General features: G+C 38.4%; 9 protein-coding genes and 2 long non-coding RNA genes across 19 annotated transcripts in view; 7 read left to right on the top strand and 4 right to left on the bottom strand.

Moving 5' to 3' along the window:
- Positions 1 to 1,631, top strand: part of LOC103432645 (uncharacterized) — a 3,866-nt gene extending 2,235 nt beyond the window's left edge. For 2 of the 4 annotated variants that reach the window (XM_008370847.3, XM_070819474.1), the window contains exons 7-13: positions 7 to 123; positions 239 to 330; positions 474 to 540; positions 646 to 724; positions 823 to 914; positions 1,075 to 1,218; positions 1,384 to 1,631. In XM_008370847.3, the coding sequence (XP_008369069.3) occupies positions 7 to 123; positions 239 to 330; positions 474 to 540; positions 646 to 724; positions 823 to 914; positions 1,075 to 1,218; positions 1,384 to 1,524 (732 nt within the window). In that variant the 3' untranslated portion in view covers positions 1,525 to 1,631. Of the gene's footprint in view, positions 1 to 6; positions 147 to 238; positions 331 to 473; positions 541 to 645; positions 725 to 822; positions 915 to 1,074; positions 1,219 to 1,383 lie in introns of all 4 variants that reach the window. The other 2 variants (XM_008370846.3, XM_008370848.4) reach the window with 1 other exon arrangement.
- A 4,836-nt stretch (positions 1,632 to 6,467) lies between these two features.
- Positions 6,468 to 11,795, top strand: LOC103432644 (uncharacterized). 2 transcript variants are annotated; one of them, XR_003772342.2, is made up of 6 exons: positions 6,472 to 6,652; positions 7,961 to 8,103; positions 8,773 to 8,817; positions 9,196 to 9,313; positions 11,075 to 11,210; positions 11,308 to 11,795. It is a non-coding gene; the product is annotated as an uncharacterized lncRNA (long non-coding RNA). The 2 variants fall into 2 exon arrangements; XR_003772340.2 differs by having other exon boundaries at positions 6,468 to 6,652; positions 8,773 to 9,313.
- Positions 11,796 to 19,454: 7,659 nt separating this feature from the next.
- Positions 19,455 to 20,177, top strand: LOC103432643 (uncharacterized). Its single transcript, XM_008370845.4, has one exon. It carries the CDS (start codon positions 19,455 to 19,457, stop codon positions 20,175 to 20,177), a length of 723 nt encoding a protein of 240 aa, XP_008369067.3.
- A 470-nt stretch (positions 20,178 to 20,647) lies between these two features.
- On the bottom strand, positions 20,648 to 26,929 carry LOC103432642 (uncharacterized). The gene is made up of 22 exons (XM_008370843.4): positions 26,435 to 26,929; positions 26,253 to 26,332; positions 26,054 to 26,140; positions 25,894 to 25,944; positions 25,670 to 25,787; positions 25,520 to 25,576; positions 25,024 to 25,088; positions 24,785 to 24,868; positions 24,546 to 24,596; positions 24,379 to 24,441; positions 24,240 to 24,286; positions 23,437 to 23,506; positions 23,281 to 23,343; positions 22,912 to 23,001; positions 22,787 to 22,825; positions 22,567 to 22,716; positions 22,409 to 22,486; positions 22,227 to 22,312; positions 21,869 to 21,917; positions 21,695 to 21,775; positions 21,491 to 21,584; positions 20,648 to 21,249 (listed from the first exon to the last, which is right to left on the bottom strand). Exons 1-22 carry the CDS (start codon positions 26,550 to 26,552, stop codon positions 21,173 to 21,175), a joined length of 1,698 nt encoding a protein of 565 aa, XP_008369065.1. The 5' UTR covers positions 26,553 to 26,929; the 3' UTR covers positions 20,648 to 21,172.
- A 2,182-nt stretch (positions 26,930 to 29,111) lies between these two features.
- Positions 29,112 to 31,650, top strand: LOC103432641 (uncharacterized). 2 transcript variants are annotated; one of them, XM_008370842.4, is made up of 3 exons: positions 29,112 to 29,487; positions 29,780 to 29,859; positions 30,777 to 31,650. In XM_008370842.4, exons 1-3 carry the CDS (start codon positions 29,284 to 29,286, stop codon positions 31,321 to 31,323), a joined length of 831 nt encoding a protein of 276 aa, XP_008369064.3. In that variant the 5' UTR covers positions 29,112 to 29,283; the 3' UTR covers positions 31,324 to 31,650. The 2 variants fall into 2 exon arrangements, with proteins under 2 accessions (XP_008369064.3, XP_008369063.3); XM_008370841.4 differs by having other exon boundaries at positions 29,114 to 29,487; positions 29,780 to 29,883.
- Positions 31,651 to 32,586: 936 nt separating this feature from the next.
- Positions 32,587 to 33,333, bottom strand: LOC139194599 (uncharacterized). Its single transcript, XR_011579593.1, has 3 exons — positions 33,194 to 33,333; positions 32,970 to 33,048; positions 32,587 to 32,726 (listed from the first exon to the last, which is right to left on the bottom strand). It is a non-coding gene; the product is annotated as an uncharacterized lncRNA (long non-coding RNA).
- A 10,350-nt stretch (positions 33,334 to 43,683) lies between these two features.
- Positions 43,684 to 48,597, bottom strand: MYB22 (transcription factor MYB11). The gene is made up of 3 exons (XM_008370838.4): positions 48,135 to 48,597; positions 47,882 to 48,011; positions 43,684 to 44,993 (listed from the first exon to the last, which is right to left on the bottom strand). The coding sequence occupies exons 1-3, from the start codon at positions 48,265 to 48,267 to the stop codon at positions 43,796 to 43,798; spliced, it is 1,461 nt and encodes a 486-aa protein (XP_008369060.3). The 5' UTR covers positions 48,268 to 48,597; the 3' UTR covers positions 43,684 to 43,795.
- A 1,166-nt stretch (positions 48,598 to 49,763) lies between these two features.
- Positions 49,764 to 53,347, top strand: LOC103408146 (dnaJ protein ERDJ3B-like). The gene is made up of 9 exons (XM_008347014.4): positions 49,764 to 50,390; positions 50,473 to 50,611; positions 51,081 to 51,195; positions 51,553 to 51,669; positions 51,812 to 51,898; positions 52,413 to 52,472; positions 52,562 to 52,639; positions 52,776 to 52,847; positions 52,997 to 53,347. Exons 1-9 carry the CDS (start codon positions 50,159 to 50,161, stop codon positions 53,153 to 53,155), a joined length of 1,059 nt encoding a protein of 352 aa, XP_008345236.3. The 5' UTR covers positions 49,764 to 50,158; the 3' UTR covers positions 53,156 to 53,347.
- A 1,780-nt stretch (positions 53,348 to 55,127) lies between these two features.
- Positions 55,128 to 59,294, top strand: LOC103408145 (phospholipase A1 PLIP2, chloroplastic-like). 2 transcript variants are annotated; one of them, XM_070819472.1, is made up of 6 exons: positions 55,284 to 56,358; positions 56,931 to 57,443; positions 57,700 to 57,759; positions 57,859 to 58,037; positions 58,170 to 58,275; positions 58,400 to 59,294. In XM_070819472.1, the coding sequence occupies exons 1-6, from the start codon at positions 55,669 to 55,671 to the stop codon at positions 58,979 to 58,981; spliced, it is 2,130 nt and encodes a 709-aa protein (XP_070675573.1). In that variant the 5' UTR covers positions 55,284 to 55,668; the 3' UTR covers positions 58,982 to 59,294. The 2 variants fall into 2 exon arrangements, with proteins under 2 accessions (XP_008345234.3, XP_070675573.1); XM_008347012.4 differs by having other exon boundaries at positions 55,128 to 56,358; positions 57,859 to 58,275.
- A 152-nt stretch (positions 59,295 to 59,446) lies between these two features.
- Positions 59,447 to 60,924, bottom strand: LOC103432635 (uncharacterized). Its single transcript, XM_008370834.4, has 3 exons — positions 60,429 to 60,924; positions 60,097 to 60,316; positions 59,447 to 59,824 (listed from the first exon to the last, which is right to left on the bottom strand). The coding sequence occupies exons 1-3, from the start codon at positions 60,632 to 60,634 to the stop codon at positions 59,609 to 59,611; spliced, it is 642 nt and encodes a 213-aa protein (XP_008369056.3). The 5' UTR covers positions 60,635 to 60,924; the 3' UTR covers positions 59,447 to 59,608.
- Positions 60,925 to 61,917: 993 nt separating this feature from the next.
- On the top strand, positions 61,918 to 67,368 carry LOC103432695 (BRCT domain-containing protein At4g02110). Of its 3 annotated transcripts, XM_029100458.2 has the most exons (11): positions 61,918 to 62,277; positions 62,405 to 62,494; positions 62,641 to 62,745; positions 62,992 to 63,093; positions 63,203 to 63,287; positions 63,381 to 63,450; positions 63,600 to 63,644; positions 63,731 to 63,893; positions 64,005 to 66,073; positions 66,182 to 66,398; positions 66,603 to 67,368. In XM_029100458.2, the coding sequence occupies exons 1-11, from the start codon at positions 62,194 to 62,196 to the stop codon at positions 67,185 to 67,187; spliced, it is 3,615 nt and encodes a 1,204-aa protein (XP_028956291.2). In that variant the 5' UTR covers positions 61,918 to 62,193; the 3' UTR covers positions 67,188 to 67,368. The 3 variants fall into 3 exon arrangements, with proteins under 3 accessions (XP_028956291.2, XP_028956290.2, XP_028956292.2); XM_029100457.2 differs by having other exon boundaries at positions 61,947 to 62,277; positions 63,731 to 66,073; XM_029100459.2 differs by having other exon boundaries at positions 61,954 to 62,277; positions 62,405 to 62,490; positions 63,731 to 66,073.
- The last annotated feature ends 678 nt before the right edge of the window (positions 67,369 to 68,046 follow it).

Raw genomic sequence — 68,046 nt, 5'->3', positions numbered from 1 at the left:
TACTAGGTTTATTGTGGAGTGAGGGGTAGTCTTGAACCTCCTTGCAATGCTGTTGGTTATATCGATCGAGTTATTCTGGGCGAGCATCACCTTTATCAACATCCTGTTTACAGAAGAACAAAGGTCATTCTCATGGGCCTTCTCTGGTAACTGCATTATTGAATATATCAGGATTTAAGCCCTGTATCAGTGCTTTTCATTGCTGATAATTGAAAAATGCTAACCCTTTGTGTCTCAGGAATGCAGTGTTAATTCTCCTGACTATGGACCTCTGCCCTCTGATTCTCCTCAATGGTGCCTTGCACCATTTGACCCAGAGGGAATCTTAAGGTTGATTTCTGCATTTCTCTGACTCTAACTCTATTTTCATCTCTCTCTCACACACACAAACAGACACTCTATAAATGTCAAATCGTCATCGTTATTGATTATTCAGAATTGGTCTTTGATTCATTTTATTAATAAATTTCCAGTTCTCTGATGGCTGCTGTTACATGTTTTGTGGGATTGCATTTTGGGCACATACTATTGCATTTCAAGGTTTGAAGCTTCTTTTTGCTGATAACACTAACTGTCTGCACTCTCGTTGTGTCTGGTTTGCCTCTTTGATGAATTGCTTCCCTGACAGGATCCTTTCTTTTGTAGGACCAGAAGCAGAGGATATTGTTATGGTCTATGTCCTCCTTTCCTCTTCTAATATTTGGATATGCCTTGAAGATGCTTGGTATATTCTCTTTTTATTGCATTATTTTTTTCATTATTTTTCTTCTGTTGAGGATTTCTATTCTTTTTCCTATGCGTAATCGGCTGTACCTGTATCAGGTATTCCTTTCTGTAAACCACTATACACAATGAGCTATACATGTATTACAGCAGGAGCATCAGGCTTGATATTATGCATTATCTTCTATATAGTAAGTTCGCATTTTGCTAATCACTGGTTAAATGATTGAATATGTTTGACAAGCTTAATGATCCGATACAAAGCTTGGCATACTAGTGAATGATAATTTTGGAGGAAGCTACAAATTCAAAGATTCATGTGCGCTTTAGTGAAACCTTATTTAAACGCAGGTTGATGTCAAACATTTCATAAAAGTGACAGTGTTGCTGCAATGGATGGGGATGAATGCGCTCATTATATATGCTTTGGGTGCTTGTGACCTCTTCTCAGCAGGTTTGCAAGGTTTCTATTGGCGGTCACCAGAGAATAACTTGGTAATCTTTATCTTTCTTCTCTGCTGGAAAAAGAAGAGAAAAAACCTAAATGTTTTTATTTGCTGTAGTCTTTTAATATTCCTTTGCATTAATTGTTGATTTGTTGGATGATTTGTCACATTGGCTAGTTGCATAATAAATAGTTTGGAGTGAAATGTGATGCAGGTTGATGGGACAGAGGCATTATTGCAGGGCATGCTTCGATCGAAGAACTGGGGTACCCTAGCATTTGTAATACTTGAGATTTTATTTTGGGGTCTTGTTTCTGGGTTTCTTCACATGAAAGGCGTGTATATAAAACTGTAAAATGGTCCCAGTTTTAATTTCCTGTAGTGACAAAATTTAAGGACATCATCCTTGTTAATATTACAAGAAATTGTATAAATAATATTTCGGGATTATTATTTTAAGCATTAATTTTCTTATCTGATAAAACAGAAATCTGCTAAGAGACATTTTGAATATAGAGCAATTAACATTAGTACTTGATGCGAGCAAAATTCAATCTCCACAATCAAATCTGTATGTATTGTAGCTAGGTAGAAATCGAAGTTATGCACTATGCAGTACCTAATCTATATCTAATGATGCACAAAAAGAAGATGCATGCATCCATGGCCGACGATCGTGATCCTAATATTAATTGACGGTGCACTGCATGCCTCCGGCTCCATCAAATTTTATATATACTAAAACCCAAACTCAGGTGGCACTATTCTAGGGCAGTGTGCGGACTAAAATGCCCCTCAATTCGTTTGTTAACCCACTTTTTTGCCATCTTTTCTATAGTAAAATGACTTTCTTGCCCTCCGAGGCCACGTTTATCCTCTCCGGTTTCGATTTCTTTTGGTGTTTTCGATTCTCTCTCTCCATTAGAGCAACTCCACTTTGGGTTGCTGCTCGGGGGACAGTGGACCAAACAGGGCATGATAGCCCGGCTGAAGCCCTCCAGCGTGGGGAGCCCGAGGGACTGGGCAGGGGCGAGCAAGAGGCCTGTGAGGAATCGCCAGCCCGCGAGCCCGAGGTGGACCTGACGCAGGGCTGACGCCAGCCTGGCGTTAATCCCTTTTTTTTATTTTTTTTTGTCAGACGCGTGCGCCTCACCCGCGCGTGGGGGCGCGTCAGCCGACAGATTTCAGACCCCAGGGGCCCGCGATGTAGTATGTCTCAGTTACCGTTGGGAAGCCACGTGGCTTCCCACGATCCGTTCGATCTCAACGGCTCTTTAAAATGGGCCGTCCGATTTGCAACGGTAATAAAAATAAAAATAAACATATTTAATATCAACCGTTGGATCTGAGATCGACGGTTGATATTATTCTGCTTTATAAATAACTAAATAAAAGAAAAAATAGTTTTAAAATTTTAAAAAGTTACCGTTGTGACACATGGCACAATCTAGAGTGTTGGAATTCAATTTTTTTTAAATCCAACGGCAGAGATTAATTAGTTCAATAAAAAAATTAAAAAAATTGTAAAAAATCTGAAAATTTTTAAAAAAATTTGTTTTTACTTTTCTATAAATACCTTCTCATTATCATCTACCTTACACCACAATTTCATATTTTCTCAACTACTTTCAATCAAATTCCTATCTTTCTCTCAAAGTTTCAATCCAATTTTTTTTCAACAAAATGACTATTGATGCAGGTACGAATTGGTTGCTTCTTGAAGATGTTGCGTTGTGTACTAGCTGGGTTGAAGTTTCTCATAGTTCGCTTATGGGTAATGAGATGCAGTTGCAAGAAATGTGGAGTCTTATTAATACCAATTATCTTGAGAAAATGGGTGGGAAAAGAACCAAAGAATCGATGTCCAGTCGTTGGAAATTACTTAGCCAATCGTTTAGTATGTGGAGAGACGCATTGGCACAAGCTAGTGCTAATCTTCGAAGTGGGGAAAATTACACGGATCAGGTAACAATATATTATTAATTTGTTTGTACTATACCCAAATTTACATTATAATTATTTGTTTGTATTATTTATTTGTTACCTACTTTCATTATAATTATTTATTTGTTACCTACTTTCATTATAATTATTTGGTTGTATTATTTATTTGTTTGTATTATTATTTATTTATTTGTTACCTACTTTCATTATAATTATTTATTTATTTGTTACCTATTTATTTGTAGCAACTTCAAGCACAAGCTTGGTATAGTGCCAAAACCAAAAGCAAAATTAAATCATTCAACCGGTGGGAATGTTGGAATATTGTCAAAGATTGTCCTAAATTCAGAGTTGTGCATGTCGGTCCAGAAGTTTTCATGAACAGCACCCCTCTACACTCTACACCCGATCATGACTCGCATGTTCATGAAGATGATGCAGAAGAAGTGCCCGAAACGCCCCTCCCTGAACAAGCGTCAGGTTCGACCCCTTATCCAATTAGGCCTGAAGGTAAGAATGCTTCAAAGAGAAAAGGGAGTGCTTCCAAAATGATTATGCAAAATACATGGAAGAACTTGCTCGCCAAGGTGAATTGACTTTGGCGCGAGAAATTGCGAAATTTGAGGCTGATAAGGCTAGAGAGGAGGCAAAAACTACAGCTATTGAGAGAGAATTTCAAGCTAATCAGAGAGAAAGAGAGCTACTTAGGCAAGAATGGGAACAGGTTAGAGAAGAAAGAATGGCTCAACGAGATCGTGAAATTATGAACACGCTTTTAGAAGGGAAGTCTCCAAATTCTAAATATTTTTGGAAGTCGGAGAAAGCGGACGTGGTGCGAAGGAGGCATGCAAGATAAGCGAGAGCAAGAGAATATGGTCCTAGCACGACAAGAGAATATCATCCTAACACCACAAATTGGTTAAGTGATGATGAATAGAGTAGTTTTTGTAATCGGAGCCCATAATTTTCCAATCACTTTGGGTTGTAATTTATTATTTATTGAATAGATACTTTATGTTGTTTCTAATTTATTGAATTTAGTACTTTATTTAAAGTGAGAGTAAATTTATTTAATTTGGTAAGTTATTTATACTAAGAGAATATTTATTCAAATGACAAAAAAACACCAAATAAAATTACATAAACATACCAAATAATAAAAAAAAATGAACTAAAAAAAACACACCAACTAAAATTAAATAAACACACCAAATAAAACCCAACACACTAAATGAACTTAATTATCTTCAGCTTGTTTCAATGCTCATTGGTGCTCTATCACGTCATTTAGCCGGGCATTGTGCACATATGGCCTTTGAAGTGCAGTATATCGTTGAATAACCAATTCATTGTAACATCCATCCCTTTCTAATGGCTCATGTTGCACGGGTTATTCGATGGCGTCATGAGCACAATATATATGTGTTCTTGAATTGTTCATCGTGTCTGGCTCATATTCGTCAACGGCATCATAATCGTACTTATCTTCCACAATCATGTTGAGAAGAATGATGCACGTCATCATGATGGATCGAAGCGACTCTACATCAAACATTATGGCAGCACCCTTGACAATCGCCCATCGAGCTTGGAAGATACCAAAACAACGCTCCACATCCTTCCTGCACCCTTCTTGACAACTCGCAAAGTGTTTTTCCTTTGCACTTCGTGGACATGGCACTGTTTTGACAAACGATGCCCACCTTGGGTAAATGTCGTCTGATAGGTAGTATGTCCCGTCGTATATACGTCTGTTGACCCAATACGTGACTTTTGGTACCTTTCCTTGTAAGACATCATTGAACATTGGGATTGGGTGAGGATGTTGAGGTCATTTTGAGCTCTGAAATCCCAAAAATGGCGTGCCAAATCTATGTATCAAAAGATGCCACCGCCTCCAAAATGATACTTTTTGATCATTTTCTGTCCCCATAAGCGCCTTGCCATGCACTTTGACAGTTTTCCATGCACTTTGACAGTTTTTCCAAGTCCAGTGCATACAGTCAATGCTTCCAATCATCCTTGGAAAACCTCGCATCTCGCCCTTCTTCAGAAGCCTTTCCAAGTCCAAATTAGTAGGTGTCCGGAGGTACTCTGCGGTGTAGATAGATTCGATTGCCGAGCAAAACCTCATCAGGGACTCAAGAATGGTTGATTTTTCCATCCTCGCTATCTCGTCCACTTGGTCTGCAGATGCTCCATATGCAAGCATCCGCAAGGCAGCAATAATTTTTTGCTCAAGTAGGAGACCCATAGCACCAAAAGCATCCGACTTTTGCACAAAGTAAGAATCATGGTTGCAAACAGTGCCTATGATTTTGTTGAACAAATGACGTTCCATTCTAAAATGACGTCTAAAGTACGTATCAGGGAATGCACTGTTACGGACAAAATAATCGTCCAAGAGATACTCACCTCGTCGTTGCCTGTCTCTATCAATGTTTACAGCACGGTTGGGCATGCAGATTTGAGCCACAGCTTGGATGACTCGACGGGAATGTGAGGCTCTTGCCATTCTTGATTCATCGTCTCTCCGTCTACGCTCCTCATCCTCTTCCCTCTCATTTTGGGCCGTCTGACGTTTGAACATTCCTTCTGATTGGTTAAACAATTCTTCCTCTTGCTGATCGATTTCCCACATCATCCTTGAGAAAGAAGAAGACATTGTAAGAAAGAAGCAAAAACTATGAATAATGATAGAGATTTAGGTGAATAAGGAAGCAGAAACTATGAATAATGATAAAGATCTTGAGAAAATTGGTGTGAGATTTGTGAGGATGGATGGTGGATTATATGGAAGATTTAAAAAGGATTAGGTTGTAGATAATGCCACGTGGCATGCCGTCATTCGTTAAAAATCTGATGGAAATCTATCCTCAAAGATTGTAAACAGATTATGACACGTGGCGCGATGTGATTGGTTAATAATCTTATCGGAAATCCACCACCAATAATTGTATTTTCGGATAATGACACGTGGCGCAACGAGAACGATTAAAAATCTTATCGGAAATCCATCACCAATAATTGTCTTTTTCGGATTATGACACGTGGCGCAACGAGAACGATTAAAAATCTTATCCGAAATTACAAATAAAATTATTTTGTATTATTTTATAACTTTTCGGATTATGACACATGGCGCAACGAAAATGATTAAAAATCTTATTCGAAATTACAAATAAAATTATTTTGTATTATTTTATAAATAAATAAAATACTAATATTTTATTGCCTATTACCAGGGGAAGGGCTCCCAGATGCAAAAAACAGTTATTGTTCATTAATGGCAGTTAATGTTCACTTGATGGATTGAATAGTGAATTGTATGGGAGGGCTCCACGCTGGAACTGCTCTTATCAGCTTTTCCTTATTTTGTTTGACTCCTGCTCTCCCCGTCTCCTCCTCGCCTCACTCTTCTCCTGCACCAAGCAGCTCGATTTAGGGCTTCACCATTTCTCTTCTAATCAAGTTCTCTATTTCTCTCCCTATATTCTGAATCTAGGTCTCCTCTCGGCGCCTCCACCTAAGCCCCTCTGGTAAATTTCCCAACTTTTCCCCCAATTTTTTTTCTCTCTATTTCTGCACTTTCGAAAGGTTTCAGATTTTTGCCTTCTTAAGCTTATGTTTCTGAAAGGACCTTGATTTTGTGTTTAATTCGGGTTGTTGCGTCGTGAATTTTGAATTTTATGTTTAATTTGGGTTTTTACATTGTGAATTTTGAATCTTTAGCCTGATTATGCTGTAATTAATTTTAAGGGAGACTTTGGATGCGGTCCCTAACTATGAATATTCTTTGACTAAAACCTTGTTGATTTTCAATTTTTTATCTAAGTCCCTGAAATTAATGTGATAATTTATTTCTATGTACGTTACTATATTTTTTAAATTAAAAATTGAAATTTATATTTGTTTATATTAATGAGATTTTAAATAAAAAAACATAATTTGTGGGATTAAAAATATTAAAATATAAATATACTATTGTGTGTGTGTGTGTGTGTAAACATGGGTACGTTCATCAAAATTAACCAAAAAATTATTGTATCAAAACATGAGTACATTCTTCAAAATCACAAAAAAAAAAAAAAAAAATATTAGGCTTAATAATATTAGTAAATTTCTTCGATTAAACTTAACATGGATACATTCTCAAATCAAAGAAAAAAGAATGTACCCATATAAGTTTAAAAATGGATTAGAAAAAAATTGAATAGATTTTATATATAAAAAAGTGGTACATTTTACATATAACAAATTGGTATATTTAAGAATGAGTACATTTTAAGATTAAAAATTTGAAAAAAATTACATGAATTGGTACATATAATTAGCATGGGTACATTTAGAAAAAATAAAAATGGGTACAAATACAAATAAAACTTTAAAAAATATGGGCATAAAAAGAAATTAATATATGGGTACAAATTAAAACTAAAAAGAAAATTGGTACAAATTAAAAATGGGTACAAACTAAAAATAAAAATAAAAATATATGATAAAAAATTTAACTATAAATATAAATATACTAATTGTAACATTTTTAACATTAAATGAATATATTTAGAAATAAAAAATATTTTATTATTGAAATAATTAATAATGTTATTAATACCAAGGACCTTGATCAAAAATTGAAAAGGAATAAGGTTTTAATCAATGGAATAGCAAAAGTAAGGATGAGAACCTAATTTCTCCTAATTTTAATTTTGTGGGTTCGAGTAAATTCCTCACCTTTTCTTTTCGTTCTTTAATTTTTGAGTTTGATCTGTTAAATATGTGTGATTACTGGGTTTTTCCGATCTGTTAAGGATTGAGACTTTTGTTCTACCAAATTTGAGTTGCAGCAAAAGGAAGCTAGGAGGTGCAGCAACTGGAAGTCGGATTTCACTCACGTCGCTGCAATTAGATCAAGTTCTGGCTGATTTGATCTGAGCACGCACAGATTGTTTTTCGTGGTTTTTTCCTCCTACCCTCCTAGAAATTTGACGTACGAAAATTTCAAAATTTTTTGTGTTTTTTATTTATTTTCAGTGTTAATTTTTTATATGCGTACGAGTAATCAGGTTGCACGACCAATTAGCTACATAGTATTAGATGAAAAGATTATTAAAATTAATCTCACCAACCATATATATGCAGAAGGAATTCTTTGAATTTAGAAGGTCATCATGTGCAAACTGATGCACTCAGCCAATGTAGGGCTGGCCTTCCTGTGTGCTGGGAAGATTGTCTGGACATAAATGACTAGATTAAAACTAATTCCTAACTGATTTGTCTCAGAAATCCGTTTAGGTGTTAATTAAATCCAAATCCTGGCTGATATGTCTTAGGAATCCTTTTAATTATTCCGTCTGAACTTGATTATTTCCCATAAATTGGACTGATACTCTAAACTCTGTTTGGTGAACATCTAAGGTTTGATATTATCTGGGTTTGGTGTTAGTGGGGATGGCAGTGTCGTGCAAAGTTAGCCGTTCGTGGCTCACCGAAAAACCCCCTGATTGGGCTTTATCATTAGGAACTCATAATGTAGTAGATATTCCTCAATGCATAGGCCCCAATCCTAATGACTTTATATTTGATATTTAATCCTTGGATTAGTGTTAAATTCTATATTTTTTTAGTTTAATTTGTGTTTTCTTTTCTGTTTTTGCAGCTCATCGTCCAAGTATAAATGCTGTTGTGGAGCTACTTAAACAAGGTCCCTTTTCAGTTATTAAAACTCAATGTTACCTGTTTTCATTTCCAGTTCTTAAGTCTTCTATTTGTTTGCTTGCTGCAATTATTCAACTTATGCCGCTATAATATTTGTTTCCTTCTGTTTTGTCATCTATATTAATTACCATTTGGATCATGTGAATGACTACTTTCATGTATATTTCGAATAATGAGCAGTTTATTGCTGTTAATCTTTTGATCATTGTATATGTTGCTAATATACCTTCTCAAACAACTTACATGTAAACATTGATATATAAAACTTATTTATATGTTAATAGTATGGTTTCTTTACTTTTGAGATTGGTTGAACAACAACATTTTCTACTTTCTAGAGTTCATCCTCTTTATTTTAGCCCAGGCCGACTCACTCCATCATGCTCGAAGCTCTTCAACTTTTTCACACAAATTGCTCAAACATTCCTGCTCTCAAACATCTTAGATCCCTCATTCAACCTTCTGGCATCAACGCCCCAAAGGTATATTTCTCTCATTGCTTTCAGAATTCAGTGTGTGTGTATATATCAATGTATTAAAAGCGTGAGGCGTGGGCGAGGTGTCCGAGACGAAGCCCGGCCTAGGCGTGAGGCGAAGCCTCACGGGATTTAATTTTATATACATATACATGTTTTATATATTATACATATAATTGTATAAAAATAATACTATGTAAAATAAACATCTATTCTCAATTTTTCATTCAAATTCATAGTCATTCAAAAGATAATATCATCTAAATTCATCATTCAAAGGTAATATCATCCAAATTCATCATTCAAAAGGTAATTCAAACAAAGAAAACAATGAACATTCGATGCATGCATACAGTTAATGAACCAACAATTTATTAATTAATTTATATACCAACAATTTCCAACAATTTATTAATTAATTTATATACCCCTGTAGTCCCGACTACTTAGGCCTAACAATTTCCAACCTACTAGCACCTTCCACTAAATTTATAGCCTAACCTTCCCCAGAAAACCTTCCCCAGAAAATGCAGAGGCAGATTAATAAATTTATAGCCTAAACAAGGCAGCGCGCAGAGGCAGCACATAGAGGCAGATTAATAACTTTTCTGTCTAACTATTAACCCCTCTATTATAGCAAAACCTTCCCCAGAAAACTAAATCCCTAATTTCAGAATTTCAAAAACCCTAACCCTTGGGATCTTGCTGACGGCGCTGGGGCTGGTGTGACGGCACTGAGGTGATGGCGGTGTGGCGACGATGTTGCTCCAAGCGGCGGCGTGGCGACCAAACAGGTGTTCTGGGCTTCTGGGCTTCTGGGCTTCTGGCGCGCGGGAGAAGGCAGAAGGCAGAGGTAGACAAAGGCGTTCAAATTCGAAGGTATGGTATGAAGACTGAAAATCCTTACCCAAACGGCGTCGTTTTGGGTTTGGATGGTTTTCAAAAAAAAAAAAAAAAACAAAGTCTGACAAGGCGCCTGGATGCCTTGAGGCGCGCCTCCGCCGCCTCGGCGTCTCCGACGAAGCATTTCGCCTACTCCAGCAAAACTGAGGCGTTTGCCTCACCGTCCAGCCTCAAGGGCGCCCTAGGCGCGCCCCGAGGCGAGTTCTTTAAACATTGATATATATGTATGTATGTATGTTTTAGGTTTGGATGGTTTTCAAAAAAAAAAAAAAAAGTCTGACAAGGCGCCTGGATGCCTTGAGGCGCGCCTCCGCTGCCTCGGCATCTCCGGCGAAGCATTTCACCTACTCCAGCAAAACTGAGGCGTTTGCCTCATTGCCCACCCTCAAGGGCGCCCTAGGCGCGCCCCGAGGCGAGTTCTTTAAAACATTGGTATGTATGTATGTATGTATGTATGCGAAGACATTCACATATGGTAAAACTAAAGGGACGGTAGAATGCTTGAATAATGGAATAGAGTCGAGATTATGGTGAGAAAGGACAGTAAATAGCTATCACTATGTAATAGCTATCACTAACTTTTGTTTTTACTGTCTTATTGTATTTCCCATGTTGAGAGATATAACTAAAAGGACAGTAAAATGCTCGAATAATGAAACAGAGTTGAGATTATGCCCGAGGTATCTGGTAATCTTTCTACTTTACCAAAGCCAAATTGCAGTTTGTTTTGGAACAAAGAAAGATGCTCTGTTAATCTAGGGATATGGCACCTCTTTGGTTTTTGGATAGGATTTGGTGCATTATTGAATAAGAGCTTTTTTTCTTTAAAATTATCGAATCAGTGCTTATGTATGCTGTCTGCAGATGTTACAGTAACAACTACAAATACAAGTTGAGAGAAAGATCATATTCCTTTTGTGGTGCAGCTGGAGTTTGTTATCGTAAGTGGTGCTTTTAGTTGTATGGCCATATGAAGCTGCAGATGCAAATATTTCTTAAGGTAGTCTTCTTCATTATGAATAGATTCATACATGCATACTTATTCACGCTTGCATACAAACTTTGGGGTTGCTAAGATTTTCCTTTGGGTTTCATAGGTACATGATGATCCTTCTAACGCTCCAGTTTGATGGTCCAACTCAATGGGTGAGTAATGCCGTTTACAAAAACCAGTGTTATAAAAAACTCGCCTCGGGGCATGCCTAAGCGGCCTTGGAGGCGGGACGGCAACAATTTTGCCTCTGTTTTCTGGGAGTGGGCAGAAACTCACCTAGACTTCGTCAGAGTGCGCCTGAGGCGTTTGACTGGGCATTCCTAGTACCCTTCAGCAACCCAAATCTTGCTTGAAATTTGAAGTTTTCTGGAAACCTGGTTTTGTTTCTGGGTTGCAGCGGTGTCTTCACAAAGAAGACGATTGCCCGAAGAAGAAGAACGATTGTTTTTTTTATTTTTTTATGAAGTCTTGGCCCTAAACGATACCGTTTTGGCCAAGCCTTTTAATGTTTTGGGTAAAATACTGTTTACTACCCTCATGTTTCGTGGTTTTCAACATTTAGTACATCAAGTTTTTTTCGTCTCAGAGTCATACCTAAAGTGTAAATTTTGGGACAGTCTCATACATTCGTTAGTCAAACTGTTAAGTTTTTCGTTAACTGTGACGTGGCGCACTGACTGGGCGCCACGTGTCATCCACGTTTTTTTCTTTTTTTCTTTTCTTTTCTTTTCTTCTTCCTTCTCCTTCTTCTTCTTCCTCCGACTGCAACTTTCTTTTTTTTCTTTTTTTTTCCTTTTTTTTTTTGCTTCTTCCTTCTCCTTCTTCCTTCCTCCTTCCTTCCCTTTCTTCCCCTTCTTCCTTCTCATTCTCCTTCTTCTTCCTCCGAAATCTGGGGCAGTTTGTTTTTTTTTTCTTCTTTCTTCTTCTTCCTCCTTCTTCCTTCCCCTTCTTCCTTCTTTTTCCTTCTCCTTCTTCTTCTTCTTCTTCTTCCTCCGAAATCTGGGGAAGTTTGTTTTTTTTTTTTTCTTTTTTTCTTCTTCTTCCTCCTTCTTCCTTCTTCTTCTTCTTCTTCTTCTTCCTCCTACTGCAATTTTTTCTTCCTCCTTCTCCTTCTTCCTTCCCCTTCTTCCTCCTTCTTCTTCTTCTTCCTCAAAAAAAAAAAAAAAAAAAAAAAAAACTTTCATCTTCCCCCAAATTCGGAGGAAGAAGAAGAAGAACAAAGAAGGGGAAGGAAGAAGGAGAAGAAGGGGAAGGAAGAAGGAGGAAGAAAAAAAAAACTGAATCTGGGCAGATTCAGAGGAAGAAGAAGAAGAAAGAAGAAAAAAGAATGAAAAAACTGAATCTGGGTAGATTCGAAGGAAGAAGAAGAAGAAACAAAAAACAAAAAAAAAAAAAAGCTTCCCCAGATTCGGGAAGAAGAAGGAGAATGAGAAGGAAGAAGAAGGGGAAGAAAGGGAAGAAAGGGAAGGAAGGAGGAAGGAGGAAGGAAGGAAGAAGGAGAAGGAGGAAGAAAAAAAAAAAAAAAAAAAGTTGCAGTCGGAGGAAGAAGAAGAAGAAGAAGAAGAAAGAAGAAAAGAAAAAAAAAAACGTCGATGACACGTGGCGCCCAGTCAGTGCGCCACGTCATAGTTAACGAAAAACTTAACAGTTTGACTAACGGATGTATGAGACTGTCCCAAAATTTACACTTTAGGTATGACTCTGAGACGAAAAAAACTTGATGTACTAAATGTTGAAAACCACGAAACATGAGGGTAGTAAACAGTCTTTTACCCTAATGTTTTTAATGACTTGGCCCAAAACGATGTCGTTTTGGCCAAGTTTTTTTTTTTTTGTTTTTTTTTTAATATAGGAACATTTGGTCCGTATATATCTAGGGGTGTGTTATCCACACACCTTTTTTTACTTCTTACACATCTCTTGTTAATTTTTGTCCGTTGATCTTCTTCAATTCATCTGATCCGACGGTCGAAAATCGAAAAGGTGTGGGAGAAGTAAAAAGGGGTGTGTGGATATCACACCCCTATATCTACAACAAGCAATCCAATCACAGGAGGTCTCCTCCTCCTCCCCCACCCAATACCCAGTGCACGATTCTCTGTAATTCATCCAATCCCTCACTTTAAATTCTCAATCCCAATCCTATATTTCAATTTTACTCCAATCTCATACCACAATTTGTTTCAAAATTTTCCACTCCACCAAGTTTTTTAGTATTCTAATTTTAATTGGTCCCTGACTCCCTGGTAGTTTGGCGACTTGTTTGATTGTTGAAGTTGATTAATTTGTTTTACAAGTATTGTATTTTATATATATATATATATATATATATATATATATATATATAAAATTATAATTTTAGGAGACGGAGCTATCCATGAAACACCTCGTCTACGTCCTCACCTTGTAATACATTAACAAAAACCAACAATGACATTAAATTCCTGACCACCACACCACACCGCCTTATCGCCGCCATCACTCTTATGGCCGACGAAGCTTCCTTTCTCTCTCTCCCCCACCCTCTTCTTCTTTAAACTGGCACTAAATCTTTATTGATTCAGCACGTCAAAAGCAATGTTCTGTCAAGCTTGGAATCTGGGATGCAAGGAGGATTTCTAATTGATCGATATAGTTGAAATCTGAAACAACACGATGACAACGACAAAGGTTGAGATCAGAAACGATGCGGCGACGATAAATGCCAACATTTGAAACGAGGCAAAGAGAAATTGGATACGAATGAGAAGGAAGATTTAGATAAAAAGAGAGAAAATAAACTTAGACGGTGGTGAGCAATTGCGACCGACTTGCATGGCGGGGAAATTAGGGTAAATTGTAGTGGGGCTTGGGTTGTTGGTTTTTTTTTTTTTTTTTATGTTTTGTTTAATTTTCAAATTTTTAATTAATTACTAGCATATGGACACACACAAAGTGTGAGAAAAAATTTTATTTTTGTTTTTGAAATAAGGAGAAAGGAAGAGAGTGATAGAGAATGTAGGAGTGTGAAGTTTTTTTTTTTTAATTAGAGATGTTAGGATTACATGTAGGTGAGGTTTTGGAAAAAAAAAAAAGCAAAATTTGGTTGTATGAAATTACATTTATGCCCCATATTTCTTATTCATGTTCTGTTTTAATTAGAGGGTTAAACTGGTAATTTCATAGGATTTTGGTTTACAATAAGTGTTTTATTAATTAGTAGATATATGAGAAGTGTTTTTTTTTTTTTCAAGAAGAAGAGTACGATATTTGATTAATTGAAAAGAAAAAAGAAAAAAAGCATTACAAATACATATTATGAAGAACTTTGTCCCAAAAGAATCCTTACAAATTAGGTATAAAAATATTACAATAAAGCATCATTAATGCAAAGCAATTAGTAGACTTCAAGCCCTGGTCCGAGCTTATCGGGAACCACAAGGTTAAACCTCGTGTTACACGGAGATCATTTGAGAACAAAAATCTCAAATCATAGATGGGAACAAGGAGTACGATACCCTTGGTCTAATCGCATTACCTAATTACCGCCATGATCCCGTAACACCAAGTGAAGTAGATCTATCAAATCAAACAGCTACACCATTTAACATATATCCAAAAGAGGTAGCACACTCTATAAATCATCACATTCCCGAGGGAAGAGCTAAGTCTACTAAAGCCTTTTGGTGCCAAAGGTGTAAAGGAGGTGTGCATCTCAGCCAAAAGAAAAGGGAAGGCTTCAAATCATAAGTCCATAAGAAGAAGGGAGGCTTTAAATCAAATCATAACTCCATCTCAATTGACCCTCCTACGGCTCTCCATTCATTTCGCATTAATGGTAGTGCCCTAAGTAAGCACGAAATCACTTGCTAGTTAACTTTGAGAGAGGCATTAAACCACAAGTTCTTAAGCTATGTTTCAAGACATAAAGTCAAGAGACACTAGGCAAATACCAAACACTCGTGCTCTTCATCAAGCTCATGGAGAACCAATAAGCACAACAAACACGTGTTGATTCATCCCTAACAAAGTTGATGAACACTCACCACAAGAAACTCCTCGTGGTCCCGTTTCGTTCAAGATCAAGCATCAATAGCCCTTAAATAGACATTTACGTAGAAGGACTTCAAAACACACATTCTACACGTAACAAGCACATGTACACGCTATGCCTTGAAGCGGGAGCATTTGTAGACATGTAAATTTCAGTGAAATAAATATTCATCAACACATTAAAATTTCGATGTGCCAAGTGACATACCCCGACCTAGAATGTCCACCTGGACTCCGAATCGAGTGTGATGGCCAACACCATGAGGTGAAAATGTGAATAAATTTAAACCTAAAAGTGCCTAAATGTAAGAGTACACTAGTGAGGGGGAATGAACCCATTCCGCACATGATATTAGAGCATAAGTAAAGTACAGTAGGGTAGAATAAGAATTATATCATCGAAAATAACCTTCAATACCAAGATTTGCCAAGAATCCTTGTCGACATAGAAGTTCTGCCACTAAAACCTAGAGGGGCCAAAAACAAGGGTGAGTGGACCTAAAAATAAAGTTTTGTAAAAACTGTTTCGGAAACATGATAACCTCTCGCCGTAAAACAAGTACAGTTCCAAAATATACATATTACATGTAGTATGAAAATACTTACCGTAGCCTACACAATCCTAAGAATCCAATACGTCATAATAAATCATATATAAACATCTAACATCTGGTCATCACATAATCCCACATAAACAACATATCATATCAAGTGCTCATCGACATATGCTGACACACGAGTTCATGCAGAGATATTCTAACATGAATAGGACTAGGTGTAATAATGATTTACGCTCTAGTACTACAATCACGTGAAGACTGGCGCTATACGCATCACATACAAGTCCTAATTGCCAATAGCAATCTAGGATAGGCACCTACAATAGATCCAAAATGAACGTACGATGCGATGTGAACATACACATGAAAGACTGGCCCTGGCTCAGGTGAGTACTAACACCAGTGTAGCACACGATGAGTAGATAATATAGATAAATTCATACAGTGGTAAATCTATAATTCGCGTGACCATACTACTATTCACAACCATAAATATAATTAAGGAATTGATAATAATATGCATACATGTGCTTGCAAGTACTTGCAATGTCACATCCTTTCGAGCTAAGAAAACTGGAGTCTTCGATAGTAATTGCACCAATTCGAGGACTGGCCGTGGTCGGAGTTGGTCGAAAAATGACTTGAAGCCGCCGAATATCCACCGGAATCTGGGGAACTTTTCCTCCTAGTCGATCTTCATTGAAAAAATTGAGGAATCGCCAGGAAAAATCAAGAATTGTGGTAGCGACCACTGTGCATTTTGAACCATCAACCTAGTGTCTTGAGCACTTTAGGGGAAGTGATGGTGGTCTGGATGGTTTGCTGGAGGAAGAGTGGCGAGGTGGTGGTTGTTGGGCTTGGTCTCGACATTCATCTAAGACTATGTAAGGGCTAACGGAAAAAGAAAGACGAGAAGGAGAAGAGATGAGGGAGATAGAGAGTCCAAGTGGTGGAGAATGATGCCACGTGGCAAGAGATGAGAGGGGGGTTTGAGTGTGGGTCCCACCAAAACAAAAATAATAAAATAATAAGAAAATATCTAGTATACTGAAGTTACTAAAATGCCGTTCAACTTCGTAAGTCCATAAAATCTCCATCGTAGGTCCAAATTCAAATCCGCTTGTGCCCACTCGTTCGTACCGTTGAGTACTTCGAGAATACTGGTAAAATAGTAGCTCGTACACATCACCAAAAGATGGTCAATGAAAGTCAACGATCTCGCCACTAGGGGCATTTTCCTCAATTCACTCTTTCAAAATTATTAAAATCGTAAAATTTGAGACGAGTTGTTACACCAAGGCTTACGAGGCATGCCTCATGTGTCTCACCAATCGTACATATGACATGTGACTCATCAAAACAAGACGAGTTATCAAGGGTGACACGCTCGACAGTTGGCGGAAAGTAATTAAGGAATTATCTTTATTATTCTTTAATTAATTTGAATTTAAATCAAAGTAATTGATTTAAAATGCCAAATTAATGATGAATTGTTATTGATTTTATTTGATTAAATTAAAGATTATTTGATGAAGTCAAATTACAAACCAAGTCTTAGATCAAGTCTTGATTCCTTAATACAAAATTTATTTTGCACTCGTGTACTTGAGTTATTTGTAACAAGAAATTCGGTTAACAAGGGATTTTATATAGGAAAACTAATGAAAATGGCTTGAAAACTTTGAGTTTTAATGATAAGGACAAAATAAATAGTATCAGGTTTGACTTTTTAGTGTAAAAATATGATTTTTCATTAAAATGAATAGTACCGTAGACTTTTCGTTAAAACTCCTATTTTATTTCGTAGTGTTGATTCCTGGGGGAATAACATATATAGTTTCGGTGCATATGCACCGAAGGAAGGAAACAAACAAGGAAACGGTGGTCATGTCAGGAAAGTTCCAGCAAAATCCAACTAATAAAAAACTGCGTTGATTGTGATAGTTTTTAACTTTATTATTATATATATAACATATATGTTGCTCAAATAATTAGCAATGACCTATTCAAATTACTACACCGGGAGTAGCTTTCTATCATCAATTACATGTATATTTCGTCGAAAACCATCATTTATATGTGAGTTGTATATGCCAACAGCTAGAAAAAAATGATATATATATGTAGTCCCTCATATCCAACTTATTAGTTTTGTTGAAAAGTAGTAGTTTCTTGCCTATCATAAGCATTAGTTAATTAATATTGTTGACTTGCAAGTTATAGCGCATTAAGGGTGCGTTTGGTACGCAGACGGGACGGGACGGAACGAAGGTGTAATTTTTGAAAAAGACATGGGGTATATTTGTCTTAAAATGGTAAAACATTGTGTTCCACAGACGTGGAACAAACCCGTTCCAGGGGGGGAGGTGGAACGCAAAAACACCCAAAATCTGTCCCGTGGAACAACCCGTTCCACCCATTTTTGGCGCACCAAACGCGGGACGGAACGCCTCGTCCCGTTCCGTCCCGTCCCGTCCCACGTACCAAACGCACCCTAAGGGCCAATTCGGTTGCATAATTTCTTACAAGTTTATGTATATGGTATAGAGATTCAACTTATGGCCTTTTGAATAATGTAATAAGAAATAACATAAAGATGCATTTGTTAGATTAATAATTTAATCTAATAAATAATACTTGGTTATTCAAGTTTTTGATGTAAATCCTCCTTAGTCATTGTCACTTTCAGGTTCTGTTTGTTACACTTTTTAAATGAGACTAACTTAGATAGGACTAGTATCCCTTGTTTGGTGGCGTAAAAATTAAGAATAACATAATAATAGTATACTAAGGGAAAAAAAGGTGGGGAAAGGAATGAGGGGGTGTATTAGACAAAGTTTGACTTCTTACATTTCAAAAATCAATCATCCTTACTTTCTTTTTACATGACGATGTTATATCATTTCACCTTATAGATGTCAAAATCTAAATTGTTTATTCTTTTTGTCGTCATCTAAAGATTATCTCTAGAAAATTTAATTTAATTTAATTTGGAGACCATTTAATTAGTCATTCATATGAATGTAACAAATTGACGGTTAATTGTAAGAATATTACTTATTATCATATTCGTTATTTGTTATTATCATATTCGTTATTTGTTAGACACATATAAATGGCTAAACATCTCATATTTATCTAAAAATAATCGTGTTGGAATAAAAAGAATAAACAATTCAAATTATCAAGTTTGTAATACAACGCCATCATGAAAGAAAACGAAGTAATATTGTATTTGAAAATTGGGAACCAATGAATGAAGTGGAAGGGGAGTTTCGAGCTTGCTTCCTCCAGCGTGTAACAACCGTGTCCCAACAATCGGGTTCCTACCTTCCACACTAATCTCCTTAGACCAATCATTAAAAACCACCGCGTACAATACAAAGATTCCTTTAATATATACATTATTTATATATAGATTAATAATGATGTATTGTATATATTCCAGCACAACAACACTGACCACATCATACAAATTTTTCAGCTCTCTCATCAAACTGGAATTTATTAGCCAATTTTTTGTGAACAATTTGTCTTTTCTTTCTTTCTTTCTGGTGTACCACTACCAGGCCACAGTTTCAATCTACGTACGTAAGTAGAACTATACTCTCTGCTTCCACCCGTTAATCAAGTACTCAACAGTGAGCTGATGACGACGATGACAATGATGAAGATGTCGAAGAAGAAATCATCAAATGGTAATGATGATGATGTCGGTCGACCAAGACCAACACATAGAGCGTGGAAGCTGCTGCGTCTGGCATTGCTTTGGGCAAGAAAAGGCGATGTTTTCAGGCGACACCTCATGATGGAACTGCGCGTCGTCCCCAAGTTGCTCAAGAGTAGCCTCGCCCACATGCTTATGCAGCAGCAACAGCAGCAGCAGTATTACTTTGAGAGGCAGCTATCGTTCGACAAGACCCCCATTTTCCCCACCCTCAAAACGAAAACCAGCTGCTCCCGCTCCTCCTCCATGCGCTTCATCAACATCCCTTGCTTAAACCCACCATTAGTACTTGATTATTTTGATGATGATCAAGTCGACATGATCATCAATAACCATGAAGATCAATCAGAGGATCGCCGCAACTGCTACTATGATGATGATGAGGATGATGATAGTACTGCAAGGCAGAGCGTTCTTATCAAATGCGATGAGGATGATGATGGCCGTGATATTATTCAGGATGATGAGGAAAAAAAGGTTTCTCTTTCTCCAGCATCAGCTTCTAATAATAATAATTTGTACGAGGAGGAAGAGGAGGAGTTGGAGGAATCGGTTGATATAAAGGCAGATGAGTTCATAGCTAAGTTTTACCAGCAAATGAAGCTCCAAAGACAGATTTCATACCTACACTACACTCAGAACCTCACATGTTAAGTTAATCACAAATGTCATTCACATTGCCCTTCCACAATTCCACAATTCCACTTTTCCACAATTCCAGATCCAGGGACAAAACAAACAACCAAAATATTAACGCAGGACTGCCATCGCATTGCGGCATTTTTTTCGGTTTTGTTTTTGGATTCAATTCTGCTCCACTACTCTACTCTACCGAATTACATTGTATTTATTTTGTAAAAGAAGAGGCATTGCATTGCGTCATATTTTTGCTGATACCGAAGGCTTAGGTTTAGGCTTCCCATTATATTGATGCATTTGAGCGTTTCCTACGTTCTCCATTTATAAATTCATAATAAAGAATAACATCTTCATATAGAGTTGGTTAATTATTTTGTTATTAAGTTTTGTTTTTTGATGAGTGAGGCTAGAAATCTTAAGATTAGGAATTTGAAAGCTCATTTGATAATCAATGATCATGATTCTCTTCATCGTCACACTAAGCATTTGATAAACGTACCCAGCAATATAACAAGAGAGTAGAGACAGAGTTGGTAGACAAACAGCCCCTGGCTGGCATTGGCATTGGCATTATTACAACAATATCACACCTTCTGAGTTGTCCCGACCACATGCTGCAGTCATCGTACCCAGATTCCAGACTGTACTAGTCTACTCTAGTCTAGTCTGGTCTAGTTTTCTCATGTAGCGGCGATGTCCCTTGTTAAACAATTTCGCTACACAAACTCGAGCTAAGAGAAATACTGTGTCCCATTTTGTATCGATGAACAGAAACATATCTGTCTCTTCTCAAATGCAATCACTTAAGATGCACCTATTTATGCAACCCCACTTATGCATAAGGAGCACAGAATATCGTGAGTCAAGAGAGATGATCCAACCCATTCCCATCCCCCTTTCTCACCCACATTCAGAAAGAGCCAGGGGGAACAATGCACAAACAGCTCAAACGCAAGTCCAATTCTTCTTCTATGGGACCTCTCGCATTCAAAGTACAAACCCACCTTGAACTAATGATCTGGAGAACGTGTATTTTGATTCTCATCAAGATATGTTTCCAACTGTCCCGTTGCTGCCAAGATAAGACCTACAGTTGCAATGTCACATGTGTCAACTCGAGTACAGAGATCAAAGGTTGACGAAATAAAAATGACAACTGTAAATAGACAAGTCTATTCTGCCACAAACATGTCCCAAAATCTCTCAACTCTGAGTAAGATCTGCGCTACATGGTAATTCCATGATGGTTGTCCTAGTGTATACATGTTTCCAAGTAATAATGGTAAATGCGAGTGCGACATCTATGTTTCACTTGTGTGTCCAAGTACCTAAAAATAGAGGAGAGGGCCTCCCAGGCCGTGATTTAAATTCTGGATGAAACTGCACTCCTACATAGAATGTATGACATGGAAGCTCTAAAATCTGCACAAGAGAAAAATACCAGAACAAACACAAACATGTAAAATATAAATCTTCAAAGTCAAATCCTTTTGCAGTAAATGATAGAAAGGACTTTTTGCAACAAAACCCACCTCCATTCGTCTCCCACTGTCATCCTTCCCTACAAATTTCAGGCCAGCTTCTTCAAGAACTCCAATAACATCTGGGTTCACCTACATCATGATGAAATAAGACCATATCATATACACTACGGAAAACATGCTTCTGATCCATCATGCTTTCACCTAAATAAATTTACAACAAACCTCATATCTGTGCCGGTGGCGTTCATCCACATACTCTGAGTTATAGTACCTAGCAATTGAGAGCAATAACACATCAGGCACGTAAAATATGGATGCTAACATTGCAACCACAGACACAACACAGAGGAGAGGTCATCAAAGGCTGCCCGCAAAATAGTACATTGACCAAGAAAGTTCAAGTTTGTGCCGTGTGTCCTTTTCAGACCGCCAGCATTGGAAGTTGGAACACATGGCACATGCATTGGTTTTACGGTATAAATGCAGCAAAGCTACCTGAAGTTATAATTTCAGTTTGCAGTAACAGACCGGCTATTTTATGATTTCTAAAACCGAACACAGTAATAGATATTTCACATACAGCTTTGAAGTAATGCAGTCAGGAGCTTGGAAAAGTGTTCTTCTGGATCCCAGTCTCATTGTGCTTCCCATGTGAGTTCTTGATCCCTATACATGGATATAAAAAAAATCAACTGTCACGGGGCGAGGTTGAAGCCATACTTATTTTTAAATTCCAGAGGTAAACATCACCATAAATTGCACCTCAGGCATAAAAATTACAACAGGATTCGGTGTCTGTGCATCAAACTCTGTGCTGTCTGCCCTTTCTAAATCCAAAACCTAAATCAAGTAATTAAAGTAGGGATGATATATGATCTAAATTAAGAATAAAACATGTCAGTTACGGAAATGTTGCTTACAGATCTCGCAAATTCAATCACTGAAATCTGCATGCCCAAACAAATCCCAAGATAAGGAACATTGTTCTCTCTGGCATAATTTGCAGCTAATATCATACCTCTCACACCACGATCTCCAAATCCACCAGGGACCAAGACACATGCTGCATTCTGCAAATAAAGAATAGATTAAAACATAAGCTGTACAGGCTAGGAGACGATAATTTAGCTTAAAGCAGACCTTTAGGGTCTCCCATGCAGCAGCATGTGCTTCTGGTATCTGTACGAAAAACAAATCTTAAGAAAAGACAAAATAATAGACATTAAACGAAGTTCTGCAAAAAGAGGAGGGTAATGGTTCAATACCAGTTTGGCACTATCATCTTCAAGGTCAGAAGCAGCAATCCAATCAATTGATGGCTTTAAAGAACAAGCAACACAAGCATGCAGAAGGGCCTACGAGACAAATTTAGCAAAATTTTTATATTTCCGGGTCCAGATTTCCATATTCTTCAGCAAGCATTTATGGTAAAATAAACGTATAGGCAGTGACTTATTAACATATATAATTTAACAAGCATGCATTGCACAAGGAGCCATAGACTCATATTTGCACTACAAAATGTAATAACTGAATTTTCTTATATGAAAAATCACTAATGAATTCCTCAGACTAAGTAAAGATACACCGTCCTACCACCCAGCTTAATAATAGAATAGAAGCTATCATCCCACCTTTACTACGGACAAGTACGAATCTGTAAGGCCCACATACTTCCCCACCATGGCAATCCTCACCTGCAAATATAAAATTCTCATCTGGTGAATGAAAAAACCAAAAGATGTAATGTTCAAAAATCGAGCATCGCACAATTATCTAATAATACTAACAGAATTGGTGAGGTTATCGTAAGTCTCTGCCATCTTGGTCCAATCTCTTAAATCAGGAGGCATGGCAATGCTGAAACAGAACATTAAACACTGGTAACTTAACATAGCCAAACTTCATGCGGTTCGTCTTCCTATATTTATGTAGCATTCCTAGAGAGCACATATATCAGCTAAAAGAATTCCAAGTCGAACAGTATTCTAGAAGGAGATTGCCTTGGCATCATTACACAAGAAGAAGTTACATAAGCTGATGCTGATCAACAATCGAGCACAAAAGTTCAAGCCTTAGGCCATCTCCAATTGCAAGAGCTAAACATGGCCCCGTCCAGAATTATAGCCCCCCAAAAAATTATTTTTAAATGAACATTGTCAGGCCATACTCATATATCATCTCCAACCGAAGGGGCTAAACATAGCCCCCTCAATATTTATTAGTTTTAAGTCTATACTTTAAATTTATTGGTTAATTTAGTTAAACTACCATTAAATGTTTTCAAATTTAGTCGTTGAATTTAAATCAGTTATTGCAACTAAGGAGCTGAGCTCTAAAAAAGGGCTAAAAGGGGGCTACATTTGGCCAGCCTTTGGCCAAATAATAGCTTGGTGCGCTCCATAAAATTATAGCCTAGCCATTGGTTGGAGATGAGTTTTTGTGCAAATCAGGTCATTTTTTTACTTTTGGACCTTTAGCCTTCTCCCCCCACTTAGTGGGAAAAGGCTTTGTTGTTGTTGTTGTTGTTGTGGACCTTTAGCCTTCTCCATTGGAGATGGCCTTACATGTGAAGTAATGGGTGAAAACATACCTTAGTAGATTTAGTTGTTGAAGAATTGAATGATGAGCATTTTGATTCTAAACAACAATTTAGAACAATAGTTTAGATAAAAAATAAATAAATAAAGTATTAAACCACCAAGGAGACAGATAATTGTTATTGAACCCACCCTAAGTAAGAGAGGAATGTGCCATATGTTTGGTACATCATGGATATTAAGAATATTACCAGCCTGTAAGAAAGCATAAATAAAATTTACAATATGTAATCAAGAAAATGAAGTTTGATTAAACAAATTTAGAAAAGGCCAAATAGAATTATTCAGCAACAACTTACTGCAACATGACAAAATTGTGAAAGTTTCTGCTTAGTATTTTCCAGCAAAGGCTGCAATGAAGTCACAAAAATAAATAAATACATTACAACTGCACAAAATTTAACCGTAGCGAAATAATGGTAGAGTAAAACACAAGGGAGTCGGGTGATCTCACTGCACCATTGTAGGTGTCCAAGCAAATCTTAAATGGGAACTAAAGAAAAGCTTATAAGGTTAATGGATAGGTAAACAGAGGTACCTCCGCAGAGCGACATGCTAATAGATGAGGAGTCAAGCCTAATGCTCTTAGTTCCCGCACACTATGTTGTGTAGGCTTTGTTTTCTGCATGGATTACAAACAAGCAAAGAAAGTAAGAAACATAAAAGATTAACCAAACTCTTCTTAAAATATAATCAACTTTGATTCTAAACTTACAAGCTTGAATAAGGAACTAATGAAGAAAAGTAACACTCAATAATTAAGTAGAGGAATCTTACTTGCTCTCCAACAACACCCAATACTGGTATCAGGCTCACATGAATAAGACAGAAGTTCTCTTGCCCTGACGAAAGAATTAAATCAACACCAGCAATTATCATTTAACATCAATGAAAGTTCAAATCAAATTGCATATCAACTCCAAAGGGAGATAGTTAGTTACTTCTGGATAAGCATTATTCCATTGCATCTATACCCCGGACAACAAAAATAAAAAAGCACCGCATAAAGTCTCAATAACATTGGAATAAAACTGGATTATATCAACTTTATTGTTGTAAAGCTGCTCATAACTGACATATCAGACCAGAAATCTAACCATATCCTAAACCGCTCATACCGCGTATTCCTAGAGCAGTCATTGGAAGATATATATATAGATCACACAGCATAGAAACATAATAAACAATTGGAAGCCAACATATGGGTGAAGAAATTATCTCATCAGTGGAATCAAAAAATTCCTCAAAAGAACAGAATAAACCACAACCTTACCAACTGAAAAGGACAATTGGCGTAGAGCCTCAATGAATGGCATTGATTCAATGTCCCCTAAGAAGAAAGAAGTACAATTATCTTTGTACATAAACACAGAGAAAAGAATAATGAAGCATGTAATGCATCCATGTATTGATCATTGCTTACCCACAGTCCCTCCCAACTCTATCACACAAACATCTGCAGGGCCCTCTTTTCCATCCACAGGAATGACTGAAACGGATTCTATCCATATCTTAATGGCATCAGTTATGTGTGGAACCACCTAAATTGACTCAAATCGCGGAAGAAAGGCAGTCATCAGCATTCAATGCAAGTGAAGCAAAAAAGAAAAGGTAGGATCTATGAACACGGTGATTTTGTAGCATCACCTGAACAGTTTTGCCAAGGTAATCACCTCTCCGCTCCTTCTCAAGGACAGACTACAGGGAAGAGAGGACGAAAAAATTAAAAAAATGGAAAGCTAATTTGTAATTAAATTAAATAAAACTCATAAAATGAGAGACAAACACCCTTTGTTATTAGGAGCACCTGATATATCTTGCCAGTGGTAATGTTGTTATCCCTAGTAAGAGTTACATCTAGGAAGCGTTCATAGTTGCCCAGGTCCAAATCAACCTACAGTTACCATTAGAGTTTAAAAAAACTCAGCAGCATGAAGATTAGAGATAAGACTAACACGGATTTGAATTGGATAGGTATTGAAGAAATTAGCAAGGTCAATGATTACCTCTCCGCCGTCGTCAAGAACAAAAACCTCACCGTGCTCAAAGGGAGACATAGTGCCAGCATCTGTGTTCAAGTATGGATCTGCAGAAGCAGCAGCAGCAGTAGAGTAAATCAAATCAAATCGAAGAGAAGCGATGATTAAGTAATAAAAGCAGAAGGAATGAAGGAATAAAGAGAAGGAACCGATTTTGATGGAGGTGACGCGGAGGCCACAGGCTTTGAGGACGACGCCGATGCTGCTGGCGGTGACGCCTTTGCCCAGCCCACTGACCACCCCGCCTGTAACCAACACGTACTTCATCAGAAGCACACTCTCCTCCCTTCCCTCCCTGTCACTTGTATTTTGCAGGCCAAATGTTTGTGTTTATGTCTGAGCGCGAAACGAAGGGAAGAGTACCTTATCATATCACAGTCATATCGTATCATATCATGTGATGGAGATGGATGCTCAAAGTCCTTTTCCAAGTTTCCATTCTTACACACGTGGACGTCGCTCTCGCCCTTCTCAACGGACTTAGATTGTCTAGCCCTCCTATTCCATACCCTTGTCCTTTTTTTTTTTTGTTTATATGATTACGGTTACGTTATCTTAATATATTTTTTTTATCTTATTATTTTTATAAAAAAATTAATATAAAATATTAACGTGATTTAACTGTAATCACAGAAATAAAAAAAGTATGGAACAGAAATGTCAGACAATCCAAATCCCTTCTCAACAAACACCCATTAAGCTATTATTATTGTTATTGGATGGATGGAATCATTGACTTATCTATTAGGTTAACAAGCAATCATATGTTGCCATCTTCTTCTTCCCTTATTTATTTTTGTTTTCTTTTCTTGTTTAGGAGAAAATAACTTTTTGCAACGCATGATCAGCATCGTCACATCTAGACAAATTTCACTTTTATGCTTGGTTCATTTTCTTTTGTCTTTCCACCAATTAATATCTAACAAGCCTGTTCATTTTATTCCCTTTGCCTAATTAAGGACCGTCCTCATGTTAGTGCTTGCTAGTTGCTGCTGAGTGAGGGAGGAATAATCCCAGTTCCTCCGGCATCCATCCCACCTCCGTTGTAATTAGTATGTGCATTTCTTTTTCTTTCTCCGTCATCCGGATCTTCTTTTAATTCAATTGATATGCACATCTCACAAGCAACGAATTAGCAATAGCAGGCAAGCCCACAATAACTTATTTATCAACATATTCGATTTCACTTTTGTTCTGTTGTGACAACACTATAATCACATCGGATTCCTCTCCATTGGCCGAGCTACACCCACGGCTACAGTGGGCTGTAGCTTAGGGAGGATTTTAACAAACTGCAGCCATAATAGTTTATATATGAGCTTGTTGTTGCTTATTGTGGGTATAATAGCCCACCTAAATTCCGCCAAAACTATTAGTTAATGTGTTTCTTAATTTATAAATAATACTTTTATTACCTTATATATTATTTTATTACTTTTAGGCTAAAAGTAAAAATGGTGAATTAATACATAATTAGGTTTCTCATATTCCCCATACTTTTTAAGAAAAACTAACGAAAAGTTCAAAAAAAACTTCCATTTTAATGAAAAGTCCTTTTTAAAAGTATAATGAATAGTACTAGGGAAAGGTATAAATGTGGTTTTTCGTTAAAAGTGAACAGTACCGGGAATATTTTGTTAAAACTCCCTACTTTTTACCCTATTCGTTCAAAACAAAAAATTAAACTCTCTACCCTAAGAAAAGAAAAACTATGAATCACCATCAAATTATTTTTTAATGAAATTCAACCGTAGGTATGTTCTTCAGAGTAGGATTCTCTCCCCTTTTTTTTTCCCTCCCCTTCCCTCCCCTCCTATTTGAACGGTCACGATTAAGTCCCGTCAACATCTTATATTCATTTTTTATAGCAAGAGAAAGACCAAATAAGAGAATGTGAAAGAAATGGATAGAAGGGGATGGAAAAAGGAGGGGAGAGAATCATAGTCCTTCATCTCTTCATTTAACTTATTTCTTGATTCAATTGTTAGGTTAATTTTTTTTAGTCCTTGAATTTGTCTATTAGGGTTAAAGATTTTGGGAATAGTCCATATTTCATGGTTCTTGTATTTTTAACTAATAAAAAGGGCTCGACAACAATATCGATTTTGATACTAACAAAAGATTTCAATCCATTACAGATATCTATGGCACAACTTGAATTGGTATCCCCTAATATTTTTTTCTTTTGGGTACTTGTTTTCAACAAAAGTGATAATAATTGTTCTCTTTCTATTGCTTTTTTGTATGCATGTTTTATTTGTGCAAAAATTAGTTGGAAAGTAATTAATAGACTCGTTTGGATTAGTACTTCAAGTTCTTACTTTTATGTAGATTATTATAGAATTTTATGTACACACAAAAAAAAAATCATATAATTACATGCTAATAATTTTAGCTAGCCCATAAAAAAAAAAAAAAAAAAATTGGCTCCACTATTGTTCCTCTCCATCTCGTTTCAGCTGTAAATATTATTGCAAAGGGCATGCAATTCCACTACATAGCGTCAAATTTCGAAATCAACCGATGAATCAACTTCTTTACCCCCATTCATATCTTACGTCTGTGTCAACACGGCATCGTGTTGTACTAATTTTCCGCCTGCTACATGAAACTTCATCAATAATCTACTTTACAAACATAATTAATTCCATCTTAAGGAAATGGAAATGGAAAAGGAAATGGAAATGGAAACAAAAACAAAGACACATTCAATTTTGTGAGTCTTGGGCTTGTGAGGGAATGCCCAAGTATATTGTGTTCTTTTTATGTGGGCCCGGTAATCGAGGGGCCTAGAAGCGGCGTCGTTTTTGTGTTCCCATTCCTCTCTCGGGCAGCGTAGTGGGAGAGTCGGAATCCAGATACTCTTTTGAACGAAACAGTTTCATTTGCCTTCGTTCCGCAGGAAAATGATGAGACCGACGTGGATGGAAGTGATAAATAAAGTGAAAATCCAGTAAAAAGAGATTAGACGAGAGAGAGCGTGAGAGTAAGCTGTCAAATGCGTCCGGAGTCGAGCTCATCAGGCGGAGGAAGAGGAGGAAGTGGTGGCGGCCCAGAGATAGAATCTTCATCATCTGCAAATGCATCCGCTGCATCAACTTCATCGTCTTCTTCACCATCTCCATCTGGGAAGCGGAGCAGAGATCCTGAAGATGAGGTTTACCTCGACAATTTCCACTCTCAAAAGCGTTATCTCAGCGAGGTTTCCTTTTCTCTTCTTGTTCTTTCAATTTCTTTACTTTTATTTAATGGAATTAAGCTAAAGAGTCTTCCTTTTCCTTTCAAGAATGAAAATTTACTGGCTGTGAATTCGATTCATTTCCATCAGAATTGAATTCATTCATGGGTCTTCAAGCAATTTTGTTAAATGTTTCTTTTTTATTATTATATATATATTTATCCTTAGTAGGCCTTATTTTGTTAGTGTTTCAAGGGAAACTAGTCCTTCATTTCCCTCATAACTCGCTTGTTTGTTGTGCACTGCACTAGTGCAGATTATGGCATCTAGTTTGAATGGACTCACAGTTGGAGATCCACTCCCTCTCCCTGACAATCTCATGGAATCTCCAGCAAGGTCTGATACCTTGTTTTATCCAAGGTTACTTCTTCTTTCACACTCATATCAAACTTGTCAATCACTTTCCATAACATTGTCATTTGCTTTTGGAACCTTCTCAAATGAACTACTCCTTCCCGCATACATAACTAACTGCGATTCTTCTCCGTCATTCATTCATCGTCATGATAACCTTGCGCTTCACATTCAGACTGTGTATGTTTAAGTGGCCTAGTTTCATAGGTCATAGGTGCTATTGCATCTTTCTATGTTAGTTCACCCTCTTTTTTAGTAAACGTACCTTGAATTTATGAGTTATTCCAATCCAATCCTAGAGACCACCAGAGGCCTGTAAAACATCTTAGGACTACAGGTTCGTGTTCATGGTTTCTTGGGTTATGGGACTCAACGTTTTGTATCTTCTTTGACTTATTTCCTATTTTATTCTTATTTTTTCCCCAATTTCAGTCTGTTGGTGATAACCGTGATATCATATGACTCAAACAGAATGGGCCATCTGATGGTATAGACTGTATAGTTTCGACTGGATGTGGTTATGATGCACTCATATAAGCTTCCTTTTGCAAGAATGTAATCGTACTTTTAACTGTCAAACTTTGGGCCTTTTTCTTAAGTGGTATACCAATAGGTGAATTTGGTACTTCATGTGGCTCCTTAAAATTTTCATCTTTTTCTTCAGTCGCCCAAATGTTATCTCCTTTCCTTCAAGTGATTTTTCTCTTTATGTTTGATCGGGGCCTCGAGTGTCCCCCTTCCTAGGGAACCTTCAAGTCATTGTTTTCCACAGTACATTAAACAGGAGTTTTCTGCATTGCCTTCTCCACCTTGATTCTTCCTGAAAAGGAGAAAAATGGTATGTCCTTTATTATGCTGATCTGATTTTTCATTATGTTTTCACAACTTTATGCTTCCAGGGATGAGATGTCTTTACAATATTCACCAATGTCAGAGGACTCAGATGACTCTCGATTTTGCGAGAACCCCATAAATACTTGCTCCTCCCAACCTGATAGCGTTCCCTCGAGTCCTGTCTCTCCTTATAGGTACCAAAGATTTCCTTCCACTTGTCCGAGTAGTTCACATGGCTGCACTGTCACTAATTTCAACTGCTCCCAGCCTCGTCAGCGAGGCTCTGATTCAGAGGGGCGATTCCCATCATCACCTAGTGATATTTGTCACTCAGCTGACTTGAGGAGGGCTGCACTCTTGCGGTCTGTGCAAATGAGAACACAGCCTGCTGGGCCACCGTCTTATGAGTTGGAGTTTGGTTCCGGGCAAGAGACTGTATCTGATATTGAAGATGAAGAGCAGCCATGCTCCTACATGAAGTCTTTAGTTGATGAGAGGGAATATCCGATTGCGGGGTGTTCTTCTATGGGTATCACGGAGCCTGATTTTAAACAAGAGAAATCGTGCAGGATGTTGGATATGGATGTGAAAGGGATTGATTCTGCAGATTAAGTGCTTGCTTCAGTGATGTTCAGATAGATAGTTGCTTCATTTGCACAATCTGGAGTGCAAGATGAGCAGTTAAGTTAGGCTATCGCTTTGTTGCATATGAAGAGAAGGGCGTCACGAGTCGCATGTTCATTTTTGGGAAATTGGCCATTGTTGAACTATTTTAAACAGGCGGAGAATCGTTTACCCTGCTGTTATGTGGAAGAAGGTGAATCGTTTATTCCTTTCCTTTGTTTCCTTTGTGCTAGGGACAGCTTATCAAACGGTCGTGAGATTATTGTAAAGTAAATTATTCATTTCCCATTGCTAAGAGATGGTCAATTACAATTACGACTCTCATTTCTCCGCCACTGGTAACTAGAGCAATAATTGAATGGCAATGGATATAATCAACACTGTAAGTTCTGTCCGTTCAAATAATGCCTCGGTCGCATGTACATTTTGCCCCCTGCTAGTTTTGGGTCAGTGTGTGGCCAGTCATTCGTTATTCTCCTAACATGTAATGCATTACTACAACCATCTATGGTAGGGTAGGGGCATAATTTCCCAGCTGTGTCGTTGTTGTGAATACTTCTGGGTGCTGGTGATGTGAGGATGAGCCTCCCTCAAGGTGCAACAAGGCATTATGCAGACACTCCAAGTCTTGTAAGCACAGTCTTCCTTGTGACCTCCCTTCTTACAGCCGCTAGTTGACGGCTTATCTCCAATCTCAAATCATAGTTAGCATTGCTTTGCTTGCTCATCGCTTCAGGAGAGGAGTCTCTTCCATGTAAACCAGCTGACCACTTGTGACCGTTCACGATCGTCTGATTCAATCTGACAACCATAGGCGCAAAAACCAGAATTAAGCATGGGAGACTATTCATTAAAGCAAAAACAATATCTCAAAACAATTAATAAGGTAAAAAGTTGTATCTAGTCGAGCACCTAGACTTGAACAATTACTGTAGTGCACTCTTCACTCTTCCATCCGAATACACACAAGCAAATATATATACAAAAAAATCCAAGGAGTAAAGAGCTTATGACAGGCAGTAGTCATATGTATATACGTCCAGTACTTTCCAGATTAAAAATAGCAAATGCAATGCTATTGATGAAGGTACAAATGCAAACGAATCATGAAAAGAAGAGCAAGTATTTTCTTACCTTTTTATTATGCGTTTTATGCCCGCGTTGTCTTTCACGCTAAACAAGGCATCAACTGCATCTTCTTTTGTCCTTACAAGCCCCTCTAAGCCACCACAAGACGTGCACATTGAGTGTACTGCTGAGTCTGTTGTCTCCGAGTTTATATTGGTAATTCTAATGGTAACTTCCTCTTTCTCCTCCAGTGGATCAATTGAACGACTGAAACTCCGTACAACAACCTCCCAATCCGAACCTGCTCTTTTGAATCATGGACACTAAATAATTATCCAGAAACAATGGAAAATGGGGGTTATTCAACGGTTCAAGGGTAAACGACAATGTATATGACATATTCGTAAAAGTGGGCAAGGGCCTCTTTCAATAGGGAAGGTTGATTGCAGATATGTTCTCACTACAATAGTGATCGATGAGAAGGTCATATTTTCGAATAAATAAATAAATATTGTTGTTATTGTTGCAGTTGTCATGATAGAATGAAATAGTTGGACAAGAGTTACCCAGTTTTGAGGAATCATCTTTCAATCTCATGCTGCTTTCTAAAGGCATTAGAGAAGGTCTCTTCGCACGATTAGTTTTCTGCTTGAAATGAAATTTGTAACAACACATGGCATGTCTCAGTTCAGCAATATTCATGAAACTGCAAGCAGAGGTAATATCTCTATAGTGCACATGCACATAAACAAAGTAATGAATGTACCCGGTTGGGACATTATGAACATACCAAATAAGGCTCAGGCTTCTCCGTCATCAACTTCAACTTCCGAGGATGAGTTGGAGCTTCAGGCACTGGGGAGCCCAATTCGGTGAAGGTGTCATCTTCAGAAGATGAAGAATGAAAGGACCGGAGGACTTTGTTATTGCAAGATAAAGCCTTATTCCTCAATCATTTGCTATCCCCATATATATTTAGAGGTTTGTCACTCATATAGTATGCATTAAATTAATGCAACGCCGCGGCTTGATAATGGTTCATTAAAAAATAAATAAATACGGATTTGAAAAACTGAGGTAAGATTCGGAAGTAATTACCGAAGAAGCTTTGCTGCGAATGAAACGAAGAGCTCTTCACCTGTACAGAATGAAATGAATGCTCAGAAATCGTCATCTATTCTATCGAGTTTTGAAGCCAAAGTAACCGCTAGAGAGAGAGAACCCTTTTACCAGTGGTAATGAAGGTTCTGAGGCGATTAGGCTTCAACCTCAACATCCCCACTCCCTCCGCACTCCGCAGCCAACGGTGCAGTCGACAGCCAGCATGCTGACATTGCGATGAGTACTGTAGAAACGGTGCAGTCATCCTTTCACTGCTTTGTACTTGTGAGCTTCATCATGCTGACAATGCGACGAGTATTGTAGAAACGGTTCAAGAACTCCCACTCCAATTGCTCTCAGTTGTTGATGGACTCGGGCTCTAGGTCTGGGTACCAATCAAACGCATTCCTCTTCAGAAAGCAGACAAACTGCTTTACAAGGTAGTCTCCCTTTGTCCCAGCATTGTACCAACCATCAAAATGAGCGATGTGTTGCTTTGGGTTCCCCTTTCCGTCAAACTGCATGAACTTTGGTGGTTGGTACCCAATTGGCATCCGCAAGCTATCAATTCTCTTAGTGTATGGCTTCGAGTAGTTCAATGCATCCCTTGAAGTGTCTCCATATTGTGCCTTGATGGAGTTTGTGATCATGTCTTGAAGTTGTTGTATGGAAAGTGAGCCCATTAATGTAGCTTCGGACTCTAGCTTTTGTTTCCCTCCAGCTTTGTCGTCATGATGCGCTTCTCCCTCGCCAAACTCTTCATCATGTTGATTCTTCTTTGGGTCAGGGTCAGCTTCTCCATCATGTTGCGATTCCAACCTACTCATGAGCATGTCTTTGTTAGCTTCACGATCACCTTGTTCATCTGTGCAAGTTGTTCCTCAATGGAGGTGGTGCTGATGGTCATGACTTGTGCAACCCAAGAATGTGACTCTCCTGCAGACATCAAGGGTGATGGCGAAGTCTCCGTGTAATGGTTGCTGGTTGGTGATCTACAGTAGGATCATGCGCTTGAGTCTGTGTCTGAACCCAGTGACAATGAGCGCTCCATCGAGTTCTTCAAAGACAAAGAATCCCGCTGGCTGCTTTGGGATGCCATCCTATGTGCCACAGTAGCATGCTTCGATGCCCCTAGCGGGGTTATGTTGATGACGGGCGCACACCTCTGAAGCTCCCCTTGCTCCCTCAGTGGCACTAACTTTGAAGTAGCATGTTGAAGAGTGGCGACTGCCTTCACCTTGCTCCGGGTTGTGATGCCAAAGGATTCTTCGCTCGTGGTAAAAGTGCTCAGGCTCTTTCCCTTGGTTACGAGAACGGCTTGTCCCTTCTTTGATGCCATTGCATTTGGAAGTGTGTTTGGATTTCTTGAACGAAGAAAGAGATGAGAGGCAGAGATTGTCCCACTGGGCGTGCCAAATTTGAAAACACGAAAATCCTACGACAAATGAGATAAGAACACGTGTACAAAATAAATTTGTATTAATGTAAATTTAGGGTACAATCTCTTTACAACTTGATCATTTGATTCGATCTTCGAAATGTGTAGATGTAGTGTTGTTGATCCAAGGGATGCGATGACTTGATTTTGGATGAACGGATGCCTCAAGGTTTTGGCTCTTGGCAATGGAGGAACCGGCACGTGTAGGGGTGCTTGGTGGTTTTTCATAGGATTTGGCGAAGAACACGACAAATTTTTTGAGTCTTCTTGAGTGTTTAAGTGCTTGAGAGCTTCAGAGTTGCAAAGCTTTAGCGTCTGGGTGTGAAATGATTTATGGACCCCTTTCTTTAGACTTTCCAAGCCTTGACTATGGATGGATTTGGCCTTGATTGTGTGCTCAATTGACGAAAAGACCAGGACTTGATTTGTGGGCTAGTTCATGATTTGTTTCCATCAATTAATATTTGATTTAATTAAATTAAAATCAAACAATTCATTTCCACCAAATGTTGACATGTGTCCTTCTTGATGACTAGTTCGATTTTGATGAGTCACATTCATGTGTACGATTTGTGAGACACATGGCGCATGCCATGTATGCCCTGGCCTGTCAAAACTTTAATGCATTGGTGAACATTTATTTCACCAAAATTTCGATGTCTACAGATCTCTGTATACAATTAAGAGTTAAGATGATTTGCTCTAAATGTAAATATATAGTACAGTGTATGTATATGTCACACATACCCAACTTGTCCAAGAAACTTGAGAACTTGTCACTAGAACCGGCCTTTATGAGTATGTCAGCCACTTGATCCTCGGTCCTAATCAGGGGAAATTCAATTACTTTTGCCTCTAATTTTTCTTTAATGAAGAACCTATCAACCTCCACATGCTTCGTCCTATCATGTTGTACCGGATTATGAGCGATATCCCTAGCAGCCTTGTTGTCACAAAATAACTTCATCAGCAGACTGTGGTTGACCCCCAAATCTGGTAATAGAAACTTAAACCACAAGAGTTCACAAATACCAAGAGTCATACCTCTATATTCCGCTTATGCACTCAAACGAGCTACTACATTCTGTTTTTTTACTTCTCCATGTTACTAGATTACCACCAACAAAAGTGAAATATCCTAATGTTGAGTGTCGGTCATCTACTGAACCCGCCTAGTCGGCATCAATATACCTTTCGATTATGAAATGCTCATTTTTCTTAAACATAATTTCTTTACCTGGACTCCCCTTCAAGTAACACAATATCCTCATAACCGCACTTATATGTTGCTCTTCCAGATCATGCATAGACTGACTGACTACGCTCAAGGCATGAGCAAGATCATGTCTTGTATGTGCCAAATACCTCAATCTCCCAACTAACCGTTGATATCTTTCTTTGTCTACCGGTACTTGATTCTGGTCAAAGACTCAACTTCGTTCCTTCAGCTAACGAAGTTGCAACAGGTTTACAAGCTGACATCCCGGTTTCCTTTAACAAATCAATGATATACTTTCTTTGGGACAAGAATATTCCAGACTTGATTCTTGATACCTCAATCCCAAGAAAGTATTTTAGAGATCCAAGATTTTTCATTTCGAACTCCGTAGACAAATACTTCTTTAGAGCATATTGTTCAATTGGATCATTCCCTGTAACCACCATGTCATCCACATATACAATGAGTGTTGTAATCTTTTCATTCTTCTGTTTCAAGAACAAGGTGTGAACCCAATTTCTCTGACTATACCCGAATGCCTTCATTGATTTAGTGAAACCATGCTCTTAGTGACTGTTTTAATCCATATAATGACTTCTTTAGCTTACATACCTTACCCTTGTTCATGTCTGTTCCGGTACATCCCAGTGGAAGCTCTATATAAACTTCTTCAGTCAAATCTCCATGTAGGAATGCATTTTTTACATTGAACTATTGAAGTGGCCAATCTAGGTTCGCTGCCAGGGATAATAGAACTCGAATAGTATTGATCTTGGATACTGACGCAACAATGTTCATGTAATCTATGCCATATTTCTGAGTGTACCCTTTTTCCACTAGTCTTGCTTTAAATCGATCGATCGTTCCATCTACTTTATATTTCACTGTATAGACTCATTTACATCCCACAGGTTTCTTGCCTGCTGGCAAGTCCGATAGTTCCCAGGTAACATTCTTCTTCAGCGATCTTAGTTCATCATTCATTGCTTTTTTCCATCTAGGATCAGCTAAGGCTTCCTGCACATAGTTAAGAATATATACAGTAGACAATTGATTCACAAACGACTTATTTGATTTAGACAGGTGTAAGGTGGACACATAGTTGTTTAATGGGTACTTCACTCTCGAGTTATGAGTTGGTTTGCTCACCGAATATTTAGTTTTACAATTAGGGTCTGCCTCATAAGTGGGTTTAGGAATACCTCGATTAATCCTTTCCGGGAGACTATGAAGCGGTGGTCCATCTGGAGTAGAAGACGATTGGTTATGAGAATCACAGAGAGACAAGTCGGCATGTATTGTTTCTTCTACAACAAGGGGTTCAACTGCAAAGGACTAAGAGGGCCGTGTTTTCTGCTATCTTGGGCTCGACAGGAAACTGTTGTGCAACAACAACCTATTCAAAGCTTAGTTGTTGTGTAGTCGACATTTGTTCGGTGGTAGGCTGTTGTGCAGTGGCCTGCTCAATGGTGGGTGGCTGCACCGCAGCTTGCTGCTCGGTTCCATAATCAAGCATACGAACTTCATCACCTTGAAACTCCCCCTGAAGTGAGGACTTAGATGAACCAAAATACATCTCCGTTTCATGAAAAGTGAGATCGGCAGTGATAAACATTTTCTTGGTTGGAGGGTGATAGCACCGACAACATTTTTGAGTAGTAGCATACCCCATAAACACACATCGAATAGCTTAAGGTTCAAGTTTGTTTTATTGTTGTGAAGGGTGCACGTGCACGAAAGCCACGTAGCTAAGAACATGAAGGGAAATATTAGGGATCGATAGGCAACTGAGCAGAGACATAAGAGTCTGAAATGGTGTCTAAAACTCGATCGTGTGAGAGAGAAACCGATTAATAAGGTAGGTAGCAGATGTGAGGGCCTCACCCCAATAATATAAGGGAAGAGGTGCCTTAAGAAGAGAAGCATAAACCATTTCTAACAAGTGTTAATTTTTCCGTTTAGCCACCCCATTCTATTGAGGGGTATACAGATGTGTGGTCTGATGAACAATACCGTGAATATCAAAGAAAGAATGGAGTTCAGTATTAACATACTCGTCTCCATTATCACTTCGAACCACCTCAATTTTCATATTGTATTGTATCAAAACCATTTTGTGAAATTTTTGAAAGGCCATACTAACATCACTTTTTTATTTTAACAAAGTAACCCAAGTCATTCTCGTACAATCATCAATAAATATGACAAACCAATGAGCTCCACCAAAAGAAGCGCTTTTGGAAGGGACCCAAACATTCGAGTGCGCAAGCATAAAATGAACAAAACTCTTATTTAAACTTAAAGGAAAAGAAGTTCGATGGCTCTTAGCCATTCCACACACATCACACTTAAACTGAGAAACATTATTTTTCACAAACAAACTAGGAAATAACTTATGCAAATAACCAAACGAAGCATGGCCAAGACTACGGTGCCACATCCATACGTCGGACCTTTTATTATTCTCAGCTGGAGTCCCATTCACTGACAATGCTTGAGTGAGCAATTCCGAGCTACTGGAATTCAACTTAAGGAAGTACAGCTTCCCTCGTCTAATACCATAACCAATCGTCTTCCGCATTCGGATGTCCTTAAATACATAAAAATAAGGCCAAAAAACCACCTAACAACGTAAGGTAAGGGTTATATGGGCAACCGACAATAAATTATAATTCAAGGAGGAAACCACAAGGACAGTATCAAGTTTCATGGTATCAGAAAGGGAAACAGTGCCTTCCCCAATAACTGGGGCGGCATCACCATTAGCCACATTAACCTCGATGTGGGTAGAGTTTTTTAGTGAGGAAATCTGTCTAGAATCACAAGTCATATGTTCAGTAGCTCCAGAATCAATTATCCATGTATTATTCATAATAGAAGTGAAGACATTAAGTGCCTTACCATCGGTACCTGCCGCGACAATCAGAGTGGATGCTTTGCTTGCTAGCCTACATCCATTGAATCATCCTTGGTTTCTGCAATAGAAGCTCGAGGTTTGTTGAAGCTAAGGTCACATGTCTTATCCCAATTCTCGGGATACCCAATCTCTCAAAACACCGACTTTTGGATTGTCCTGTCATACTACAATGCAGACATTTACCCTGAGGACAATCACGATTGGTTTGGCATGTTCTTGGCTGTCCAGTTTTAGTCTCGGACCCACATCGGTCAGTGCGGTTGAAGGGGCCTCGGGCCTTGGCTGCCATTGCAGCCGGTTCTAAGCTTTGGCCTTCCATCTTCATAGCTTCCTTGTGATCCGTTTCACGATGGATATACACATAAGCAGTCTGAAGTTCAAGTGGTGGGTTTTTACGCATTATTTCTCCACAAACCTGATCAAACACATCATCAAGCCCACCAAGAAACAAATACAACCTTTGTCACTCGATTGTCTTCTAGAAAATCCGAACATCTTGTTCACATGCCATGGCCACTTTGTTAAAGTGATCCAATCCCTAAAAATCTCCGCCAATTCTCCAAAGTAACTAGCCAAATGCCGCCCATTCTGCCTAAGACGTGAAGCTTTCTGATTTAATGAATAAATTCTAGTCTCATCATTCTCATCAAAATAGGCAGTCTTAAGAGCATCCCAGATTTCTTTTGAAGTTGATAATCGAATATAACGTTTCATGATTTCCAGCTTCATCGCCGACAAGAGCCAACTCTTAAATATTTGATCTTCAGAGAACCAATCATCATATTTGGGATCATCCTCTGCAAGGGCCTTAATGGACCCACGAAGATCTCGGCAGACATATTCCACGAAGGATATGGAACCTGTGCAGCGGCAAAGGTACTAGAGGCAGCAACGACACACATTGCTCACTGCAAATATGGGCAAAAACTCGGAACACAGCAACAACTTCACGTCACTCGCTGTTTGTCGGAGGCACAACGGTGGTGCTGGGCACGACGTTAGGGTTCGAAACTTTCTTTCATTTTTTACGACCTGGCTCTGGTGCCAAGAAGAGAATGTTTTGAATGTGTTAATTGTATTCTTCTCATTATGAGGTATATATAATCATGTACAATCCTACTGCAATTATGAAAGAATAATTACAAGCAATCTACAATCTAAACTAAGAAACCCAAAATAATAGGAATTCCATAAATAAAGGAAAATATTATACAAGTCAACAATAACATCCATCAAGTACTTCTATCAACAAGTGAGAGAAAAACAAAGAAAACATTTACCATCCCCGACTTTAATTTTTGGCTTTGGTTTTTAGTTTGTGTGCCCTGCGTAAGACTACGAGGATCATTTCGTGATGTTTCACAAGAGCTTTTTGTCAAATAAGCTTCTTTTCTTCTTTTTTTTTTGGAAACAATAAGCTTCATCTTTGTTAGGGTAAAATTGGCAATCCCTGACAAAATGCCTGAGTCTGTAATAGCTTAGACTTGTTACATATTTACAATTGTAATAGTTTTAGTCTAGGGAGGTTTCTCACACTTTCAATGCGAAGATGTTACTAAAACACGATACTCATCCAGGTACGTTTGCATGCATGCATCCAACTACATTCATCTGATATCTCATGTTATTGTATTTGGGTTAGGACTCTTACCCTTTGTGGGTTTTATCTCTTTAGAATGACTTATCCTTTCTACATTAATTATTAAAACATGATTTCAAAATAATCTGATTGCATGGGAGTTATCTAAATGGTTTTCCATCCTTATCAATTTAGGACTCGTTTGGTTGTGCTTTTGAAAGAGCCAAAAGTGCTTCCTAATGAGTAAAAGTGCTTCAGTTTAAAAAAATGGTTGTTTGGCAAACATTTTAAAAGTGCTTTTAGCTAGAAGTAGAAGCACTAAGAAGCATTTTCTAAGAAGCACCTAGGAGGTGTTTCCTCCTAAAAGTGCTGTACAAAGAAAACAAGGGAAGCACTTTGCTTCCTTTAATGAATTTTTTTTCAATTCCAAAATTATCCCTATTTTTTAATTTGCAAAGTCTAAAATGCCATTCCACTTTATAAAATCATCAAAACTACCATCACCAATTTTTTCTAGGGTTGCACGTTGAAAACCCAAAAGGTTTTTTTATTTTCAGATTATTTTGAAGGCTAGAGCAATCTACTTGGTCTCCATCTCTTCCTCTCCATCTTCCCAAATCTCTCTACATCTTCATAACCTAAATTTTTTGTGGAGGTATGTATGTTATTTCTTATCTTAAATTTGTATGTGGTATGAGAATTTTATTGATTATATATTATTTTTGTCGAAATCGTTGTGAATTGACTTGAAATTGTTGTGAAATCGTTGTGGAGGTATGTATGCATATAGATGATTACAGTTTCCATGATAATATGAAGATCCCCATTAGGAATCTTGCCCTTGTTGTTAATATCCATGAGCTTAAATCCCTCATGTATGCCAGCAATTTCCTCCATCGACAAATGCTTAGTACTACCTGTTAATTTAAAAAAAAAAAAAAAACTTTAGAAACCGAGGGCACATACAAATCGAATGTACAATTAAAACAACTTAACAATTAGTTGCTTGTTAAGCTTACAAATACTGCAAGCAGTGGTGTACTGCATTATATAGCAAGTATTAGATTACAAATCATGCATTATTGTTTTTAACTTACTTTCGTGTTATTAGTTAGGACGTAAGTAATGGTGTATGCTCTTATTACGTGCTATGTTTTTTTTTTCTTTCTCTTCATAGATATGTCAAAAAATATAGTTAAGGATGTACAAGATGCACGTGGGGAAGGTAATGAGAAAAAAAGCAAGGCAATGTGGGATGATGCAAGTGTTGAGACATTTATAAGCATTTGTGTAGCTGAGACATTAGCTGGAAATCAAACAGGTGGTCATCTTAATAGGATTGGATGGAAAAATGTTATTAAGAAATTTAATGACCTTACTCAAAGGTCATATGTTCATAAACAACTCAAGAACAAATGGACATCACTTAAGAAAGAATGGCAATTGTGGACATCTTTAATTGTGGACATCTTTAGTTGATTAAGAATGATTCGTCTCATGCGTAACTTCTCTTTTGAAAAACAGGTACAAATTGTTGTTGCTTCAATGGCCTTGCATAATTTTATTAGAAATCATTCCATGACAGATCAAGAGTTCCAACCTTATGATGATGATGATGAGCTACTTTCGCCTGGACACGAGGAAGATCATAGAGATGAATAGATTGTTGATGAAAATTTTACTCATAGGCGAGAGTTAGATGTTGAATGAGAAAGAATCGTTAATCTTCTTATATCTAGTTAATACTTATTTCATATTTAATTGTCATGCAACTACAATGAGTTTTTTTTTTTTTAAGAAACAAACATGTATTCTCAATAAGTATGTATCATTTTGTTAATGATCATTATTTCTTTAATTGAATTTTCATCAACACTTTAATCAAGTTGTATGCTAATTATATACAAAAAAATACTTATAAAAAAATTATTGAGAATTATTAAGGAAAAACGCTTTCTTATTTGATAACCAAACACTATTTAATATCAAAAACGTTTCTATACAATACAAAAAGCACTTAGTGGTTGCATGCCAAACAACAAAATGCTTCCTTATAAAAGCGCTACGCAAAAGCGCTACAAACAAAAAGCGCTAGTGAGTAAAAGCGCTTTCTAGAGTAGCACATCCAAACGAGCCCTTAATTGGTGAGGTGCCGTGAGGTATACAGGAGGTTAGGGTTTTGTTTTGTTTAAAAGGCAGCCACACATGCATATATTTGGGCGTTCTTTGACAAACAAAAGATAGGCAGCAGCTTGGCGTTTTTGGGAATAAGGAAAAAAATATTTTTGATATTGCTGCTGTCTTGTGGTTTCAATAGCATGTGTTTTTAAAGAGAAAATATTATTTTCATGCTGATTTTCATTTGGTTTTTTATTGAATGTCAATTATGGAAATGTGCCTTGTGATTTTCGTAATTGATTGTTTTTCAAACAAACACTTCATCATATAAACATTATGCATGATCGAGTTAGCATCCTGCAAAGTTCGAGGGAAAGGTGATTGACGGCTGCGTTAGTGTCGTGCCACTTCAACTCGAAGACTGAAGAAAGATCGAGTAGCAAAGCGCGGAGACAAAGCTGCCAACTGGTATGAGTGTCTAGTTGATGAGTTTTGTAAGTCTTTATGTATTCTTTCTTTCTTAGTGCTTCCTGGCTTGGTAGCCCGAGGATTTTCCCAGTGGTGGGTTTTGCCTCGTAAAATCCTACATCATGTGTGTACTTTTTATTTATCGTTTTAATTCCATATGAGTATGATAGTTTGATATGTGATATGAATATGGATTTAATTTGAGAACTGAAAATTAAATTGAAAATTGAATTGGATTTTTAAATTGGAACCTATTCACCCCCTCTAGGTTAAACTAGTACCCATCCTAGAACTTTCAATCTTTGTAGCATAAAGTTCATTAGAAAGTGATGTAATATTTTGTCTTCATGAGCATTATGGTTGAATGTGCTTACGTAGTTGAGATTTTATATTGTCTTTTATTATATTTATAATAGTGAAATTATATTCTTTTTTCCTCATTTTAATTAATTAATGGAATCTTTCTCATTCAAACAAAAAAAAAAAGTCCAATAAAACCAAAGAAGCAACAACTTGACAAAAGGCTAGTGTACAACAAATTGAATTGAACATTCAAGATAGAAGCCAAGCCACCATGGCATCAGCATGATCATCATCACCAGCAGCAGTAGCAGATTCTCCTTCCCGCAACCAAGACAGCATGTTTTGTCTGTCATGGCCATCCCATAAGTAGTCATGCCCAGTCCCAGCATTGCTAAGTACACTCTCCCAATCCCATAATATTTGATCGTGATTTCCGAATCCACCTGCAGTATGACCGTCCTCCGTATCACAATTACTAGTATTTGTCAGTGACAATGAAGAGCCGCATGAATGCAAGTCCCCCGTCACAACTTTTCCGTTTGAGTTTGAGATCGACGACGAGGAGCTCAAATTACAACCGCAGCTGCTGCTCTCTAGCTCCTGATCGTGATGATCATCACTGGATGCCGTAGTAGTCGTCGTCGTCGTCATAACTTTGTTTGGACATATGACTAGTTGGTCACATGACGATGGTAATTCTGTGTCCTGATGATCACTTATAACCGCGTCCGGAAAATGATCAGCATCTTGATGAATGTTTATTTCACTTGAACTTAAAGCCATAACCCCATTTGGATCCAGTATCTCGTCCTCATTAATGTCGTCCATCAAGTAGTCAGTAAAACCCAACAACCCTCCATTAATGCCGACATATTCATTCATATCATCGTCGTCATGTCCATGTGGATGTGGTCCTAAAATTAGTTTTTCGCCATCAGTTTCTTTCTGATGATCAATGACCGTTGCCGGCATTGCTATTCCTCCACCTCTAGTTTCCTGCTGCTGGTCCGGGACCTCCATTAGTAGCACGTAACCGTCCTGCATGGTGTCCACGTTTTTATTATTACTTTTAGTAGGCAAGGCAATTGCCTCGTGGGCATTATTGAGACGATCATCATCAGCAGCAGCAGCAGCAATATTATCGTGTTTGTGGTGGCTCTGCCTCAGCCGGGCCTTGAGGCCTTTGGGTTTGGTGGTAGAGTAGGTTTTGTTCTTCTTCATGGCCCAGCGACTGGTTCTGCCGCCCCTTCTTTTGGGAGGGCCTAATTCCATAGCTGCGGAAACTTCATCACCGGCTGGTGGGACACTGGTGCTAATTTCAGTAGTAATGACGGTGGTGGTGGCAGGCCTCCTGAAGGTGCCAATTTTTCTGCTCAAGTGAGAGTTCCAGTAGTTCTTTATTTCATTGTCTGTTCTTCCTGGTAATTGACTCGCTATCAAAGACCACCTGCATCATATATACATTCATAATGACAGTAATTATTAATTCACCAGCAACGTTAAATCAAAATTTTATTTGCATTGGCATATTTAGAAAGAAAAGAAACGAACATTATATACTAGGAGTAATTCTAAATAGATAAAACTTGCAAACTAAATGATGTATTACCTATAAAAAAATGAGCACGTTTATCAACGCTTAAGTAATATAACGTTTAAGCAAAAACATTCCCTAATACTATAATATCTGATATCTACAGCTAGCTAAGTTTGTCTTTGTTCTCATTTATATTAAATTTGAAGGCCAAATTTTATGGTCCCAAAGAAAAATTGTAAAGTCAGTTTGATTATCGCGAGCATAAAGACAAGAAAATGTAAACAATGGCAACTTGTGCAAGTCAGACAATATGACATGGAAGAAAACAACTTATACCTACTATTGCGTAATTGGCACGAGACAATGTAGTCTATAGTTGTGAGTGTTAATCATACAATGTATGTGAAAAACAAAACTTATTTATGATATTGCATAATTAACATGGTACACTGACAGAGTAACTTTGTGTACTCAGTATAAAACAATACCATGTGAAGAAAAGTTTACTCATAGTATTACATATTATACATGTATCACCATGGTAACCGTATATACTCTATAATACAAATCCTTCTAAACTAATTCAACCCTTTCTTTTATTTTCCTTTTTCAGTTCGTGTGGCCTGTGGGGACATTTGATATGATATAGTGCTTGTGTATCACCATGAGAAAAAAAAATTATATAATTTGGAGATTTTCAATCATCCATATACATAAAACAAATAAACAGTTCATCATGAGGATACTATTTGTTACCAAAATTATTGATTGATTTAACAAGTATGGATGACTAAACGATATTCAAATTGAATAATTTTTTACAGATATAATCTTAATAGATAATAAAGAGAACAAACAGTTTCAATTATGATGTGTCAAATGATAAAAGTTTACTAATTGTAAGTGGTAAGTAAGTCCCTCAATAGGACACAAACATTATCTATGATATGCTTTAGATAATGCGGTAAAAAAATGTGGTGCACGAGAAATTAAGTAAAAAAATGTGGTGCATGAGAAATTAAGGAGGAGCTTCTATATTTATCAAATCGGTGTAATTACAAAAGAAGCCATACATTATTTGGTATTAAAAATGGCTTTTTATATTAGCCCCCACAAAATGTTTAATGCACCTCACATTAAAATATAATATTAATGACTTATTTACTCTATTATGCAATGACAATTTTGACCTTATAGGTTTAAAAAATAATAATAATATTAACTTTTAACATATTATTTATCTCCTTCAACTATCAAAACCCCTCACACCCTCCATTGTTGAATAAAACTCTAAGCAATAAAACTACAAACATGTTGATTAAGAAAAATTATTTTTGACGAATGGAACACGAAATTGGTGTTTTGAAAACTTTGAAATCATTATTATTGTTATTGAAAAAACATTCAAATGAACCTAAACATTTTTTCAAATCATTCAATTTAAAATCGTTCGGCAAACTAAAGTTTAGATGGTTTGAAATCATTCGGCAAAATTAAAAATGACTGTTATAAGACTGAACCTAATTATCAAATGATCAGGATTATTGAAATTTGACCTAATGACTATAATATTATAATTTTTAGAGAAGTCATCTGTTTGTAGCCGTTAAATTAAATTTTAACGGTCCGAATTATTTGATCCTTAAACTCAATTTTTGGGGATCCAAAGAAGATCCGGGTGCAATCACGACAAACCAATTCAACGTGTTTCCCTCAAAACAAATAACAATAATAATAATTAGTGTTAGTACTGGTTTGGTATTGAAATTCTTTTATGAAAAGTGGTTATAAAAAACATTGAGCTCAAAAAGATGTTTGGTAAATACTTATAAACAATTTATTTTCATAATTTTGGATGAAAAAAAAAACTGAAAATGTGAAACAGTCAAAATGATATTATTCTCACAAAACAGCAGAATCAGTTTTTTTTTTTCAAAGCTCAGTAATACTAAACCAACCATCACTACAATCTTTTCCTTGCCCTCACACTCAGACCTCATCGACGTGCGGTCTAGCTCTAGTTTTAGGGAACTCTTTTAGACGTTCCAGAGTACTTGAAGATGCTTTAACGTGAGATTTTTGGTTTAGGATCCTTTCCGGATCTTCTTATGATTTTCTCCAGAAATTTTTTTTGTAAAGATCCTTTTTTTTTTTTTGTGAGGATTCTTTAATTGCATTCATTCATGTAAATTTTACGATTAGTTTTCGTCAAATACTATTTGTATTTAATTTTAAATATAAGATTTAAAATAATTTCTAACCGCACAATATACGACAAATGGACATGATCATAGAATCTCCAAAATCCCCACAAAAACAATCTAAAAAGGATGTTCATTCGAGATTTTTATTTAAAATATAAACAAAAAAATTAATGATTAAAGCACTCGGAGTACCGAGTAGTACGGAGTTCTCAAATGGTTTGCCACGGTACGCCTTACCCAAGTAACGACAAAAAGCAAATTTGTTTGCTGACAAATGACAAAGACAGGGGCAGCATAAAAAAAATAATAAAAAAAAATAAAAAAATAAAAAAATAGCTGCAAGGAAAAGAATGTTGACAATTCAGAAAGTTGAAAACTGGCACGTAGTACGACACTCTTGACAAGACGATACTTTGATATTGTATGATATCCCCCCTTCTTCTCTCCCCATTCCCCTCTATTTGCGTTTGAATTTTTATATAATTATTGGTAAAAGAATTACGATCCATGAAAATGAAGTGCATGGGAAAATAATTATAATTAGGCTAATTTATGAATTTAATTAATGCCCAGGCTTATGAGTGAGTGACTGACCTATTACCCAAAGAAGCATGCAATTTGATGATGATATCTTCCTCTTGAGAAGAAATATTTCCCCTCTTTAAGTCAGCTCTCAGATAATTTATCCATCTCAGTCTGCAACTCTTTCCACACCGCAGCAACCCTTTTCAAGTTGAATAATTAATTATATTATTAATTTAATTTAATTGTACGATGCATAATTATTAACAAACTCATGATCGATCATATTTGATAAGAAAAGAAAGAAAGAAGGAAAAGTAGGTACCTGCATTCTTGGGTAAAGACCTCCAGGAGCCTTCCCCATTGGCCTGGATATAATTGAGTAAGATTTCATCCTCCTCCGCCGTCCACCTTCCCTTCTTGAGACCGACTTTCTCACAGCACGGCGCCCTCCCCATTTCTCTCCAGTTAATCTCTCGACCGAGCCAAGAATATATACAACAGAGATAATTCACAAGTAACGAGTCCTCACTGAGACGAAGATCACTCTGAGGCTGCTAAGACGAGGGTTTTAACAACGTGATTTACACAAGGAGAGGGTCCAGCAGGGAGGGATAAATATAAGTCCCCGAGAGAGAGAGAGAGAGAGAGAGAGAGAGAAGAGAGGTGGACTGGCGGAGGTGGAGGTGGGGGTTTGCCATTAAATACAAAATTGAATATTGATGGAGACGGAGGTGTGGTGGAAGATTGTGCCACGAGGTCTACATGTCCATACCACACTCGTGGCTGCCTCTGTGTCGAGGGCCTCGTGACGGGGTTTGTATCTCCCACGTTGATGAGCCTCCGGGCGGACCGGGCCCTCCCTTCCCTCCCTCCCTCCCTCCCTCCCTCCCTCCCTCCCTCCCTCCCTACTAGTCATGTCATGTCCTTCCTAAAAAGTCAAATGTTCTGTTCGTGTTTTCAGTCTCAAAGGGTGTGATATACACTCATTCTTTTTTATTTCTCACACATTCTTTTAATTTTCGACCGTCGGATTAGATGAATTGAATAATATCAAATGACAGAAATTAACAAGAAGTATGTAAGAAGTAAAAAAGATGTATAGATAGCACATCCTGTCTTCAAAATATCTACATCCTCTTCTACGTCCTACTTTTCTAATATTCAATCACTTGAATTTGAACCATTTAAATATAATGAGATCCTCTCAACAATTAGTACTCATGAGTCTCCACTCAATCCATCTTCCCTTCTCTTATTTAATTTTTCCGTTAAGTAGGAGGGCTTTCACGTGCCTAATTATATATGTAAGGCTACGTCCGCAGCTTAGTCTACTCTCTACTCAGTATTGGAGATGTGAGCTGCTAGCTGACCCCTTCGTCTTATTTCTCCACCCATTTTATTTCACAACAAATGTATTTCACAATCCATCCACCAATCAATTTTCAAGAAAAAACAACAAATCGTAACAACAACATATAAATGCAACCACGGCATTTATTTATGTCGTATATACTTAATTTTGCTGATGTTGTTGTTTTTCTTTTGGTCAACTTGCTGAAGTTGTTCTTGCTCTGCTCTCTCTGGGCCATTCGTTCATTCAATTCAAGCCTCCTCTTCAAAACTTGAAGAATCCTCGACGTGTTTCTTTCTACCAGGAACCACGTAATAATTTTATTTTTATTTCTTTTAATATTTTTCTGTTATTAATTTATTTATAAGGGGCCCCATTGGTAGGGAAGAGGTGGGCTTCAGCCCAGTCAAATTCTGAGCAAGAAAATGAGTACCCTGATTCATTCTGGCCCCGCAGGATCTGACAAGTGTATGAAAAGCCCACATTCCAGTCTTTATTATTTGGGCTTTCATTTTGAAGAAATGATACGGAGCCCAAACATCATTTTCGACGTGTCCATCGGATCTACAAAATAAATAGCATCGTCGTCGTCGTCACGGCCTCCAGTCCGGTTCCAGGAATGCGCATCAAGGAAAGCGTATCCGACGTGGCAGACGGTGATTGGGTGGAACAACCATACGCTCAACGTGATTGGCCAATTTTGGAGGAAAACACGTTGCAAAATACAAATGGTTTGACGCAAAACACAAAAATTGAATTGACGAAAAAGTGGGTTTCAGAGTTTTGTGTTGGAAACTGGAAAGGAAATCACATCACTTAACCAACGGACCAACGAACTCCATCCCACGCCTTCCTGCTGCCGGGAGAGGAGGACTCTCAGGAGGAAGAAGAGGACGGAGACCCTTGGACCCGCTGTCCGCCGAGAATTCAATCGGAAAGAGAGAGTTTGAGTGGTCAGGGGAGATCCACCATCCAACCCCTAATCTTTCCTTGCAATGGCGCATCAGAGAACCAAGGTTGTACTTGTGTTCCTCTTCTTCCTCTGCTTTGCTGTCGCCGCCGTCATTGCGGCCGCAGGGAAGAGCTATTATGAAATACTGCAGGTGCCCAAGGGAGCCTCCGACGAGCAGATCAAGAGGGCTTACCGGAAGCTCGCCTTGAAGTACCATCCTGATAAGAACCCCGGCAACGAAGAGGCCAACAAACGATTCGCCGACATTAACAACGGTACTTCGCTTCCTTCCTTCTCAAATCTCAATTATTTTCGAGCTAATAATAATCAATGATAATGATTGATTGATTTGATTAGCATACGAAGTGCTTTCGGATAGCGAGAAGAGGAGCATATACGATAGGTACGGAGAAGAGGGTCTGAAACAGCATGCCGCTACTGGAGGCCGAGGTGGTGGCGGCGGCATGGGAATGAACATCAACGACATCTTTTCCGAGTATGTTTCATTCAATTTTATTGCTTTACTTTTCAGTTTCATTACTCCATAATCCATATAATTACTCACTTCACATCATAGTTTTGTTCATGTTAGCTAACTACACCAATTCAAAACTGAAAAACTAGAATTTTGAGATGTAATGTCTCTAATCTATGGACTGTGGGTGCTATGTGCGAGTTTAGTTACTTATTTAAAAGAAGGTAGCTGGTGTTGATTCTGAATAACTATTCAATGAGATAGAGACCGTGGAACCACACAAACACTGATTGATCGTGGTTTATCCAATTCAGTCCATGTTGAGCTATATCTAGATTTTACCATAATGTGGGTTAAATTGTACATATAGAGAACTGGGAGTTGCCAAATGATGAGAAAGCAAGGAACCCCAAGATGTGGGTGAGGGGACCACACAAATAGCTGTACTTGTTGCACTTTTCATACACTCACTTTTTTTTGTTTCATGTAGGTTTTTTGGTGGCGGACGCCCTTCGGAAGAAGAAGATAGAATCATCAAGGGAGATGATGTAGTCGTTGAATTGGACGCAACATTGGAAGACCTCTATATGGGAGGCTCATTAAAGGCAAGAGACATGTATAGCTTTTTAGCTCTCAATTAAGAATATGCATGGCTGTCATCCGGTATCTGATATTAAGCATTCTTCATGCATTGTGATAGATATGAAGTTGTTCACCCGTGCATATCAACCATGACGGAAAACAATATATAATGAAAATGAAGTTTTAGTGGTAGCCAACTGCATGGCATCACTAGTCTCTCTCTCTCTCTCTCTGATATGGTCACTGCTTTTCGATGTATTGTGTCGTTCTGACATCTTGTTTCTACATTCATTACATGCAAGAGAAACCAAGTTTTCCAAGCCTGTAGGCTGCTGGATCTTTCCATTTCTCTCTGTATGACTTTACACTCTCTTTATCAGGTTTGGAGGGAGAAGAACATTCTGAAACCAGCACCAGGCAAGAGACGTTGTAACTGCAGAAATGAGGTCTATCACAGGCAAATCGGTCCAGGGATGTTCCAACAGATGACAGAACAGGTATATGCTTCAACAATCGTTTCTTCCAACGAAGTCTTCTGAGTGCATTTCTATATTTTTTGTTTCCCTGTCCCTTTCTTCAACTAGTTTCACTGGCTATCATGCTACTACCATTCTTACATACTTTGTTATGCTCTTTCAGGTCTGTGACCAGTGTCCCAATGTCAAATATGAAAGGGAGGGATATTTCGTCACTGTTGATATTGAGAAAGGGATGCAAGATGGGCAAGTAAGATTTCATTCTTCATTTTCTTTTGAAACTTATTAGTTCTGTCAATTTGCTTATGCCAGTTAACAATAGATAACTTCTTCCTTGTGCACATATTTGAAAATCTCTTCCCAGTGTTTCCGTGTACTGCCTCATATTAAGTGTATGTTGGTGTTTCAATTCCTGTTGATTCCTGATTTTAGAGTATCATTCTGAATATTCTGAAATATAAGCTTTTGTTCTGAGCAGTAACTTTTATTTTATTTATATTATATGTAAGATTTATGGAACGGCTTGATATTGTTTCAAATTCAGTTCATGAGTGTAAGTTTTATGAAACTGGTTGATATTGCTTCAAATCCAGTTAGTGAGTAAGTTTTATGAAACTGGTTGATATTGCTTCAAATCCAATTCATGAGTATAAGTTTTATGAAACTGGGTTCTCTTTTGTAAAGTTGAAAGTGTCCTGGCTATGGTTGCTCTTGTTAGTATACTCCTGCCTGATTCGGATGAGAAAAATTCTGGCTTTTTACAGGAGGTGGTCTTCTATGAAGATGGTGAGCCTATAATTGATGGAGAACCTGGAGATCTAAAAGTTAGTTCTATGACCTTGCCACCTTGGTTTAGTAAATAGAACATCCATGGGCCATGTTCTGGCAATAATTGTCCACAATTTTTTTGCAGTTCCGCATCCGCACAGCAGCTCACGACCTGTTCAAAAGGGAAGGCAACGACTTACACACAACTATCACTATCACACTGGTATGACCCAAATTAATTTCTGTGTTGGGTTTAATAAGTTGCAGCTAGCATAAGGACCTTAAAATTGGACATACAAGTTTTTAGGTTGTAGAATGTGGAGTTGATTTCTTGGGCTTACAATGTAATGTATATACAGGTTCAAGCTCTTGTTGGCTTTGAGAAGACTGTTAAGCACCTTGATGATCATCTGGTGGACATTAGCTCAAAGGTGAGTCAGCATAGCATGTACTTGTTACCTATAGGGAAAATTGCTTTAAAATATGTCATGCTTTGCTACTTTTAAAATTTCCATGGGGAAGGAAGGGGATTCATAAAATAGTACAAGTTAGACTGAGGTTTACGTTGATAACGATGCAGGGAATTACAAGGCCCAAGGAAGTGAGGAAATTCAAGGGGGAAGGGATGCCTCTACATTTCAGCAACAAGAAAGGAGATTTGTATGTAACATTTGAGGTTCTATTCCCGAACTCACTAACAGAAGATCAGAAGACAAAGATCAAGGCGGTTCTGGGCTAAGCAGGTAGGTATAGAGGATATATAATTTTGTTTTTGTTTTGTTAGTTTAAAATGTGTTCCAATTGTAACATCTTGAGAGACCTTAAGAAGGCCCTGAGTTCTTGTTTGAGCCCCGAGCCCCTCCTCTCCTCCTGAGTTTAGCTAACAGAGTAAAACATTTTATGATAAAAAGATTATTTGTTGCTGTAGTTATATCATTTGTGTGGTATGCCGGTAAAGCGTTGTTCATTCAAAATCATAGCCACAGAGAGAGAGAGAGAGAGAGAGAGAGAGAGAGAGAGAGAGCTCTTAAACTGGATCATGAATTGGGCCTGGCATCCAACTGTTGTTAGATATGGATTTGGGTAAAGTTTTGGTTGGAAGTTGGAGATGGCGAAGGTGGCGCATAATTTTGACTAGAATGGATGGGACCAGATGAGCTACCTTCCTTATTCCACCCACTCATGACTCAAGACTAAACTCACTACTACTTGCAGGCTGCTGACTTTTCCAAATTGCCATCCCAATTTGACTTTCTCAGCTACAAAGGAAAGCAAGCAGACTCTTTGATGCTTGTGTTGTGCGATATTAAAAGTCTGCCAACTTTCTAACACAACTTGTTGAATTACTACTGAACCCCAATAAGGAAAATAACAAAACCTCGAAACTTGTCCTCAAAATCCCTTAAAAGTTTTAAAATCTCAAGTGAAGTGAGAAATATTTGACAGCCAGACTGAGCGACTAGTAGTAATGCATTTTAAACTTTAAGGATACGTCACAAATCAGAATTAGGTGTGTTTGCCTAGTGCCCAACACACATCAAGGAGGGAAAGCTCTATTCACCCTTTTTTCTGGTCTAATAAATTGGCTTTGCCTAAAATCTGGCTCCACCGTTTTTCTTAGCTTAACAAACCATATGCACAACTATTAATTACCACGTGTGAATATCCTTGCCTTAATTACGAATTAGAAAAATAGTTTCATGAATCGAAGTATTGAGAGACCTCTCTCTGTGGGTCATGGACACGTGTCAAATGTAGGAGACGCAATTGCATGAGATCCTGGAGAGTCGGTGTCTGTTTGAGAGTAGGTACGTACGGGATATGTATTCCATTCAATCAATCTAGTCCACTTTTGTTTTGTTCCTTCCCTACTTTGTTGTGTAGCGAAACAAAGAAACAAAGATAGAGCCTTTTTTAAGACACGTCACTCGTATGATCCGTAGTTTGTATTGGATTTTGGAATTTATGGATTTTTACCATTACAGTTTAGAATTTAGCTACTCTTTTTCAGGAGAGGGAGAGGAAAGAGATGTGTGGAAAAAATCCAAGTCTTTTTAAAAAAAAAAAAAGGTTTGAATTAGAGAGACCAACGGACAGAGACTCAATCAAAAGGAGATAGAAGGAAGGGGCCTACCCGACCCGACCACGCGCTTTCGTATAAGATACCTTCTTCTTCTTTCTTCCTGTTGCTTCCATGATTTCGCCAGCCCACCCCACCCCACCCATGTGATATGACAAATCACGATGATGCTGGTGGACTCTTTGGACTTATAATCTCTACTAATTAATAAAACATTCATTGTCAACTAAAATCATATGAAATTATCAGTTTAATTCTCTAATTAAAATAGAACATGAATAAGAAATATAAGGCTAAAATGTAATTTTACACAACTAAATTTTGTTTTTTTTTCAAAACTTTACCTACATATAATCCTAATATATTTTTAATTAAAAAAAAAATTCTCAATCCTACATTCTCTATCACTCTCTTCATATCTCCTTTTATTTCAAAATAAAAAATAAAAAATTTTCTCACATACTTTGTGTGTGCCGCTAGCTAGTATAATACTATTACTTCTATATTCCCTAATACATAATTATTACTTGTAATCATAATCATAATCAAATTAGCACTTGTTAGTTTAGACTAGGCCTCCGCTGTCCACCAACTTAGATATGCTAATACATTACTGAATCATTATCATCTTTCCAAACCTTTCTATTTCTATGCAATGACTATAATTTTGCTCGCTACTCTAAAAGAGATTTGAGTTCATTTGTGCCGTGTGCATTTATATAAACTATCGTTTATACTAAAAAAAATATTAAATATACAGTTGCGAGAAGGTTGAAAAAGAGCATGGTTTGTAAAGTTGGTGGGCAGCTGGGGTTTCACAAAACTACCAAAATTACAAACCCCCTTCCCCTTTGTTTTCTTTCCTTTGTTTTCTTTCGTCTTCTTTGTCTTCTTCGTCTCTCTTTCCCTCTCTCCTTAAAGGGCCCCTTTCTCTTTCTCTTTCTCTCTCAATTCCATTTCCTGTAGCTTCGTGCAAGAAAGAAACACAGACGATTCACCCAAATTTAAATTCAAAGACTTTACTTATTTGTAAATTGTAGGTTAACGCCTTTCAGGTTTTTTTATTTGTTTACGTGTTTTGGGAAATCAAACCAAAATCCCCATAATCATATTTGTTCTCTACATACACAAAAGAAGAGGAAAGGAAGAGAAGGAAGCAGGGAGACTCATAAATGGATGGCCTTTGTCTGAAAACAACTGCGCCAGGGATACACGGCATATCTTCCACCATCTCAGCGGCTGCAGCCCTCGATATCCGTGCGAGCCCATCTCCATCTCAAGTGAGCGCCATTGGCCGCTCCTCTGCATCTGGGATTGACAAGTCCACAGCAACCGCGGTTCAGAAAAGGATGACGCCGTTTTCCAGATTCTCTTTAAAGCACCCTCTGAAATTCTTATGGCCTGGAGCAGCAAGAAGAGGTGGACCTGCCTACAATGGGATGGCTCTCGACGACGCCGTCCCCTTGCCCTCTAAGGAGGAAGAGGAGGCGGAGGCGGAGGAGGAGCGCCAGAGTGCGTCCAGGGCGTCGGACGGTCAAAGTGGGAACTGGGTTTTGAAGATTTTGCACGTGAGGTCTCTCTCTCTACCCAGGAGAGAGGAACAGCAGGGGGGCAAGAGTGGCGGCGTTGCAGAGCTGCCCAGGGAAGATGGAAAAACCGTGGTGGATGATGATGACAGAAATGGGAAGGCTGACTCGGAGGAAGACGATGACGAAAATGATTGTTGTAGTGTTTCAGAGGAGGCCGAGTTTGATAAAGATACGTTTAGTCGGTTGCTTAGGAAGGTTTCGTTGGCGGAGGCGAGGTTGTATGGTCAAATGTCGTACTTGGTGAACTTAGCTTATTCCATTCCTAAAATCCAGGTACGCACACATCATTCATCATTCCCATTCCCAATATGCGTGGGAAAATTATGTTTTGCTTTCCCATGAGAATCCAGCAATTTTGGCCTTTTGAGATTTGAAAATCTGTTCTTGTTGTCTGTGTTTTTGTATTCGTTTGAGGTGTTTCTGAGGTAGCGAATTCTGCATTTGATAGGAATGTGATTCAATAGATATTAGTTGCCTACCTCGGTTAGGAACTTTTCTGTACTAAGGTCAAGTTTATACATCAACCTTCTTTTCATCAAGGCGTGGTGCATTGATGCTTAATCGTGTAATTCAAATGGCATCACTCAAATCTCATGTTCTGTTGTTTGCATTATTTACTCGTTTGATGGCGCTACTGGATCCTTAATCACTTGAGGGTCATGAATCATGATATGATATGTATCGGATGCTATAATTACATCTTACTCTATATCAGGGAATCACTTTGGACTCTCATATTTTCTTGGGTTGATAAACCATCTCATTTATCTCATTTCCGTCAACCAATCCAATTCCTGTATACAGGCTACATGCATAAGAACTTACTTGATTTATTTCAAATTCAGACAGGAAATCTCCTAAGAAGTTATGGTTTTCGTTTTGTTACTTCGTCAGTAGAGAAGAAGGAATTGGCTGCTAAAACTGAGGAGGACCAGGTGTCAGCTGAAATTCAAGAAACTGAAAAAAACCTTGAGGAAGACAGGGAAGAAGATAGGGAAATAAAGGAGCAAAAGAACAATGGATATCAAATAAGTCCATTTGCTGCTTATCAAATTGCTGCTTCTGCAGCTTCTTATCTGCATTCTCAAACAAGGAGCATACTTCCATTCAAATCCTCAGAGACTGAGGCAGATAAAGATCTCTCTGAAGAAGGCAGTGAAAGAAGCGAAGCTGTTAATAGGATGAACTCAGAAGTGGCTTCTTTAATGGCAACCACCGACTCAGTTACAGCCGTGGTTGCTGCAAAGGAAGAAGTAAAGCAGGCTGTTGCAGATGACTTAAATTCAACACTTTCATCACCTTGTGAATGGTTCGTATGTGATGATGATCAAAGCGGCACCAGATTCTTTGTCATTCAGGTAAGAAAACCGATCAAAGGGCCCACTCTTATTTACTGTACAATATTTATGCATCCCTCTAAGGGCCGAGCATGTTGGGGCATTTCGAATAATTTTCTTTCTATTAACAGTTAAAAAGGGGGAACATATTGTGGTGTTATACATCTGTTTCAGGGAACTTTCCCCAGTTTTATGATGTACTTATCAGCTCAATTTGTTTTCTTAATATTTGGTATCTTCTTGCCTATATTTGACTTCCAATCTATATGATTTGCAGGGGTCTGAATCACTAGCATCCTGGCAAGCAAATCTACTTTTTGAGCCCATTCAGTTTGAGGTTAATCCCTCTCCATAATTTCTTTAGTTTTCCTAGTCTTAGTATTGACCTTGTTTGTATGAGAAGTAATTACTTATTGAATAATCTTCTTTTTCCTAGGGACTGGATGTGCTTGTGCATAGAGGCATATACGAGGCTGCGAAAGGGATTTACAAACAGATGCTGCCTGAAGTCCATGCCCACCTCAAATCTCATGGTGACCATGCAACATTTCGTTTTACTGGGCATTCTCTAGGGGGAAGCTTGGCACTACTAATAAATCTCATGTTGCTTATACGGTTGGAAGTGCCAGTTTCTTCACTGCTTCCTGTTATTACTTTTGGTGCACCATCCATCATGTGTGGAGGTTATCAATTGCTTCACAAGCTTGGATTACCACGAAGTCATGTTCAGTCTATTATGTTGCACAGAGACATTGTACCCCGTGCCTTCTCTTGCAATTACCCAAATCATGTGGCAGAGCTTCTCAAGGCTTTGAATGGGAACTTTCGGAATCATCCCTGTCTCAATAACCAGGTAAGAATGGTACTGTCTCAGAAAGATCGTAATAGGAGAACAGAAGAACATTGGATTTATCCGTTTCATTGTTCCCCTGATTTTGATATCTGTGTCTGATCATTTTTGTCTTTCCTCAAAACAGAAGCTACTGTATTCTCCAATGGGGGAGCTCCTGATTCTTCAACCAGATGAGAAATTCTCCCCAAATCATCATCTTCTTCCATCAGGCAGTGGTCTATATCTTCTAAGCTGCCCACTGTCTGATGGCAGTGATGCAGAGAGGCAGCTCCGCGCTGCACAGTTGGTATTCCTAAACTCACCACACCCACTCGAGATCCTAAGTGACCGGTCTGCATATGGTTCAGAAGGAACCATTCAAAGAGATCATGATGTGAATTCTTATTTAAAATCTGTTCGTGGGGTAATTCGGCAAGAGCTTAACCAGATTAGGAAGTCTAGGAGACAACAGCGCCGCAAGGTGTGGTGGCCCTTGATAGCACCCCGGAGCGTGCATGCAGGAGGTGTGATTGTGGGAAGGACTGTTGCCTCAATCAACCTGAGGCGAGAGCAATTAAACTTTTCTGGCGTATTACGGACGGGGAGAGAGTCGTTGAAACGGTTCGGTAGAATTGTTGCATCGTGGCACATGCATTTGTTTGTGGTGCTTTTGGTACCAGCGCGATTGTTAGTCTTGGGGGCATACAGCATCATCAGTTTCCGGTGACGAACCAGCATGAGGTTACGAGGCATCAGGTAGGCGGGCGATTCATGTTACATGCTTGTGGACGGGACTATTACTTGTGCACATGGGTGGTGGTTGTGGTTGGGTGGCAGAAGGATAGATGATTCTTTATTCAATTTGTTTGCATATTCGTAATAGTAAGCAAAATCCGGGTCCAGGGTGACCAGGGTGGGTGAGGGTGTTTTATGTTTCATTCACATTTCTCAGAGAGATGATAAACGTGAAGCTGGATGGATACTCTTATTGTTAGTGTAAACAAGATAATATAAATTAGCAATGGATACACATACAAAGACATCATCATCATCATCATTATCATTCAGCTTAGGCCACCAAATTTATTTTTATGACAGTAAGACAAAACTGATTAAATCAATTTATGATGTTTTGGGAGGAAATTTGCAAAACTGACTCTTGGCAATATCGTTTGAATGCACATTATCGAAATATTACAAAGCCATTTTTATTCATCACTAAAAGATGCTATTGGAACGGACTCAACAATTACCTACCAAAACAAGAAGCGAGTATACATCATCTTAAGTGTGTTGTTTTTTGAAACCGAGAAGAAAGCCCCCATAGAAAAGGGGAAGTTGGGGTTTTATTTTCTTAGAGATCAAGTCTAGCAGCCAAGTACCACGAGTGCATAGCAAGGCTGCCAAATGCGAAGATGTTGGCAAGAGATGATAGCCCGTGAATCATACCAAACTTCTTATTCATGGCTGCCAGTTTTGGGTTTACCTTTGCAACTTGCACATTCTTTGACCATCCAACTTCTTCCCCAATGTTCTGCTCCTTCTCCACCTTATGCCTTTGCTTCATCATCTGCACCCGTCAGCCACCACAACCACAATTACATTTGAGTTAACGCAGCACCATGATAGACGGTGATGACATGCGCATGTTATGGTCCAAATAAACGAACTTCACTGTGAGTGGTAGCTACTTAACTAAATTAACACACAGACGGAGTTGGGATACATTTTATCTACCTAATCCGCACACAGACAGACGGACGGACAGACAGTATTGCAAGTCAGTAAACAAGCACTAAGTTGAATTTGCAAGTTATGAAGCAATTAGCAACTAGCAATTACCTCGATGGTCATGGGAGTGAAGACGAAGAGATTGGTGAGATTGAATGCGAAGGCAGAGAGCAAAAAGCCGAGCTGGTACTTGTCGGCAACCGAGGAAGAGCTCCACGGATGCAAATACCCAAACGACCCAGCTGATACTGCAAGGCATATCCCCACCATCGTGAAGTACGCCGGAAACATCTTGCTCTGAAGATTCCCGAACTGATGCCGCGGAAGATTCCTATTTTCCAATTCATCAATCAATCAACCAATTTTTGTTATTCTTCTCCGTTGAACAAAATACAAAATTACTGACAAAAATGGAAATTCAAGAGAAGATAAAAAATAAATACTTGAACATGATGATGCCGCCTATGAAGGTGACCCAGAGAGCGGCGCCGAATGCGGTGGAGAAACAGAGCAGATGTGCCAGCTTTAGGTAGGTGGAGAGGGTGGGCGATTTCAGACCGTCCGATTTCGACCCAAAGGTCTCCGGGGAGAATATCACTCCGATGGCCAAGAAAGCCACGGCTGCCAGGAATCGAGTCAACCAAGCCATCGCAATTCGCAAGCGATTGAAGGATTGAAGGAATGAAGCTTGAAGCTTTACCTACTTTCTTTCTCTCACTATTTTCTTTTCCTCTGGAGACTGGAATTGGCGAATGGTTGTTGCTTTGCTTCTTTCTAGTTTTATTCCTGACCGTTGGATTCACCAATCTGATCTGGTCGAAAAGTTGGTGATTCACCTAAAGCTAGCATTTAGCCAGAAGCCCATTTCATGTATCTTGACGACCCTAGTCTCTGTGAGGTTTAGATCATCTCCGGTAAGAACTAGGATTATCTCCTCTCTTTTTTATATCTTCTTCCATCCGTTCTTCTTACATTTTCTATTTTGTCTTTTTTTTTCTACAAAAAATTAATATAAAATATTGATGTGGTTTAACCGTGACCATTCAAATAGAAGGAGAGGAAATGAGAGAGAAAAAAGAAGAAGAAAGAGAATCTTAATTCCTCCAACAACACCATATAACTTTGTTAATTTAGCTAAAGGATAGTGTGTATAAAAGTATTACAAGCTAATTGTAGTGGGCTCGTATGGACTAGACGCAAACATTGATGGAGAAGCCTACTTTACAAATAAAATATTTAAAGGGATGCAATATCCACACATCTCATTTTACTTCTCACACACCTTTTTAATTTTCAGCCGTCGGATCGGATGAATTGAAGAAGATTAACGGACGGAAATTATGAAAGGGTGTGTGAAAAGTAAAATGAGATGTGTGTATAGCACACCACTATTTAAATTATAACAAGCGAGTCATTTCTCTTTTCTTTTTCCTAAATCTTGCAAGTAATTGTTTATTTCGCTTATTTACCAAGCCCAACAGCGAGCAGATTTGCTGCTTTTGTTTTTCACTACATTTTCCGTTAGACTAGTAAAAAAATTTCTTCTAACTAGTCTGTTGGAGACACTTTTATGGGCAACGCGCGTTTAAGATCTATCGTGCCACTGTTCCACGTGGCGAACTCGCACCATTTAGACCTCCCGCCACTGCCAACGGAATTCTCTCCGATCCTTCTTGTGCGGACTTGGAGATCCTTGAATTGTATCTGTTCATCGTACATCGGATGATCAGTTTTTATCAAGTACTATTTGTATATAATTTTAAATAAAATTATTTAAAATTATTTTTGACCGCACAATGTACGATGAACAAACACTATTTATAAATCTTCGGAATCCTCACAGAGAGGATCCGGATTCCCGCCACTGCACCCAAAATCAAAAAATGAAACAAAATTCCCTCCCTTTTACCAATTATAAAAAAAAAAAAAAATATTATTATTAATTCTCATTATTTTTCCCCAAACAGTGAGTCGGCCTCTCAGTCTTCCTCCACAAGTTTTAGGCATTCAGCAACCGGATGAGATGAGATTGCAGAAGCCGCGGAGGCGGAGCACTATCTGTTAGTTTTACACCCTCACCTCTTGAATCGCACCTTCTTCCTTTTTCTCTTTAGCTTTTATTTCTGGAGAATCTTGGGTTGGGTTTAGGTATTTAACTGCTGAGAGAGGCCCAGAGAGAGCGAGAGAGTTGGAAGGATTCAAATTTCAATGACGGAGGGAAGTTCACCGGCCAAGACGTTTGTAGGCGTCCGTTTCCTTCTTTTGGGATTCGACCCCCTTGACGAGCACCAGGTCCTCCTTCCTCCCTTCCCTTTGTCTCTTACAGTCTTGGGAATTACAAATATCTGAAATTTCCATGTGTATGATACTATGATGTGGTGGCCTTGCTTAGTTTTGTGTTAATTGATGAATCGCGCAGGTTCGATCTAAGCTTGTAGATTGCGGCGGAGAGGATGCTGCCCACTATTCCCCCAATTGCACCCACGTCATTGTGGATAAAATTGTGTATGTAAGTCGCTTTTTTCTTCTAATTGCTTTTCCAAGCTTCAATTTTGACGCTTTAATAAGTTCATGCTATGTCTTGTTTTCTGTGATTATCGTAGAATTATTGAAATAGAAAATGGTGTATAATCTGCATTTTTGTACATTTTGTAGGATGATCCCGTATGTGTTGCTGCTCGAAATGACGCCAAGACTCTTGTCACCGCTTTATGGGTTCATCATAGTTTTGATGTCGGACTCCCCATTGATCCCACTTCGGTGAGTTTTTTCCCCCCTTCTCAATCTTACTTGTCTTATCATTTTCCAGTTTTGATCCTTTCTTTTGTTTTGGGATCTGGCTTCTTAAACATGTCCTCATTCCCAGTGAAGTTTGCCATATATTCATTTAATTAATACATGATAAACAAACCATGTTTATTGAAAATGCAAACTCTAGCTGCCATAGTTTAAACCACCTATGAGCCTGCAAATACTGTTCCGTATTAATAGTAGCCTTTTGCACAGATTATATACAGACCTCTTAGAGATTTGAATGGTATTCCGGATGCCAAGAGACTAATTGTATGCTTGACTGGATATCAACGACAAGATAGAGATGACATTATGGTACGCATTTCTACTTTTTTGCAATGCTTCTGATATAGGCCCTACTGGAGACTGGAGATTTGTTTCATTGAGTGCCTGTTTCATGATTTGTTTCTTTTTTCTTTATCAGACAATGGTTGGGTTAATGGGTGCTCAGTTTTCTAAGCCCTTGGTGGCAAACAAAGTCACTCATCTCGTATGCTACAAATTTGAGGGTACGCATTTGATCTATTCTCTGTTATGCATTCTTCTTTAACTCTGTACTTTTATAACAAAAGTTATGATACATATGGTTTTTATATCGTTAGGGGAGAAGTACGAACTTGCCAAGAAAATCCCAAAGATGAAGCTTGTCAACCATCGTTGGTTGGAAGATTGGTAAGTTCATGTTTGTTCACTCTCTTCTGTTTTAAAAATTCTGATATCATTTGGCATCTATTCAGATTGTTTCAACCAAAGAAAAGAGATTTTCCACCACTATGAATTGTTTATTTGTTTCCATCTAAACTCCTTTTTACATGCTTCAGCTTAAGGGATTGGCAACTTCTTCCAGAAGAGAATTACAACATTAGGTGAGTTGGTTGTGTGTGAATTTTTGAACAATTTTTTTCTCGGTAGACCTGCAAATTTGTATGCTGATCTCTCACATTCTCAACAGTGGCTATGAACTGGAGATGATGGAGGCTGAGGCTAGAGATTCAGAAGATGAGGCTGAAAACACATTTGGGAAGCAATCTGGGGTGAGAAGCATGTATAAGAGTCCTCACAATATAAAAGCTGGCTCACCAGCAACGTCTAGATTGCCTAAATCAGAAGGAGAGGTGCGAAAGGTTCCCTTGATTTTTGATAATGCCATTGGCAACTTATCAATTCCTCGGAATGAGAATAAATTGGATCAAACCTCAAGCTTTTCTAATTCTTATGTTTCCAAGGGATTAGGCTGTCAGGATGCACGTGAGTTGAGGGATTCTAGTGGCTGTGACCTAAATGATCAACATCACCGAACCCCTGACCCTAAGGTGAGAGATGATTTCATCTCTAATTGTGGTTCTGCTGGAAGAGCTTCGCACTCTGCTGGGAAATTAAGCTACTCAAGGCAAACCTTATGCATGCCAACAGTTCCAACATACACGGGCGATAAATCAAGCGGTTGTAGTGTGTCTTCTAAAGTACCTATTTGCAAATCAAGTGCCACTTTGAAAGATCAAGCAAATGACAAATTTGACCCCAATTGTGTTGAAGTCCCTTTAAAAGGAATTCATTTACAGAATGGAGAAGAGTCAAGTGGTATATTGCCTCGGAAAAGGGTGATGGATCTCTCTTATGCTAGCTCCAAATCACAGAAGATGAGTCCAGGTGCAAAATCAGGCAGTATGCATAGTCCTTCACCAAGTAATAAATCTCCGAAAGGAAAGCCTACATCTTTGATTGATGGTTCATGCAGGACTACTAGCCATTATATTGTCACAAATGATGACCACTCTCCGGATAAGACTAGCAATTTGAATGCTGCAGGAAACTCAATGGCTGGTGTTTCACCAGCCAAATTATCTAATTTAATTCAGAAGCCATTGGCATGTGATCTCCCTTTCTCTGCCACTGTGATCTCAAACATGGGGAAAGATGAAAATGCAAACATGAAATCACCTCTAACCACTATTCGAAGATTAAGAAAGCCTAGCTTATCCAACAAGCCTGGTATTGTAGATTGTGCTGAGGAAAAGTCTACAGCTGCAGTCAGCAAAGCAGTGGAACTGCAAAATCAGCCACAAGATGTTGAGGGTTCATCTGCAAGTAACAAAAAGTCAGTGAATAACAGTTCCAACGACCCTGCTGATCTGAACATGCTTAAAGAGGGAAATAATGACTTAGTAACAAAACATCTTGAGCAGAAGGTGAAGTCCAAGAAGACTCTGGGTTCTAGGCCTAGGTTAGTTTCTGCTAACCAAAAGGGGTCTGTGCACTTATATAAAGATGCCTCCTTAAATGATACGGCAGTTCTTTATAATGCAGGGGATTCTCAGAAATCTCCTGATCCCACAAAGCTTGATGTGCTTTGTCCAGATGTTAATGTTGAGGCCCCAAACGAGCTGGAGGGAAAAGATGTTGACATGTCTGCAGATGTTGATGAGAAAAACATTGAATCTATGGATGATGAAACTGAAGCTCCAGAGGAAGAAAGTGAACATAAATTAGAGAATGTAGTTCACGAAGCCAAGGATATAGTGGTCCAAGCAACAAGTAAATGTGATAAGAAGTCAGAACAGGAGCAGCACCTACAGGATCATTCTGATGCCTGTACTCCCCGTGATGCAATGGCCTCATTGGGTATAGAAGGAAACGAACGAGAAAAGTCAGTTTCTGACAACATTTCTCTGCTGGTTGAGCCAGCCGCAGACGGAGACGCTGTCAAGGGAAAGAAGAACCAAGGGAAAAAGCATGCTTTGGGTAAAACCAAGCTGAAAACTGTTCACCCTGTCGCGGATGTTATGAAACCTAAAAAAGTAGTATCTGAGGAAAATACTCGGAATGATAACACTAGGGTGACAGAGAAGAAAAAAGAAAAAAGACTTGCAGGTCTAGTGGGCAAAGCTAAGTGCCGCAGTGCGCCCCAAAATAAGTTAGAGAACTCTGCCAAAATGAAGGAGAACAAGCCAATTGTTGGTGGAGATCAAACTGTAAGCAAGGCCAAACAGCAGGCAGAAAAATCAATAGCTAAATCTGGTAAAACTCCGTTGAAGATAATTCAAACATCTGCGGAGAGAAGTGACAATCCTTCAATACCCGAAGGGAAGGCTTCAAGCAAAGTTAAAATTGAACCTGTTAGGTTTATTCTGAGTGGGCACCGATTTCAAAGAAAGGAGTTTCAAAAAGTTATCAAGCGTTTGAAAGGAAGATGTTGCCGGGATTCTCATCACTGGTCTTACCAGGCAACACACTTCATCTCTCCAGATCGAGTTGGCAGGACAGAGAAATTTTTCGCAGCTGCAGCGTCTGGAAGGTATGTTTGTTATCCCCTTAGTGTGCCTTTCTCCTAGGATGTTTGGGATTAGCTAATTGAAATTTCCAGTGCAAATGGATGCTTTAATGTATTCTACGTTGAGTGCAGGTGGATTCTTAAGAGTGATTATCTGGAAGCTAGTGATAAGGAAGGAAGGTTTTTGGAAGAAGAACCTTATGAATGGTACAAGAATGGTCTTAGTGAAGATGGTACAATCAATTTGGAGGCCCCAAGGAAGTGGCGGCTCTTGAGAAAGAGAACAGGCCATGGTGCTTTCCATGGAATGCGCGTTATCATATATGGCGAATGTATTGCACCACCTTTGGTATGTTATATTTTCCAAGTTTAATTTCACTGTTTTTACATTGTTCTGATGCAAATTGTGCCTTATCTTTTACTAAAGAACATTAGATATCTTTCCCAAATAGTCAAATTCCTTTTTCATACTGGTGGGGGGTATTATTCCTCGGAATCGATTGAAAGCTAACTGGAGAGTTAACCAGAATGTGCACTCGTTGTCTTCAAACAGGATACTCTGAAGCGTGTCGTGAAGGCTGGTGATGGAACAATATTGGCGACTTCTCCTCCTTATACCCGCTTCCTTAAGTCGGGGGTTGACTATGCCATTGTCAGCCCAGGCATGCCGCGTGCCGATATGTGGGTACAAGAGTTGTTGAACCATGAGATACCCTGCGTAGTGGCCGATTACTTGGTTGAGTACGTGTGCAAACCTGGGTACCCGCTCGACAGACACGTGCTATACAACACCAATGCGTGGGCGGAAAAGTCTTTTGAGAGAGTGCAGAGCAGAGCGGAAGAGGTGGTGGAGGAAGCGTTTACAGGTGAGGATGGTGAGGATGGTGACGATGCTAGTTGTGGTGGTGGTAGTGACATACCTTGCGTGGTGTGTGGGTCTGGGGAGAGAGGGGAGGTGATGCTGATATGCGGCAACGAAAGTGGGAGCGTTGGGTGTGGAATTGGTACTCATATCGAGTGCTGCAATCCACCACTTGAAAGTGTTCCGGAGGATGACTGGTTTTGTCCAGACTGTAGCTGGAGCAAAAACAGCACCAAGTCGTCCAAGAAAAGGAAAAAGGGTAGGAGCAGCAAATGATTTATTTTATTTTGTTTCGCTCGCTTGTTTGTTTGACCAATCTTGGAGGGAACTATTTTTATTTTGACTTATGTTTTATTTTTTTTTTGTATTTGTATAATTGATTTTTGTAGATGAAATTGTGGAGTTAGTAGTAGAAACTTATTCTAATGAATGATTCATGATTTCTTTTTTGGTCAAATGAATGATTCATGGTTGGGCGTAGCTAGCGTAGATACATTGCATGCATTATGGCTAATTGCTGTTCGCGCAAATTCTCGTGTGACCATAAAATGTGGGCCAATGATACCGACGTTTTTAATCCGTTGGATTTGATCTGGACAACTCACAACAATGAGGCCAATCGAGGTCATTGGTAGAATCGGGTCATATATGATCCGTTAATTAGTAGAATCGGGTCATAATTAGTGGGCAAATTTTGAATAATTCTATAATATAGTCTTGGTGATGGATGTACAGATCAAATGAGAGAAAGGGAAGAACAAGGCCTTGAAGTGTCCAAGAGCTTGATGGTGAAATCTAAAAGGAGAAAAAAGTCACTTTAAAAGAGAAAGTACTCGCCTAATACGTTCGGAATGTAGAGGGGAACGCTAGCCAAATGAGGAATTACGTAGCTGGTATCCGAAAAGTTGCAAAATGACGTATTAGGAGAGTCTAAGGGTTTTGCCCCTTATCAAAATAAATCTTGGTGGTGGAAGGAGGAGGTACAAGAAAAGATTAAGGCTAAGAAGGAAAGTTGTAAAGCCTTATATAAGGATAGAACCAATGAAAACTGTAAGAGGTACAAGTTAGCAAAGAAGGAAGCAAAAAACGCTATGAGAGAAGCAAAGCTAGCCGCTTTTGACAACATGTATAAGCT

This window comes from Malus domestica, chromosome 03 (genome assembly GCF_042453785.1).
Source record: "Malus domestica chromosome 03, GDT2T_hap1".
Classification (NCBI taxonomy): Eukaryota; Viridiplantae; Streptophyta; class Magnoliopsida; order Rosales; family Rosaceae; genus Malus; species Malus domestica.
Note: the sequence above shows the minus strand (reverse complement) of the source record. Positions and strands in the feature narration are given on the sequence as shown.

Bases quoted from the DNA above. Each gene is read 5' to 3' on its own strand.
- LOC103432695 (XM_029100457.2), top strand. From the start codon at position 62,194: ATGACGGAGGGAAGTTCACCGGCCAAGACGTTTGTAGGCGTCCGTTTC. The intron at 63,094-63,202 runs GTACGCATTTCT...TTTCTTTATCAG, and splicing joins AAGATAGAGATGACATTATG to ACAATGGTTGGGTTAATGGG. The intron at 66,399-66,602 runs GTATGTTATATT...GTCTTCAAACAG, and splicing joins AATGTATTGCACCACCTTTG to GATACTCTGAAGCGTGTCGT.
- LOC103408145 (XM_008347012.4), top strand. From the start codon at position 55,669: ATGGATGGCCTTTGTCTGAAAACAACTGCGCCAGGGATACACGGCATA. The intron at 56,359-56,930 runs GTACGCACACAT...TTTCAAATTCAG, and splicing joins ATTCCATTCCTAAAATCCAG to ACAGGAAATCTCCTAAGAAG. The intron at 58,276-58,399 runs GTAAGAATGGTA...TCCTCAAAACAG, and splicing joins ATCCCTGTCTCAATAACCAG to AAGCTACTGTATTCTCCAAT.
- LOC103408146 (XM_008347014.4), top strand. From the start codon at position 50,159: ATGGCGCATCAGAGAACCAAGGTTGTACTTGTGTTCCTCTTCTTCCTC. The intron at 51,196-51,552 runs GCAAGAGACATG...TCTCTTTATCAG, and splicing joins ATATGGGAGGCTCATTAAAG to GTTTGGAGGGAGAAGAACAT. The intron at 52,473-52,561 runs GTTAGTTCTATG...ATTTTTTTGCAG, and splicing joins GAGAACCTGGAGATCTAAAA to TTCCGCATCCGCACAGCAGC.
- LOC103432635 (XM_008370834.4), bottom strand. From the start codon at position 60,634: ATGGCTTGGTTGACTCGATTCCTGGCAGCCGTGGCTTTCTTGGCCATC. The intron at 60,317-60,428 runs GTATTTATTTTT...ATTGGAAAATAG, and splicing joins GGCGGCATCATCATGTTCAA to GAATCTTCCGCGGCATCAGT. The intron at 59,825-60,096 runs GTAATTGCTAGT...TGACGGGTGCAG, and splicing joins TCACTCCCATGACCATCGAG to ATGATGAAGCAAAGGCATAA.
- MYB22 (XM_008370838.4), bottom strand. From the start codon at position 48,267: ATGGGGAGGGCGCCGTGCTGTGAGAAAGTCGGTCTCAAGAAGGGAAGG. The intron at 48,012-48,134 runs GTACCTACTTTT...CAACTTGAAAAG, and splicing joins GTCTTTACCCAAGAATGCAG to GGTTGCTGCGGTGTGGAAAG. The intron at 44,994-47,881 runs GTCAGTCACTCA...TATATGATGCAG, and splicing joins CATGCTTCTTTGGGTAATAG to GTGGTCTTTGATAGCGAGTC.
- LOC103432642 (XM_008370843.4), bottom strand. From the start codon at position 26,552: ATGAAGTACGTGTTGGTTACAGGCGGGGTGGTCAGTGGGCTGGGCAAA. The intron at 26,141-26,252 runs GTAATCATTGAC...TGGTAACTGTAG, and splicing joins TTCTTGACGACGGCGGAGAG to GTTGATTTGGACCTGGGCAA. The intron at 21,585-21,694 runs GTGGGTTTTGTT...TCTCTTGTGCAG, and splicing joins ACAGTGGGAGACGAATGGAG to ATTTTAGAGCTTCCATGTCA.
- LOC103432641 (XM_008370841.4), top strand. From the start codon at position 29,284: ATGCGTCCGGAGTCGAGCTCATCAGGCGGAGGAAGAGGAGGAAGTGGT. The intron at 29,488-29,779 runs GTTTCCTTTTCT...GCACTAGTGCAG, and splicing joins AAAAGCGTTATCTCAGCGAG to ATTATGGCATCTAGTTTGAA. The intron at 29,884-30,776 runs GTTACTTCTTCT...TTATGCTTCCAG, and splicing joins GATACCTTGTTTTATCCAAG to GGATGAGATGTCTTTACAAT.
- LOC103432643 (XM_008370845.4), top strand. From the start codon at position 19,455: ATGACAATGATGAAGATGTCGAAGAAGAAATCATCAAATGGTAATGAT.